Here is a 72,089-nt window from a genome sequence, read left to right on the forward strand (position 1 = left end):
AAAAGATAAAATAAACGTCAGTAGCTTTAAATTACACAATCGCATTCTATACAATGGGATTTAATCTGTAGGGGAAATTATACTTTACCCTGTTGACTTGTTGACTTAGTTTCCGATTGTTGTGAAAGAGGCCTGGTGAGCCAAAACTGTAAGCGCTACAAACTAGATGGAATCGTACACATTTCTTTTTTGCAGTAAACTGTTTTCATCTTTCTACGCAACAAGACATGTACACATTTGCAACAGATTTACATACACAAAGAAAAGTTCTGTGTGTTAAATTCATTTTGCAGTTCATAACACCATTATTTTTACGCACACCTCTGTTTACAGACTTGCAAATCAATAGTGTTAAAAAAACAGAGGTCAGAAGAATACAGATCATATTTATTTGGCATTAACATGAAGTTGCAGTTTAGCAACACATGAATTATACTTACGAAATGCTCACAATAATGCAAAACTTGTTTTAGTTTGTTTGCAACTTTATTTCCTTCATAGATTTTCATCTGTGGTCCAGTGTAAAAATAAAAACTCACAAATCATATTTAATCTCATAAATATGCCAATTAATATGTAATTACATCGTTTTAAAGACCTAATGCCACCACGAAATGGTGGTTCAAATAACAATGTTTACTTAAAGATCCACATTCAGTTTCATTTTCAATTTCTCTCTCTCTGAACCAAGTTAACCTAGCAGACAATGTATACCTCATTTTTATTGTTTATCTTCGGTGTTCTCAAAGGGACTTTAGAGTTATAAAAATCCATAATTATGTTATCAAGGGTCATCTCTAAATGTTTTTGTCTTAAACCAATATCCAACAAATTGTACTGTCAGACGGTTCATTATGTCAACTTTAAGTCAGAAAGAAATGTTATTGCGAATTGCTTCATACCGCCTTTGGTATGTGTAGGCAAAGGAATCCTTCTTTCTGTTTCAACATGAATGGGTAACACTTTATAATAACTGCACGCTATGAATCATTAGTTAAGCATCAGTACATAGTTAATTAATCATTTATGAAGCATTGGCCCCACATTAATAGACATTAGTAAGCAGTTTATAAATACAGCTATAAATGCTTTGTTCTTGATTTATAAGCATGTATATAATATGCTTAATAATCAAATTTTCATACTTTATTAAGGATGAATTCATCATTTCTAAACTAAGGATTACATTACTTACAAACCAGTTAGTTAGGAGTTGTCAGTGGTTCATGAGATCATTTAGAAAGTGTAAGTAAATGATTAAATTAACTCTTTGAATGCACATTTATACATCTTATTATTCTGACATATAGTAACAGTTACTTAATTTGTTAATAAATGCTTTTTTAACACACATTCCTGCTGAAATTCATGATTAATTAAGGTAGTTATAAAACATTTACTAGTTGTTAGATAACTATTTTTTGTGAGTTCATCTAAAGTGAGGACAATGTATGCCTTAAAGCGTTTACAAATGAGAAATTGTGTCTACACAATGGCTCTAAAGAAAGCGGCCATAGAAAATGGAGCGCAGTTTTAAGAAAACCAAATTAGAGGTATTTCGTACACCATGAAAGAATATTATTTGAAAATTCAGGAAAGCCCTAAAAAAGTCAAGATCAGACTACTTGTCATCACTAATGGAAGAAAACCAGCACAACCCTATGTTTTTATTTAACAACTTCTTCTAATTCTGGAAATCAGCATTAACAGCATAGCTGTGAACTACTATATTCTAAAATTTAAGATATAACTACAGCGCCCCTCATGAGAAATTGCAATCATTTTCTATCTTAGATCAGGATGAACTGTTTAAAGGACCCAGTCTTTGGCTGTTTTAGAAAATTTGATTGCTTTTTGGGTGTTCAACAGTGGATTTTCATGATTCTAATAAAAAAAACTTTTCTATATCACATATTTAAATTTAAATATTTGTTCATCGCTGTCCCCTTTCTACCAAAACGACTGGATTTTTTCCAATCTATGTGAAGTCCCTCCTTCCGAAACGCTATGATTTGTAAGGCTGACCAGGTCGTTCGTGATTGGCTTCCGCTTCTCAGGCAGTGGTGATTGGTCGGTGCAAAGATTTAAACCATTTTAAAAGCTTTGAAATGGTTTAAATCTTATTTATCCAGCTGTTTTAAATTTGTGGCAAAAAACAATAAGGTGTCACGCAAATCGCAAATTCAGTACGGTGTACCACAGGGCTCAGTCTTACGGCCTCTGTTCTTTGCATTATACATGCTACCTCTAGGAGATATAACAAACCGACACAGAGTTAGCTTTAACTTCTATGCTGATGATTTTCAACTTTATATTTCCTCGAAGCCATGCGAAACATGGTAGTTCGATCGAGTTATGGAATGCATGGTCGATGCTCATCCAGTTTGTTATAACAACTTTTTATTACTGAACAATAACAAAACAGAAGTGTTATTTATTAGATCGAAAACCGTCAAACTTACAATCAAGAATACTGCTTATTTATTTACGGATGTTCCATAAGACCCTTGTTGTGAGCAAAGAATCTTGACGTTTTATTTGATGGTAATCTGTCCTTTTAGTGCCATGTCGCCAACACATGTAAAACTGTGTTTTTCAATCTTACGAATATATCTAAACCAGAGGTGAAAAGTAATGAGTTACATTTACTCGCATTACTGTATTGAGTAGGTTATTTGTGTACTTTAAGTAGCTCTTAAAATCTATAATTTTACTTGTGCTTAAGTATGATTTGTGTAATGTATTGTACTTTGTTATCTTTAAAATCATATCTGTTACGGAGTAAAAGAAGAATGAAAACATTGCAAGGAAAAAAATGTGACCGAAAATAACTACTGTGAATAATGGACTCTAGTTTGAGTTTTCGCAGATGCCAGAGTGCACCTGTCCTATAAGATATATATAACTAGCATTGAAACTTTCTTCAGTGTGTAGAGAGAATATAAAGAACTGCCCCTTCTCTGAGCCTGATTCAGTACAAATTCTCTAGATACTGTGGGATTACAAATTTATAAAATGTATCTAGGTTCCAATGCTAAAGTATATAAACTAAGAAAGTTATGTACATTTTGTTTTACTTCCTGACCATTGGGCAGAGTCCCAAGTTTAATGTGAATGCTAAGCTCAAGGCACTGCTAAGCCTTTATCTCTATGATCATGTGAATGTATGGGCAATACTGTCAGTGTGATTGGATTAACATTTATGAATTTGAATGACACTGTTATGCTAATGAGACCGTGGCTGGAACAATTCCGGTAATGGCCTGATTCCTGTGCTGCATTTGCATGCTTTGTGTAAATCGTCTCCACCTCTATGTATCCCGCCCCCTTGAAGCTTATAAAACTGTACTTTGCCGAGCTATAGTCAGACTTGGATGACTGCAGCAATAAACAGCGAGTCCTCGATTAAGAGAACTTCTTTATGAAAGATATCCCAACATCTCCTGTTTTCTGCTTCGACAAGGAAAAAGCTTCCTACAGTTTTGGTGCCGTGACCCGGATAGAGCTCTTCAGCTGAATCCAGACTGAAATTTCAAGCTCAACAAAGATATGACTTCATTCCAGATTGAATCTTTCTGTACAACCAAGGTTTGGTGAGTGTCAATTTATCCAAAAGAACCTTTATGACTAGTACAAATTTGTTATCATCTGCGCCATCAGAGAAGAGTTAACAGACAGCTGCAGGGTTTGGTTAAGATTAGCATTACATACTTATATTGGTTATCCTCTTTTCGGGCAGGAAAGATTAACATTAAGTGTTAATATTTGTTCCCTGTTTTGGCAGGGAAGTTTAGAGTTAAGTGCTAGTAATTGGTAATATCCTCTGTTTTTGCCAAGGAAGGTTAACAATAGTTGATCAAGGTTAACTTTTTCACCGCCATTGACCAGTTATCTCGTTATTATAACACGAGTTATTATGGCAATCAGTGTTTGTACTGTTGTACAGCAGGTGGCGCTGTTTCACATCTTTAGGAAAAAGTACAGAATCCCAAAACCTAGTGTAGTGACTGGATCATTGAGAGTAAAGCCTCACTTTTGTCCTGGTTTCTAGATACCATCATCAAAAGACCATAGCAAACCTGGCTCCATCGGGTCTGGTTTTAGGTTTTGAACTCTCACCTAGAGTGTGATAAACTTTTTGGTTTCTCTGTTTCTCTGTTCTCAGATATTTACGACTCTAAAGCTTCAAAGCATTGGTGAGAAGTGTCTGTGTCATCTCTAACTTAACATATGAGGCTAACCAGAGAAACTTCTCTGACAAATAGGAACTTATGTGATTTAAACTATTCTTTTCTGTAAATGTATCTAAATGTCCAGGTTGTGTGTTGGCACTCATGCCATTTTAAATGGTCTGTAACTGTTAGATATACAAGTTTAGATTTAGGTATTCATACGTTGGGATGATTCACAGTTCAATGCCTTGCATGTTTCATATTTTACTACTCCTCTTTGAATTCCCTATATGATGAGCTATGTTATAAAAACATAGGATGCATCATACTTTGATCATAACTAAGTTTAGGTATTAAATGCAAACTGACCATCCTGTCAGAGCTATGCAAATGAGGCGCCATGAGAAACAAAGGAACTTATCACTTTCATAGCATTGGCCCGCAGACCATCTGGGGGCAGGACAGGTATGCATTTAAAACACCATCACCGATCCACTTCGAAGTTGGATACCTTTTGGAATTAGGAATTGGAAGGGAAAGAGAGAGGACGCTGAGGACACTCCAACGGACACCCCCGCTTGGGGCTCCCCTCTGGGGAGTCCGATTAGGCCATGGACTTTTGGATTCAGAACCCAAACTCAGGGTTTCAACAGGACTGCATTCTGAAACCATTCAAGATTTCCATCCATGTGCATACGGATATTGGTCCAACACCGAGATTGCAAGTATCCGTCTCTAAATATAGAGTAGCTGCGTTAAGAGTGTGCCTCTTTGTTAAAGATGATTTTATTGGTTTTCAGACATGTTTAACCTGTCTCGCGGCCATGCCCTCTCACTCTCTCTCTCTCTCTCTCTCATTCTCACTCTTCCTCTCTCTGCGCTTCCTAGCGCGTTTGTGTTTCATGCATTTGTTTGTTAGTCATTATGTATACCATGTAGAGTAGAGTTTAATAAAAACCATAAATGCATTTGTGAAGGGTTCACTGTGTTAACGCTCACAAACAGGTCACTTAAACTGTGTTTCGATCTATGCTACCTCTGCTCTTAATTCTGTTTGGTAAAGTCACGTTACTTATGGTCATGAGATAACGTTAGTGTATAAATCATTAATGCATTTGCTGGACGAATACAAATAGGATTTTTATCACTATACTGCTAATCAGAATTGTAAAATATATATGTGTAATGACGATTATTATACGTCCTTTGAGCTAAACTAATTCCTTGACTGAAATTGACGTTTTAAATAACTCATTTCATGTATGTGATCTTGATAGATCTGGTGGAGAATCTTATTTTGGTGAGTTAAACTCATCCTTATTTTAACATGCAGCTAAAATCGCTACACTAGAACGTATATGTTTTATCGGTTTTTAATGATTGTTCTGAGTGTAATCTGGGCGGAATCTTTGACAAAAAACGTTAGTTATCTCGGCTGTTTAACCAAAGTGATGCATTTTTTGAAGAAACCTAACCACATCTACGTAGTGATAAAAAACGAACAAATGAAGATAGAAGAATACGGTTTCTTTTGTTTAAAAGCAGAATCTCGCGACTCCTTTGTGGTCAGATAGTGAATTCAAATCAGTGTTAGGAGTGCAAATTAACCTAATTTTCACTGATAAAGTTAGACAAGAACTAACTCGGAAATAAGAGATCCATCCAGACAAGACTTGGTCTGTAGATGATTGTAAAAAGGTACTAGGAGCATGCATTCGCAAGAACAATGTGAAAGGCATTATCTGCTGCCACAGACTGAATTTGGTTTAGGACAAGCTTCACAACAATCTCAGCGTATCTCCGAGCAACCGCTGTGTCATGTGTTGTTAGTTGCATTTGTTTCGCGTGCGATTGGAAGATATTGGAAGGCGTGTCAGCTACTGGATGTCACTGTCTCCTCGTGTGGTGTGTCCCTAGTGTCATTGTTTTCGCCTGTTCCTCATTTGTCCCCTGTCTTTTTAGGCTGTTCCCTGTTCCCTGTCTTGTTGCATAATCTTTAATGTTTTGAAGCCTTTTTCCCCAAGTATCGAGTGGTGAGTTTTTGTGTGCCTCGCCTGCTGTTGGTTTTTGGAGTTCTTTTAGAAATTTTTTTATTGTTAGGATTCTTAAAGAGAACTTTATTTTTAGCTTGGCCTCTTCGGAGTTGTTTTTGTTACCCTACCTTCCTGAGCCTTGTGTATTACATTGTCTTCTAGGATGTTATTAAAAGGAGCTTTGTGATTTTATTCAATCCTCTGTGTGTGCGTCTCTCTTTGGGTTCCTGTGAGAATCTGGATTTCGTCCTGTCCTCCACAAATACTGCATCTGTGTTTATTCCAATATTCATCAGATGTATTCTTATTATTCACTTCTATTCATAATATTTGCTCCTTACTTTCTTGTTGTTTAACCTCGTTGAAAGTTGTATTATGTCTTATGCTGTCTTATGTTGATATAAGCATCTGTTGTTCTCCATATCATGGTTCCTAATGATGCCTATGGACGATTGTTCTGTTATTGTAATATTAAATATGTAATCATATCTGATTGTTCAGGAGGAAAGACTAAACAGAAAGTCTGGTTATTTTCCACTGTTTTGGTGGTTTTATATGACGCCTCCTGATGCAAACGTATAAGTATTAGTCCTTAATACAATAAACTTTGGACTCTTATTGAACAAGCACTTGTGTCTGTGTCAAACTTTGTCTCCAGATCTGCAAACTCTGTGTGTTCCGTCGACTAGACTCTTCAACCGTAGAATATTGTTAGACAAGGGGACGAAAGAAGTTTACATTCTTTCAGTTGGGGGCTCGTCTGAGGGGAGACTCTTCTCTCATTGAACCAAAGAGAACAAAGACCTCTGGGGGCGCACTGAGGATCGGTCACAGACCTACATTAAAAGGGGTAAGTGTTTTTCTATACAGTTCTTTATGACTTACAGAAATCTAACGCTTACCCTGTAGGATTCTTGTGTGTTTAAATTCATGTTAGTGGGAGTTGATTCTCCCATTGTTGTGACAGCGAGGCTGGCAACAGTAATTAATAAAATAATTATTAACGAATGTGAATAGGTTTCAATTCATGTTAGTGGGATTCGACTTCCCATTGTTGTGACAGCGAGGCTGGCAACAGTAATTAATAAAATAATTATTAATGCACGAATATGAATGGTATATGCAGTCTTGATCACACTGTAATTTGGGATCGAAGTGTTAGCTTTGAGGTAAAGGCTTTGTTACTCACAAAAAATAAATAAAAATAAATAAAATCTGTTTAATGGTTATTCTAAAAGATAACATTCTTACAGTTAAAATTGAAAATATTATTGATATCACTGTTACTGCATGTATTGAAATATTGGTGTCAGAAAAGGACGGTGAATATAATATCCCCCTCTGAACACAATATAATACATGCAGCACTGTTGAAACTGTTGGTCGATTGAACACAAGGGTTTTTATTTGTTTTTTCTGTACTGGACTGTTTATCACCGCCGGGTATATATAGAGTGTAAGATGGGAAATTCTGTTTCGAGGCCACTGCCGGGCGAAACGCCAGTCGCATTTATGTACAGAACTAATCAAGGATTTTATACAGATCCCTATGTTAGCAATATCGCAGGATGGTCGGAGGGAATAAAACCGAAAATTGATATTCCCTATCCGAGGGAAGGTTCATTTGCTGATGAGTGTATGTTACTGGCAGGGGGCATGTCAAATGGAGGTTGGGGAGACCCAACATGGGATTATCCATACATGAATAAAGCTTATGCAGTATGGAAAGACATGAAAAAGGTTTGGGACCAGGGTCCGGAAAAATCTAAAATTATTGCGTATGCAAATCAAAACCAGTGGCCATTTGAAAAGCCACCGGGATATACGAACCCTTGCCAGACATAGATTTCTCCCTCTGCACCATCACTGCCGATAAAACCAAAAGAGATAAAACCGGAAAAGTTAATTGATAAAGCTAATGTAACTATAAACCCTCAAAATTCAATGGTTTGGGTAAGAGCTGGAAACACGCTAAATGAAAGACCGTTAAGAATGTCTGATATGGAGGCGATCTGTAAAAGCTTGCTAAGAAAAGTTTGCCTTCCCCACAATTATCAATTGAAAATGATAAAATCACAAACAGCAAACCCACATGCGTTGTTTGGGAAACTTTTACAGATGTTGAAATATTTTATTAGACAGATAAGAGTGTTTCTTGATAAATTTCTAGGGAGTCAACAGGTCTTATCTTTTGAAACAGGCAGCAAGAGAGACTCAGCTGCTCAATTTTTGTGCGTTTCAAGAAAGCATGGATTGAAGATTCTAAATTGCCATTAAATAATGACATAAAGCCTCTGTTTTTTTAGCACTCTGTTAAATAACATGAATCATAAACAAGCGCAATTGATCAGAATAACTTGCATGATATGACTTTAGAGAATGCCATGTTTACAGGCTATCTAGGAAAAAGGAACATTGAACTAACGTCTGTAAATCCGCAATTGCTTATCACACACACACCACAGAGCAGACATGAGAACACGGGTGCTTCATATCCTACTGAGTGGCATTCAAATCAAGCATAGGGATAATCACAGAGAGATGTCGGTTCTAATTTATGTGAGATAACCCTAACATTTTCGAGTAATGTGGAGGCCAGTGGTCTTAAACCATTTTTCCACAAATTCACAATTATTCCAGGTGCTCCACTAAATCTTTTAGGTCGTGATATGATGCATAAATTAGGCATGGACATTAAGCTTACTGATAACAAGGTTGTTTTTTCCTTTCTGTCTAGTTTACAGGCATCCGTCAATCCTCTGCCTACGAGTGGACTGATAAGCGGCTCAAGGGTAACTCCCTCCGGTAGCAGCATATCTATAGGGGCGACACCATGATTAACCCTTTGTTATGGTCTCAGTTCAGGGATGAAACTGGTTTCATTGACATGGAACTTTATCGGGCTAAACTTAAAACAAACAAGCCTGTCTACATTAAACAATACCCTTTGTCTAAAGATAAGGAACAAGGCTTTCAACATTTGATTGAAAACTTTGTCAAGCAGGGTGTCCTCGAACAAACACACTCACCATATGACACACCAATTAATCCTGTTTTGAAAGCGGATGGGAAAACTTGGAGATTAACTCAAGATTTAAGGGCAGTTAATCAGTTAATCATACCACTCGCACCAATTGTGCCTGATGTTTTGACTGTTATGAATTCAGTGCCACATTCGCACAAGTATTTCACAGTAATTGATTTGTGTGCAGCCTTTTTCTCTGTACCTGTACACCCATATACTTAGCCTTTGTTAGCATTTACATTTAAGGGGCAGCAATATTCATGGAAACGCCTTGCTCAGGGCTATGTAGACTCACCCGCTGTCTTTTCTGCAGCAGTGCACAGAACTTTGGCCAAAATGACTGATTTGCCTTCAACTGTGTGTGTGCTTCAGTTTGCAGATGACATACTCGTGTCGGGGGAGACGGAGGAGGACTGTGAAAAAGCATCTATAATTGTTTGCAATGTACTTGCCGAAACAGGTTTTAAAGCCTCGAAAGAGAAACTGCAATGGGTTCAATCCAAGGTAACCTATCTGGGACATGTGTTGATGCAGGGTCTCAGAGCAATATCTACAGATAGGGTCCAGCTGATCAGAAAGGTTAAGTCCCCACGAACAATACAGGAGCTACAAAGCTTTCTGGGACTAATTAACTATTGTAGACAGTGGATACCTGACTGTGCGATTCACGATAGGCATCTGAGGGGTCTGATAGATCACAAAGCTCTGCCAAACACAGCATTGAAGTGAACTGCGGAAGCTGATGAACATTTCAATGCTTTGAAAGCAGCCATCACGACAGCACCAGCATTGGGCCTGCCGGACTACACCAAGCCTTTTCACTTGCATGTTAGGGAGACAGCGGGTGCCGCCTTAGGGGTCCTATTGCAACTTCATGGCTCAACATATAGGCCAGTTGCATATCTGTCTAAATAGTTAGATAACATAGTCACAGGTATGCCAGCATGTCTTCGTGCTGTGGCTGCAGCTGCTCTGATTGTACAGATGGCTGAGAAACCTGTGCTGTCACACCCTTTAATATTATATGCATCCCATCAGGTAGGTGTAATTTTACACAACACATGACAGTGCAACGACGCTCAGGTTACGAGGCTAGTCTGTTGGCAACAAAAAATCTTAGCATTCAAACTACAGCAAACATTAATCCTGCTTTGCTGGGTATTTTGGGTATGGTAGACATGGCAGATTGTAATGTTGAACATGATTGCATCTTTAAACTGACCACCTCTTACTCTTCTAGGTTCGATCTGTTGGATACGCCCCTAGAGGGGGGAGAACACATTTATGTTGATGGGTCTTGTTCAAAGCCATCTGACGGTGTCTACCTCTGTGGCTATGCTGTGGTTTCCGAGTCAGGAGAGGTAAAAGAAGCTTTTGCTCTAGATTACAATTCGGCTCAAACTGCAGAGTTGATAGCATTAATCCGGGACTGTGAGCTGATGACAGGAAAGAGAGTAACAATTCACACCGATTCTCGGTATGCTTGGAGTGTTCTTCACCATTATGCCAGAATGTGGGAAGCAATAAGTTTTAAAACTGCTGATGGAAAGCCAATTGCACATGCAAATCTGATAGGACAGTTAACCGAAGCAGTTCAGCTTCCGCTCGAAGTGGCCATAGTAAAGGTCAAGGGTCACGCTTCGTGGGAGGATGAACAGACTATAGGCAACAGAAGGGCTGATGAAGCCGCAAAGGCAGCAGCCCAAGCTCAGATTAAATCACCATTTCATCCAAAAAATGAATCAAAGGTAGCAATGACGGTGCACATAACGAATGTATCTGACATTGATATCAAATTCCTGCAAAGTCAAACAACACAGGGAGACTTAGAGCATTGGAGAAAAAATGTTTGCACTCCTGATAAGGAAGGGATTATAAGAGATGGACAGGGTAGAATAGCACTACCGAAATTAGGGTTAATCATCCTAATTAGACATTACCATGGGTTATCTCACACCAGTTGTGCAAAAGTAGTTCAAGCAATTAATCAATTGTACTGTATAGCCGATGTTCATAGAACAGCAAAGCTTGTTTTGGATGCATGCTTAACATGTGCTCAGGTAAATCCGCACAAATCAGCTAAGCACGATGCATTGACACATCCTGAAGCTCCTTTTCAACATTTACAAATTGATTTTACGCACATGCCGCCAATAGGTCACTTAAAATATCTTTTGGTAATTGTTGATCGATTCTCAAAGTGGCCTGAAGCATTTCCATGCGCAAAGGAAGATGCTAAAACAGTGGTAAAAATCTTAACGAAGGAGATTGTTCAAGGTGGGGCGTACCGGCCAGATTGGAATCGGATAACGGGACGAGTTTCACGTCAAAGGTAACACAGCTCTTAGCAAAAACATTGTCTATTGATTGGCATTTTAATATTCCATATCATCCGCAAAGTGCAGCAGTCGTGGAGAGATGTAATCGAACACTGAAAACACGACTAACAAAAGCTGTACTCGATACAGGAAGAAAGTGGGTTGATTTATTGCCCGCAGTCTTGGCAGAAATAAGAATGACCCCATCTTCCACGACAAAATTGTCACCGTTCGAGGTACTAATGGGTAGGCCTTTCCCGACCCCGTGGGTCAAAGGCCGGTCTGGTATTTCTTGTTTAGGTGATCTTCAGGTGATCCAGGAAGACTACGTGACCTCCTTAGTCGAAAAGTTAAATTCGATATGTGCTGATGTTTCTTTGTGCCTTCCTCTTCCCTCAGAAAACCCTACTCATAACTTTGTTCCAGGACAAAAAGTTTTTGTGAGGAATCTGAAGCCAACAAAGGTTGGAGAACCAAAGTACCACGGACCAGCAACTGTGATTGCCGTCACACGGACAGGAGTTCTGACGGACTACCAGCCACAGTGGATACACGCTTCCAGACTGAAGTTGTGTTCTTCAGGAGAGCAGGCAAGCTCCAATTTAACATAGAATCTCAACAGGGGATTCACCTGAATACATCTCAGGGTAGAGAAAGCACTGACTAAGCTGAGGACAGAACTACCTTTTGTGAGGTAGGGGCCACCCAAAGCAAGAAGATAGTAGGCCCATTGAGCCAACAGTGCTGACTCCGTAGCTTCCCCTGAGGTGCATTGAGGGCCAAATTGAATCATTAAAATTATCCTAATCATGGGAATGTATACAGCTCCACTCAATGTGGAGAACGCAGGAGCTTACAGCAGACATGCTAGTAAATGATGAGGGTGACTACAATATGCTAAAACAAATGTCTTTAATTGTACAAATGACTCTGAATATTCGAGAAGGAAGACCACCAACATCCGTAATGCGAGACTATAACTGTTCGTATACAGGAGAACCTTTTCAAGGTCCTGCATTTTATGTAAATGCTCGTCCCGCAGAATTATGTGTGTGTTCCAAATCAGGCAGACATATAGTAGGGATGTCCGATTGTAGAAATGAAATTACTTTGTCTCAATCAAATAACGGACATCATAATTGCACCATACAATATCTCAATAAAACTACTGAGGGATTTGAATGTCCATTTTCACACTTAGACAGTTCACCAGGAATGGTGTGGGTTTGTGGTGAAACTGCATATTACCATTTAGATGCAGGGGAATGGAAAGGTTGTTGTTATGCTGCTATTTTGTCCACAGGAACTAGCATAATGGAAAAGACAAATCTGGCCACATCTTTGAATAGACATAAAAGGGAAGTAAAACTGCCAAATTATTATGCAGGCCATAAGATAAGTGATCCATGGACTACTCCTTGGGAAAACGTGGGATGGTCCCTAGCAGATTTGTTTACAGGAACCGGTACTACTGTTGCTCTGAACAAAATTAATGGTCTGGCATGACAAGTTCTTTCTTTGGAAGATGACACAGCACAAGCTTTAAACTTAATCTCTAACGAATTAAAGAAAATGAGAGTTGCCGTCGTGCAACATAGACTTGCTTTGGATATATTAACAGCAGAGAAAGGAGGAGTGTGCAAAATGCTAGGAGTATCTTGATGTTTTTCAATTCCAGATTATGCAGACAATGTCACCGACGTTGTGAAGCACATGAGAGAATCAGTTCGTGAACCCACACCGGTAGATGCAACATGGTTTCAATGGTTGGACAGCCTATCCGGGGGATGGGGATATTGGATAACCGGTACAGTAATTCCAGTTCTGATGACCATCTTAGCCTTGTTATTATTTTTGCCATGCATGTTGCAGTGTGTGGTCGGATGTGTTAAAAGATCTGTTACTTCCTTTACAACCAAAGGAACCGATCGAATGATGTTAGCAAAAAGAACGACTGACGTCAACCAGGCTATGCTGGTTAGACGCACATCTAAAGGTTATCGTCCGAAAGATCAGAATCAAACTTGGGGATCCATATTTGATCATAACAGCGATACGGACGAGGATGATAATGATTGTGTTCAAACACAGGAGTTAGAACCAGAGCCAATACCGGTGATAGAAGAACCAAGAAATGTTGATGGACGTGACAATGTAATGGAAGGAGATAATGGGCTTGACGATTCGGTAATTGAGATTGGCACGGTAGATGATAAAGAGTAGATATAATTATGTTTATGTTTTCGTTTTTATTGAGGGTGATTGGTGTTGTTATGTTTTTATTACAAATCAGTCCGATTGATCTTTTACCTCAAAGAGCAGCTTGCAAACCAGAAAACCACATAAAAATACGCAAATGCAACTATCCTTTTATTAAAAAATTTGTATTAACCTTTTGATTAACCTTTTGTAATACTCTATGTATATTTGTTCTTTAAAGGGACACAGGACGGCTTGTAAGACCGTTGATCTGAAAGTGGCCATTGTGAGAATCTGGATTTCGTCCTGTCCTCCACAAATACTGCATCTGTGTTTATTCCAATATTCATCATATGTATTCTTATTATTCACTTCTATTCATAATATTTGCTCCTTACTTTCTTGTTGTTTAACCTCGTTGAAAGTTGTATTATGTCTTATGCTGTCTTATGTTGATATAAGCATCTGTTGTTCTCCATATCAAGGTTCCTAATGATGCCTATGGACGATTGTTCTGTTATTGTAATATTAAATATGTAATCATATCTGATTGTTCAGGAGGAAAGACTAAAAAGAAAGTCTGGTGATTTTCCACTGTTTTGGTGGTTTTATATGACGCCTCCTGATGCAAACGTATAAGTATTAGTCCTTAATACAATAAACTTTGGACTCTGATTGAACAAGCACTTGTGTCTGTGTCAAACTTTGTCTCCAGATCTGCAAACTCTGTGTGTTCCGTCGACTAGACTCTTCAACCGTAGAATATTGTTAGACAAGGGGACGTAAGAAGTTTACATTCTTTCAGTTCCCCATTCCTCAGTGGCACCGGTGTTAAGTGTTCACCCACAACACCAGACACCTGAGTTCGAGTCCACTTTGACCAAGGAGAAGGTGAAGGAACTCCACAGGACTGTGACCAAATTTATGCTAAAGGGACTGTATTCCTTTTCCACGGTGGAATCCCTATGGTTCAGGTAAAAAGAAAGGAGAGTAGAACATTTGTTAAATATATATTAAAGAGAAATATTTTCTTTAATTGATGTTATTAAAATTGTCAAAAAATATTTATATATTAATGTATAGTAACAATTAAAAAACATTTTTTTAATGCTTTGTAGGGAGATGACTGCTGCCCTTAATCCTCGCTACCGACCCCCATCCAGAGATGATCTGTGTAACACTCTTATTCCTGCATGGTGCTCGGTTGAGAAACAAAATGTTATTCAGGAGTTGGCACAAGTCAGTAAGGCTGCTATCACATGTGATGGGTGGACCAGTGTGGCACAGGACCACTATTTAACAGTAACTGTGCAATAAAACAGTGAAGGCCACATTAAGCAAAAGGTGCTTAACACCAACACCAAAGTGTATGAGTTACAAACAGGCCTTGTGGTGGCAAGATAAACTGCATTCTGGAGGAATTCCAGATAAACACTTAAGTTGTAGCTGCCACAGTAGACAATGCCAGCAATATGGATGATGCACTGAAGAATCTTAAGCTTTTATAGGTGGGGTGCTTTGCCCACACCCTAAACCTGGCCACACAGAATGTTTACAGCATCAGTGCCATCACAAAGTGGTAGGCCAGACTTCGATCTATTGTAGTGTGGCTGAGGAGGCCATCCATGGCTAAAATTGTACTGCGGGAGAAGCAGCAACTTCTCAGTAAGTGGCGTTGTCATTAGAAATCTTCGAAAGTTATGTTTGTTTCAAACATGTTCAGTAGATTGTAATTCAAAATTAGCATTTGTGTTTCAGATCTGCAACAACATAACATGACTCTGGATATCAGAACACAGTGGAACTCCCTTTTCTTGATGGTGGAGAGTTTTTTAGAGCAGTACCCAGCCATCCAGGCAGCATCAATTGACCAACGACTCAGTAAGCCAATGGATAAAACACTCCGATCATTTTTAGGAACAGCCGGTTACTGTAGACCTTGCATTGAGGACTGTAGCTTGATTGCTGGACCATTTCGTTACCTGCAAGTTGATTACATATAATTTTCTCAGTGTAAGGGAAAAACTGACGTTTTGGTAGTAATAGACAAGTTCTCGAGATGGATAGATGCTTATCCAACAGGGCGTGCTACAGCTGCACATACTGCTAAATGTCTTGTCAGTGATTTCATTCCAAGATGGGGATTACCAGATTTCATTGACTCAGATCTAGGTACACACTTCACAGGACAGGTAGTCAAGGAAGTGTCTAAAATGTTGAAGATTAAGTGGAATCTTCACTTGCCCATACAGGCCACAAGCATCAGGACAGGTTGAACGCGCAAACAGAACAATCAAAACCAGGCTAAGCAAAATGCATCAGGAAGGAGTACCATTGGTCGAAGCGCTGCCAGCGGTACAGTGTAGTATGGGAGCATCACCTAACAGATCAGTAGGACAGAGCCCTCATGAGATTACTACTGTCATGGCATGGGAACCCAATTGCAGGCAGACACAGACAGTAGGGGTAACAAAGGTGTTTATTTAACATATAACACTAATAAACAAACAGGCAAAACAAAACCCACAAGGGGGAAAACAGGACAGGATAATATTTAAACTTTAACAAGGACTAGGACACTGATTTATAACTACAGTAAGAAAACAAAGACTTGAGACAAACACTAAACTGACACTTACTATAACGGGAGGAAACAGGAACAAGGTGACAAGCAAGAAGCACAGCTACATGAGGACTCATGAGGACTCTTTATAGGGAACAAACACAGGATAATTAAAAAGAAACAGGTGCTGGGGATTAAGCACTCAGGGAAAGCTGACGAGGAGTGAGTGGGGCGGGGCCAATGACGAGACAAGAGAAAGAACCATGTCTTTCCCACAAAAAACCATTAGGCAATACCATGGCTCCACTCGAGACAGGAATAAAACATGACATGATAGTGGAATTATGACAACTACTGGATGCCCGATGCAGTTGCCAGGTGTGATTGATGTTAGAAATGCTGATGTACAAATTGCCTCAGATGCCCATGTAGCAAAGCTCAATAAAAGGAAGGAAGGAGACGGGAACCGGCAAACATTTAATCAAAATAAATGATTAAATCCCCTCACGGACGACTGCCAGCGAATAAAACAACTACAAACATAAACATGTTCAGGCCCGTTCCTCTCTCATCGATGGTCCGGTCGCTCGTTCTATTATATGCTCCTGATCTCCTACGTGATACGAGACCGGTGCGCGCACAGCTGGCGCTCATTAACAATTACTCACCGGTCTTGAACCACGGTCTCGCCCCGCCTACTCCACTACAGCCCTGATTACTTACTGTGAAAACCTCACAAAGGCAGCACAGAGTGCCAGAGAGAGAGTTGAGTCATGTTGGCAGACATGGTCATCCCAGGTCAATGGGTCATGATAAAGTCATTCAGAAACAAGCCGTTATAACCTAAGTGGCATGGACCACATCAAGTGATGTGGATTACAGCAACTGCAATCAACAAGATTAAGATTGCCATACTAGTAAATCAAGAAACCCCTTATTTTTGTTGGAAAGAACGTTTGCATGCAACATCGCCTTCAGTAGGAGCAGGGATCCCATGGATGGCACACCCCATCTCCAACTGTGACACGTGTACCTTATTCGGAGTTCATACCAATGGAAAATACAACAAGAGTACGACACATCACAATTCCTCCAGCTTCTCCATGTTGCATTCCTGGAAATGATACGGCTTTGGCCCTGGCTAATATCCCGGATACTCTCGCTTGGCACAAGATAATGATTTTACAGAACAGAGTGGCCTTGGATTACATTCTTGCAATGCAAAGGGGAGCCTGCACCATTATCGGCCCTGAGTGCTTTACCGGGTTAATGAATCCTACAGAGGACTTGAATAAAATCCAACAAGACATTCTTGATTTTTCCGCAAAATTACACCAGATGACTAAAGATAGTTCTTCATGGTTCGGAAACCTGTTAGGTAAACCCTGGCTGTGTATCAAGGAATTAGCAATTCTGCTGTTGTTTTTTCTTCTGGTGTACTATCTATGCATCCACAGTATCAAGTGTTTCATTCAACACATGATTGACGCGCATCACAAGGAAACGGCAGTTCCAACCAGATAAGACTATTATCCGTAAGAACTTCACGGACCCTAGCTGCATGTTTGTTTCTGTGTCAGCATGCCATTTGTCAATACAGATAATCCACACAGAACAAGTGCTATGTGCCTGTAACAATCGCAGGTTACAAGAATGAACTTTTAGTGTCTAAATTTTTATTTTGTGAGAGTTATTAGAACTCTCAAAGGGGGAATTGTGGGATTACAAATTAATAAAAAGTTATATCTAGGTTCCAATGTTAACGAATATAAACTAAGAAAGTTATGTATGTTGTGTTTCACTTCCTAATCATTGGGCAGAGTTCCAAGTTAAAGGTGAATGGTAAGGTCAAGGCAATGCTCAGCCTTGTCTCTATGATAATGTGAAGGTATGGGCAATACTGTCAGGCTGATTGGATAAGCACCTATGCATTTGAATGACGCTGTTATGCTGATGAGACCGTGGCTGGGACAATTCCGGTAACGGCCTGATTCCTGTTCTGCATTTGCCTGCTTGGTGTAAATCATCTCCACCTCTATGTATTCGCCCCCTTGAATGGTATAAAACTCTACTGTGCTGACCTAAAGTCAGAATTGGATGACTGCAGCAACGCACAGCGAGTCCTCAATAAAGAGAACTTCTGTATCCAAGATATCCCAACATTTCTTGGTCTTTGCTTCGACGAGGAAAACGTTTCCTACAATACCTTCTGAAAAAAAGTTGCCTTAATGTGCTCACTGGGAGATATTTTAGCATATAATTGCTTGTATACTGCATTCTACAGATTTTCACATGTATGCAAACATGTTCTGGACTAAAATAAAAAGTTTCTGTAAAGCTAATTATAAAATAAAATTTAATTTATTAATTTTCAAAATAGGGGGGGCACGGTGGCTTAGTGGTTAGCACGTTCGCCTCACACCTCCAGGGTTGGGGGTTCGATTCCCGCTTCCGACTTGTGTGTGTGTGGAGTTTGCATGTTCTCCCCGTGCCTCGGGGGTTTCCTCCGGGTACTCCGGTTTCCTCCCCTGGTCCAAAGACATGCATGGTAGGTTGATTGGCATCTCTGGAAAAAATTGTCCGTAGGGTGTGAGTGCGTGAGTGAATGAGTGAGTGTGTGTGCCCTGCGATGGGTTGGCACTCCATCCAGGGTGTATCCTGCCTTGATGCCCGATGACTCCTGAGATAGGCACAGGCTCCCCGTGACCCGAAGTAGTTCGGATAAGCGGTAGAAAATGGAATGGAATGGAATTTTCAAAATACTTTAAATATACACTCACCTAAAGGATTATTAGGAACACCTGTTCAATTTCTCATTAATATTAAAAATATTTATTCTATTATTTTTTTGGCCTATCCAAAAATTTGCTCCCCTTTTCCACAAAATCTTAAACTTTTTCTGTACAGTTATGGTTTATAGGACATATACAGTTGAAAGAAAAAGTATGTGAACCCTTTGGGCTTACTTGGATTTCTTCATAAATTGGTCATAAAATGTGTTCTGATCTTCATCTAAGTCACAACAATAGAGAAACACAGTCTGCTTAAACTAATACCGCACGAACATTATACGTTTTCATGTTTTTATTGAACACAACATGTAAACATTCAACTGTAGCACCAGTACAACTGTAGCACCAGTACACTCACCGTGACCTGAGTTGGTTATCCCACTAAACTTTCTCTACCCAACTCTTTCCTGTCTGTCCTTTTAAATGTATCAATACCAAAAATATGATTTTAAAAAAAAAGACGTGAAGTCAAGGATATGTCTTTTGATTAATACGATTTCTGGCTCTGGTTCAAACATAAATGGCAACATTCTTGTTTTCCAATATTTTTGTCATTGATTATTAACTATGCAAAGGTATTATTAGCCAATATTAAAAGGAGATGTTAAAAGGACTAAAAGGCAAACAGCAGTTAAGCCAGTGTACATTTGTGGGTAGTGAACTGGTAAAAAATTATATTAGGACCAACACTAGAATTCATTCATGTTCTCTATATCTACTATTTTCACAAACTTTGATTTGTCATCTTTACTTAAAACTTGATGATTCCCTTATTCAAAACTTACAACGATTTTTAAGAGCATTTCTAAGCTCTTGTATACACTTTTCCAAACTTGGGCTATGCATGGATGAGTACAGGACTAAACATGTGTGTCGTAAGAAATCCACAGTTGAAAGAGTAGAAGTTTTAAGGTATAATATTCTATGTCGTGAGATAATCTTTAACAATATATTATTTTTGTTCATAAGTTTTTTTAACTTTCAACTGCTGATAGGGCAGCCAATACTGCAAAATGTGTTCGCCTGTATGAATTTATTTAATAACAATTTCTAAACTTAATACAAACTTGCCTGAGGATGTAAATCTAGCAACAACAAAACAATACGTGAATTGAGCCTGAACCCTGAATGTATCAGCTCTCCTTATTGGTTTTAAATATATTTTGCTGTATCAGGTTAATAAGTCGTTTTAGCTTTTGTTTCAGAACTTTTTTTTTTCAAAGGAACATTGGCTGTTTAAACAATATTTGGAAGTTTTCCAAACTGATTGATAAACATTTATAACATATATATCTATATATCGTAGATCTTTGATGAAAATATGCCAAAAACATTTCATGTTTTAGATCAGTGACATATTGCTCATATTCTTATTTGAATTGTTTCATACATTTTATTTTTGTTTTATATAATAATGTTTTTTTAATCTTTACTGATAATTCACACTCATTATTTAAGTAGTTTTTTACTTTATATATTCTGGATTTATTTTACTTTGTATATTTTACTTTAAATAGTTTACATAAATGTACCCACTCTCAGTTGATCTCATTTTATATCATTGAATTATCAGTAGATACTATCTTGATATAATACTAAATTTTTTGTTGATGTAAAAGACTGGAAAACACTCTGCATGGGTCAAAGGTAGGGGGACAAAGTGTGCCTTAAATACACACTGCTCTGGTTTGTCAATTTGCTCAACACTGGTGAACATTGTATGTTTGTCTTTATTTCAGTGTACTTAGCTTGTTTGTAACTCTCCTTCAAAAATATTTTAATGTTTAATGTATGAAAATTAATTATTTAAAGTAATAATAATAGAAACTGCTTTTCTGAATATTCCTGTTTGTATATGGTTTGAAAAACGACCAGGCCTGATTACAAACATTTGAGCCAAATACATAAAAAGCTCTGTGTTTCTTCCATAATATAAAAATAAAGATGCAATCTAGGCTCAGTTCATGTTATATTACCAAATTCTGTGATTCTCTCAATATTCCAGTCTGTCATGAAACGGTTTGGTCTATTTATTCAGGTAAGCCTGTGTTGTGAAGTGCATCTGAAAAGAGTAAACATTTGCATTACAGCTGCTGATTCCCACTGTGTTCGGATAGGTGGAGATAGACACGGGTTTGAGCTATATAACAATGAGTAACCCATTGGAGAGACAGACAGAAGTCCAGCAGGGATATCTGAACCCTCTCACTCCAGACATTCACAACTCTAGCGCAATGGTGGAAAGAAGCATCTTGGTTTGTGGTTTAGTTTGGCTTTGCTGCTCTGGCGGACATGGACAGTCGGACACTACCATTCCTTGTGATGATAAACGTGTAGAGAATGTTGTAAATTTAGCTCTTTCCAAGTACAATGAGTTATTAACCGAAGGCAGTCAACTGGCTCTTTATGATATCAAGGAGGCTATAAAGGTATGTACAATACACGAATGTAAAAAACATTTTACGACTTAATAGTTTTTCCTGCTTTGCATCAGCACCTAGGATTTGCAGATTGAGGTTTTCTTTGTGTTATGATTTTTCACAGGCTCAGAATGAATCGGGGGAGTTTTTTTCTGTGATGTTTACAAGCAGAGAGACAGATTGTCCTGTAGGGGGAGACAAAGTCTGGCAACAATGTAATTACCTGCAGCAAGTGGATAAGGTAAAGGATGAGGTCATTTATGTAATAATTTACAGTTAGTTGGTCATTACAACAAAAAGAACTCTGTAATTGAAACTTTAATGAGACGTAACTGGTTGACATGAACCCTACTAAAAGGGATACTTTACTTCAAATAAAGATGTAAGATGTTTTACTCACCCTCAAGGCATCCTAACTGAATTTGGTTTTCTTTTCTTGAAGAATAATGCAGGCAGAGTTATAATACTACGTATCATTTTACTTCCAAGCGGTAGAATTGGAGTCACTGCTGGACTGGGCATAAAAAACCCACATCGGCCCTCCACCATTTCTGTTGACGGGGATAATGCAGACGGAAGCTAGACATCAACATTAATAGCGCTATCATTATGGATATGTCTATTAAACAAATGCTTCTGATTCATTTAACAAGACCTTTGTTAAGACCACAGAGCTGTGTTGAGCAGTTCTTTGACCGATGGAAGCACTTTTTGGAGCTTCAAAAAGTCTACACCCAGTCACTCCTATTCTACCGCTTAGGAGTAAAATGAAACGTGGTATTATAACTCCGCTACCAAACTATCCCTTAAATTGAATAAAAATGGACATGAAATATTTGAGTTGAAATTATTTAATTATAGACTGCATGGTGCTACAAAAGACACAACAACAGTACAAAACAAGTTGACTTGGACAATGTTCAATTTATGTTTACGTTCAATAAAATTCATTTTCCAGGTTACTGATTTGTCAGTACAGTGTTTCAGCTGTGCTAAAATGCATTTGATTTTATGATATCAATAAGATACAAGTTCTGCTATGAACTCTTGATTGCATATTAGCAAAACAATTTATGGTTATACTTACTTAAAGCTATTTACTTAAATTAACTTATTTTTAGATAATACATGTATTTGTGTCTCTTCAGGTACTCAGAACCTGTCAGGCAAAAGTACTTTTCAAAGAAGCAGGTCAACAATTACTCGTACATGACTGTTCAGGTTTGTTGTACCATGACTCCCAAAAAAGTAATAGTCTGTGTTGTGGTGTCATTTATATAATTCATTAATTATAATATCAGTTGTGATATTTTTTCCCATTGTTTAGGTACAGTTACTTATAGTTAACAGTAATATAAGTTATAGTTTTTATGGTCACACTTTATGTTAAGGTCCAATTCTCTGTATTAATAAACAATTAACTATGACTTATGCCTCAGTAATCTACTAATGTGTTGCTTCTTAATAGTTAGTAAGGTAGTTGTTAGATTTAGGTATTAGGTTGGATTAGGGAAGTAGAATATGGTCATCTTGAATAAATGCTTTATAAGTAGTAATAAACAGCCAAATATGCTAAAAATAGGCATCTAATAAGCAACAGGTTAATAGTGAGAATTGGTCTGTTTTATATCTAAAACATAGACAAGCCAACCAAACAATAAAAACAGCGATACATATCAGTGTTTGAATGATGAGTAAAGTAAGTAGTTGACTAAACGAACAGTTCAAAATAAAATAAGCCATGACCCTCAAGCCGTCCCAGGTGTATATGACTATAAACCTGGGACAGGTTGATGATGAATTAAAAGCCAAATCTTACATGTTTACTGTTTTTAATTTATTGTGAACAAGAATAAAGTATCTCCTAAAATGTTTTTTCCCTGTGTTGGAAAATCCATTAATTTTAGTTAATTTGATTCACTATTACAATACGGGAAAGACTACCCTTCCACTTAAGTCCTTGCACGGCCATTTATATTTAAATATAACGTCTTGGTCACGTATGTAACCTCAGTTCCCTAATGGAGGGAACGAGATGTTGTGTCGAACCGACAGAATAGGGTATGAACTTGAGAACCTATCATCTCTGATTTTACTTATAAAAGCCCAATGAATTTGGCGAATGGCATGGCATGCCAGTCTCCGCCCCGTACATACGGGTATAAAAGGAAGATGGCGTGCCCATTCATTCACCTTTTGGGCTGAGGAACCTGAGAACCATTCTCGGTCGCTGCAGCGGACGGCGAAGTGTTGATGCATGAAGGACACAACGTCTTGTTCCCTCCGTCAGGGAATGGAGGTTACATATGTTACCAAGACGTTCCCTTTCTGTCAGTCTATCGACGTTGTGTCGACAGAATGGGGTTCCTATACGAAACCCCATGGCACTGCGCCGCATCACACTTCCAGTGGATAGACATTGATTGGCCTGGGCGAGTCACAAAGGAGCGTAACCGTAAATCGTAACCTTCCAGTTATATAGTAAGGCATCAGTTGCGTGAGTCAAGATGAGAGGCTCTTACTAACAACCATACAGGCAGTGGTCGTTTCTACTCTAGAGGCGAGATAGCTGCCCAGCACCCTAAGGAACACTGGGAAGCGCTACCCCTTGTCTGAGGGGTAATGCTACGCAGACCACTTCCGTAGGGAAATAATTGGTGGAAAACCTCCAGGGTCTAACCAGTGGGGAGATCTCATGGGAGTAGTAGTGCAGGAACCCAACCAGGGGTGCACAGAAGCGGTGGAGTCCACCGAGGGGAGGTCATAGGTTCACCAAAAGGGGAACCAAGAGTGAGGAAACATCAGACAGGACTACAGAAGGAGGGGGAGGTACTACGTGTGGAGCACTAGCTCAGGTATAGGGGTTCACCTCGTGAGGGAAACTCACCTATACTGGGCTTGGACTACGAGCCGTTCCGCCCAGCTCAGAAACTCGAAAGTGCTTAGTGATGGATGGAATGCCTATACTTCACCCAGTGGAGGAAGTAGGGAAGCTGGATTAGCGCACTGACTAACCTGATGAATGGGAGAAGGTGCTTCGCAGGCGTACGCCCAGCCAGCCGTCAAGTCTTACCTGTTGTGCAAGACACAGGCAGACATTGGCTCTACACAGAGGTTGTAGAATCTCGCAAATGTATTGGGTTTAGCCAAACCCGCAGCTCTGCAGATGTCTGCCAGAGAGGCGCCCTGATGCCCAGTGCCCACGAGGAGGCATCACCTCTGTTGGAGTAAGCTCTCACAGCCAGTGGGCATGGGAGATCTTGAGCTAGTTACACCAAAGTGATTGCGTCCACGATCAAGTGCACCAATCTCTGTTTGAGATCTCCTGAAAAGCGTTTCTTCTTCTTGGTTGGTTGCCGACAGGGAGTCTATGCTCTCCTCCGCGATGACCTCCGTCGGCGCTGGGTCAAGAGGTGCAACATGCCGGGGCTGCTGGGGATCAGTTGCGTCCAGGACCTGGAAACACTGAAGAGTGCCGGTTCGCGGCGTGGACTGTCTGATTCTTCACCGCCGAAAACTGAAAAATCTTCGACACGGTCACCAAACAGCCAACCTTGCCCACGTACTTCCTCCACGTCTCGTATCTGCGCAAGGTTAGGCCAAAGGTGTCGCTTTTGGACCACTAGAGTAGACAAGGTTTGTGTCACGCTTTCCCTCATCCAGCTGCTTCAATGCCTTAGCCTGCAGGATGGCCATGCCACAACGTGCGGAGGCAGTGTAAGCTTTCGACACCAGAGATGAAAAAAACTCTCACCCTTCGGGAGAGTGCCTTTGTCGGTCCCTCCAGGGGGCGACCATCTGCAAGCACCAATATACCGCGACGGCACGCTCAACCTGGGGTACATCGAAGCAGCCCTTAGCTGCTCTGGTGTCGAGGGAAGTCAGAGAGAGTTTGTTTGCCATGAATGCACCGAATAGGGCTCTAAAGAGCTCTTCATGCATTTCCAGGAAACAGGTACCGGGGTAGAATGCGCTTGCCACTGTGCTCCGGATCCAGGTACCAGACCAGTCCAGCCTTGAGCGCTGCGAGGAAGGCAGTGCAGTGCACTACAACCTGAGGCTCGCACCGACCCAGGCAAGCAGGGCTGACATCTCCACATCAGACTTGTCCTGGGCTCGACCGACCCGAGGCATGTGATGCAGGTATTGTGCCAGTCATGCTAGAGAACGAGGTGCTTATATCCAAGATTACAGTGGCGAGACGTGCCTGGTGACAAGTGCACGCTGTAAGAAATTTCAACTTTTAGAAATTTTCGAGACACCAAATAGACACCTTCGACTCGCTACTGAAATGCCTAGGTCGAATCCACTGCTCTGTGTCATAGAATCCAGTAGTACTCAGCGATAATTCGCTCAGCATTAGCTTTGCAGGTTCGAAGAAAAAAAGGTGAATGAATGCGCACGCCATCTTCCTTTTATACCCGTATTTAAGGGCCGAAGAAAGGCAAGCCATGACATTCGCCAAGTTTATTGGTCTTTTAAAAGTACAATCAGAGATGATAGGTTCTCAAGCAGTGTTGCTTTCGTCAACGAAAATTATGACTAAATATAGTCGTCAATGAACCTTTATCACGTGACGAAAATGAGATGAGACGCAACGTAATTGCTGGTCATGTGACGATGACTATATTTAAATGTAAAATGCAATATTGTTGACAAATAAAAACAAGACTAAATGTGGTTTACAAAATAATACCTGTCGGTTCGATACAATGTTGGTTCGACACAATGTCGAGAGACCGACAGAAAGGGAATGTCCATTTTACTAAAGGTCTTTAGTATGAGAAGAAAGCAGACAAGATTCCCCAGGCGCTGCAGCAATGGCTGCTCACTTGGATGGGTTAAATTAATTCCTTATTAAAACTTCCAGAAACATTTTTTTTTCTCTTCTTTGTGCACTTTCTCCAACAGTTGGTATTGTTGCTGAGGTTGCACCCTGTCTAGGCTGCCCTGAAAATATTCAAAAAAATCAAGAGGACTTGCAAGAGCCACTCATGCATTCTTTGACCAAAGCAAACAGCATTTTAGATCACACACATTTCTTCATTTTGATGGAATTATCATCAGCAACAAAACAGGTCAGTGTATTCTTCAGAGCCTCACATAAAGTTGGGAGGAGCTGTCAGGGGCCCAGACAACTCAGTGTGCCTAAAAAAATATATTTTACGCAATGATGTCCGCTTTCCCCCTCTTCCCTCAAGATCTGCAATCAAGGTGATATGTTTTCTTTTCACTATGGTGTATGTAGGTGGTTGCTGGATTTAGGTATAAATTGCAGTTCTACATGGAGAAGAGTAACTGTACCAAGTCAGAGTTCGAAGCTGTTACTGACGAGTGCCACTCAGAGGGATCGGTAAAAGTTTTCTTAAATCTGATGCATTTTTTAGAATAAAAACATAAAATATAATTAAGTATTAAGTATTAATTAAGTATTACACAGTTGTTTTGAAGATCTACAAAATGTATAGTAGGCATGCATGACATCAGCCGATAAATGGTATTTTTTATATTATAGGTATTGGCCACTGAACCATGGTGCTCACTTACATGTCAACTTTGCATTATGTTTTATTTAACAAGTCCCTTTAAGTCTTAGAGGGCGATCATAAAGAATGCGCTTTTCATGTTTGAAAATGCTAGACACGCCGCGTTGCTATTTTGGTTGACTCTTTGAAAAGAGCAGTGCGCAGCATTTTTGGTTGTTTTTGTTAGGTAACCACCAAAACAGCTGTCCTGTCAGTCAAGGATTATAGCGCGAGCGCTCTTGCCGTTAGCTGTCATATTGTAACCGACCGTTTGTGTAGGTTCGCCTGAAACTTGCATTAGATAAAATAAGAAACGGATGCTTTGGGTCGGGTACATAACTCTTCTGGTTTATTAGGAGATCGCACATGTAATCCAACCGCACTCTAGTTCTTAATGCGCATGCCCACCCTGCCAACTATGGTGAGCCCCGAGGGGAAAACGCTATTGCACACACACACTCACTACAATGCGAATGCACTCAGTATTACAAATTAGAAACACTCAAATAAAATCTGTTTTATTTTATCAGATATTATCAGAAACTTAAAAAGGTACAAGTAGAGGGCACTAGCTCTGACCTTGATTGGTTACCCAAACACAAGCTGAAACAAGTTTCTCCTTTATCATTGCATTCTCCGGACGTTTCAAGCAACTGTAAAGTTCCGTCACCACATCACAAGGCCACCTCTCCTTTCCTCTTTCATGGTTTATCGGCAGTATTTCCAGATGTTTTTCTGCAATCATACCCAAACGATTTTCACTTGTGATGAGCCAAGTGAACGTGCAAATTCACTCCATGACATAGATGCCGATTAATGAAAAACAGAAATATCCCGATACACAAGGTAGCGCTGCACAACTTTATGCTTCTGACACTCACTTGTCACACAGAAGAAGAATTCATCTTCCTCTTTGTCAATGTGTGCTCGACAAGACCGTTTTGTGCTTTTGCGCCACTGTAGGATCTGGCCAGACCAAAGGTGAGCATTTGGGGCATCGTAAAACACCCTGACCTCACAGCAGGAGTCTCACCGGCACCAGCAAGTCTGATCCAACTGCCCTCTCTTAAGCATCCTCCATTTGGTCAGGATTGATTCTAACGCCCAACCTTAGACTTCAAAGGAGTCCCTACGACGAGGATGGAGTGCTCCCCCATGGAGTACACCATATGGCGCCAAATAGTTTCATTCCTCTTGAAATTGTTTGTCTTTTCTCCTTATCCACAAAAGAATGTTCTAAATGGATATACCTCTATATCTCCAGATTGTATGTTTGTTCCCATGTTATTCGGACTCACCTATAACCTCAAAAGCATGTGTGTTTAGTTGTATTCTGCTTATATTTTCATTCTTGTACAAACTTCAGGTCAATGTACTTATAATCCTGGCATGTTTTACATCTAAATGTTTCTCTCTTCATTCCTTGAAAGATGATGTATATCCTTTTATGTCATTCTAAGAGTTTTACAGCGCCAAACTCCTAAGTGATCCTAAATGCAAATGAGCTAATAAGCGAAACAAAGAAACATGATTAAATCATCTCATCGCATTGGATCGCCCACCTTGGAGGGGCGTGAACCCCTCAGGCTTAAAACATCCATAAACGGAGCAATCGAGGCTCTTCCGTGTGTTCCCGTTCAAGAACACCTCCTGAGACCTGTCTCTCTCTCTTCGGAGACAGCTTTTCTTCCAGCAGCTACTACGGCTAACTTCGTCCTACCTTCGTCAGCCAATCCCGGCTCTAAGAAAGAAGCTGACGGACTCACCCGCTTGCTTTGAAACCATCAGGACTCTGAGAACACTTTTCCACGGGCACAAAACCTTGTCCAAGCACACTCAAAGGAAACCAATGCAAGTATAGAAACTATATTCTAAACAGCTGCGTTTAAGCCGTAACCCCTTTTTACAAGGAGACTGTCCTCGATGGTTCATGCAGATGTGAATAGCTGTTTGTAATACAGCCACTCTTTGCTTTGTCTTTTTCTTCCATTTCTTTACTGCTTTTACATTTCATGTTTGTTTGTTAGCGTTTGTTATTTCTTAGTGTGTCGGTTTGTTTTCCCTATAGTGGTGTATAACGCTCAAATTGTTGCTGTGTTTCTTTATCACATATTAACGTCACTTAAACTGCTTGATTTCGTTATAATTTCTGGAGCGGTACTGTACTACAATCAGAGTGTTATGTTTCCAAGGCCAGGAAAGTAATATTTCTTAGATTTGATATACGATCTGCTGATCATTCGCTGGACGAGTGCATTTAGTTTGTCGCTATTATTAGGTCTACTGCATCAGGTTTAAAGTGTATTAAATAGGTGTAGTTAATCACCCTTAATTATACGTATTTTACTGTGATCAAATTAATAGTTTTCCCCGAAATACAATACACCACTAAGTAGTGTTTACTGTAACTTCAGCAGCTCCAGGCATGTGAACAAAAGCACCAATCTCGACCAGTTTTTAACATGACGTGTCAAACAAAAAAACAAGCCAGAGGCTTTTGAAATCAAAAGAAGCTTTTATGCCTGCCGTTTAGCACGTCGGTGTGAACACCTACAAGGGCGCCCTTTGTATAGTCACGAGGCTTTAAACATCGACGATAAATGCGTGTGATTATCGTCCCGGTGTGGACAAGTTTACAGTAAAAGACTCGTTCTGTGTGATCGACCCTTTAAAAGGCCAAAAACCTCAAAAGACCACATTGCAATCTTAAAAAATGTAAAATAGTTCAATATTATGTTTGGAATTGCTAAAAGAAACATTTTCTGTATTGTACAAGGTATACGTTTTAAACTATTACCTTTTCAATAATCCAGCCTGGTAAAGTTTATGGAAAACATTTAATGGATTATAAAAACTGTTTTAAAAAGTTATTTCTATTGACGAATAAAGGGAAAATATACTTGTCATCCTTGAATCAGTACTAAACTTCACACTTAACATGAATGATATTTAGGAGTTTATGCAGTGTAACTCTACTGTGGATGTGGCCCCTTGGAGACACGAGGTCCCAGAAGTGTATGCGGAATGTGCTCCAGGTTTTCTGAAGGTAAGCAAGGCAATCAGCGTTCATAACAAATTATCATGTCTCTTCTGTTTTATTTGTGGACAGCAGGAAAACATCTAACAACAACAAAAGATAAAAATGAAAATGTATCTAACAACTTCAGACAAATTGTTATATACTGAATATATTTATACTGTGTGTGTATATATATATATATATATATATATATAGTGCCGATCCTAGACGACTGGGGGCCCTAAGCAAACCTTTGTGGTGGTGCTTGTCCTAGTTAATTTAGATAAACATAACTGTAAACTATAAGAAATTAAAAATAATAAATCAATTAAGACAGCTGTAAAAAACGTTTACATACAAATGCGTTGTGTTTTATTAAGCAAATGTGTGATTAGCAAAAATAAAACATGATAAATATAGTTTACTCAAGAAAGCTTATCATACGAAATCATATCAATAATTCTCTAAATGCGATGACACAAAAATTACATTTTATCATGGGCAAACGAATACGGTGATTTGCATTATAGCTGACATTCACATGAACTCTGTACAGTTGGTTTTGTGACTGGAAGTTATTTTGTGTATGAATCAATACGGTAGTGAAATACACAGCAATATTTGCATATTATTTGACAGTTTATTGTAATAAATATAAAAATATAAATCTGTTAGTCATTCCCTTTAATTGCTATTGAAGATAGAAACGTGTTTATTAATGTGTTGCCTATGTTACTTTGGAGACGGTCCCTAAATTCAGAGTATCGAACGCCCAACGTCAAACCAACTTTATGCCAGTGGATAAATACTGAATTTGTAAATCTGTACTTGCACAATTTTGCAAAACTGAACAAGACTTTGAAAATAGTACAAAATCACATGCCTTCTTGTTCTTTTGCATCGCGTTGTTGGAGTTTTTTCCACAATCGGAGGGATAGCTCTGTTTTACAGGGTTTTTTTGGGGTTTTTAAGAGTCGATGTTCATGTTTCTAGTTTCAAAAAACACTTTATATTTCACATATTTCAAGTCTATTGTTCACTGCTGTCCCTCTTCTCACAAAACGACTGGATTATTTCCGGTTTATATAAAGTATAAGTTAATATAGTTTCCTTCTGAAACGCTCTGTTTGGTAAAGCTGACCAGGCCTGTCGTGATTGGTTCCCCGCTTAGAGCATGTGTCTGAAGATGTCCCACCTATACCATATTGACAAGCTTACGCTTCTTAGGCTGTTGTGATTGGTCGGTCCCCCTCTCAGTGCCTGTGTATTTAGAGGCTTTGGCTTTTAACGGAGGTCTGCTAGTGAATGTGACTACGTCAATCTTTGTTAGAGATCGCAATTTTTCCTACTATATGAGAGGGAAATGACACCGGACCGCTTGGATGAAACCGGGTGTTAACACTAGTAACAGAAGCGTTAGTTTCACCTTTTTGTACTGGACCCTAGTTGGACAATAAAACAAGCAGATTGTCTAGGAGACATTTGCAAGCAGGACTTCAAAGTACGTTTCATAGAAGTGATTTGGAGGTTTGCACGCACACACACACACAATCTCGTCTTGGTTACGTATGTAACCTCAGTTCCCTGTTGGAGGGAACGAGATGTTGTGTCGAGAATTACAGATGGGGTTCGCCCTTGAGAACCAATCAACTCTGACTACTATAGAAAAGGCCAATGAAATTTGGCGAATGAAATTTGCATGCCGGTCTCCGCCCCCGGATGTCCGGTATAAAACGAAGCCGGCGTGTAGCATACATTTAACTCTTGTTCTGAAGAGCCTGAGAGCCTCTCACGACTGCAGCAGAATACGATACGTGTTTGTGGCATAAGGGACACAACCAGTGGTGTAGTCCCAACAAAAAAAGTGCTGTACTAAACTATACAACGATAACCCCGAACACACATGGCCAAAAGACAGGGGTCAGTGTGTTTGTTAGATTTGTTTTTCTAGTAATATATGACAATTTTTTCAGTTAAATATTTATGCATTATTCTTCGCTTATGCTTTGAATATGAAGTTATAGAAATGGAAAAAAATAAGGTTGGAAATAACAGGTCTATGCCAGTACTGTCGACCACAATACAATATTTTTTACAAAGCATCTTATCTTTGTAACGCATCACATATACAAGAATACGTAAAAACATATTCAAGATTTTACAGAATAGAGATGTAACTTTGTCATCACTGCGATCTCTGTGTCAATGCTTGTTAATAATTTAAGGGGAAGATATTAATGTATAAAGTTAAGGTTGTGGTAAAATTTGAAATGTAGAATAAACGTAACAAGTAGGTTCACAATGACTTTAATGGGAACGAGGATACATAGAAAATGTAAGGATTCTGACTTTTAACAGTACGGCTATGTAAGTGCTTTGTTTCATTTCATCATGTGTCATTTAAAGAAAATTAGTATTAAAAGTTGTGACAGATACCAAAGATGCCATTGCGATGCACTGCAATATCGTAAAGAGATAAAGCAGCGCAAGAGAACCTGTGAATTCAGTGTCAATGACAGATGAGAGGAGCCACTGCTGGTGAGCGCCCTTTAAACCAGCTTTGACTAAAAGTGAGCAGTTTTATCAATATTAGCGGACGGCATCAGCGGGACTCTATCAGTCATTGACGGGATGAGCGCCTCGCAGGCGAGTTGCCAACACTGAAGATGATGCGCTTGGCGTGGCTGTCGGCCACTTTCCTAAGAAATGCACCAATTGTATGACTGAATTTTGAACGCGATACGGTTAATGGGAAAGCAACCACAAAAGCAGCTTGGAGACGTTAAGCAGGAGAACAAGTGGGTATACGCTAATAGATCTTTAGAAGTCGTAATACGCAAATAGCGCTGTGTAAAAAGTAAGCATAGGGCGTATGCGTGCGTATGGCCCCGACTACACCACTGGACACAATGTCTCGTTCCCTCCATCAGGAAACTGAGGTTACATACGTAACCAAGTCGTTCCCTTTCTGTCGGTCTTAAGACGTTATGACGTGTCGAGAACGACAGATGGGGTTGCCTATGGAAAATGCCACAACACTGTATCGCGTCACAATCTCTAGCGAAGCGACGGTAACAGGCCTGGGCGTGTCAGCTCGATGCTTTCGCAAAACTGTAACCTTCCAGTGTGGTGGTTGGGGGGTTCCATAGCTTTCTTGGAGAAAGATGGGTACAGCCCTGACTGGTAACCTTTCACGGACGGAGGCCATAGCTCTCTACTGGCGAGAGGCTGTCCGGCTCGGGTTTACACCGGGTAAGCGCAACTTCCTTAATTAGGGATGCGCTGCAGAGGCCACCTGCTACCCGTGGGGAGGAATATGGTGGATATAGGTATGGTCTCATCCTTGGATGAGAACGCATGGAACGTGCGGACTGAGTAGTTATCCGCGAGGTGGAGGTCCACCTGGGGAAGCTCATGGGTTGCCAGGAGTGTAAAACTGACGATGGAGTGCCTCGTCTGTCCAGTTCAGTTTGCCCGGGGTGTGTGGCCCGCAGGGAACGGGTCCCCTGTTGAATCCACCAGAGGAGGCGTCGAGCAAGTTTTGTTAGCTGCTGTGAGCGAACGCCACCCTGACGATCTGATGTACGCTACAGCTATAGTGCTGTCCAGCACGAGTGGCCGCAGCCAGTGCAAGTAGCACAGCCAACGTCCAACGCCCTGACTGCGTGCCCGTTACACACTGCAACGCACCCCTGCAGGGAGGGGTCCGTCGTCACCACGACTTGCCTCGTAACCTGCCCATAGGGACCTTAGTCCGTCGAAAAGTTATGGAAGACCAGGGGTTATGGTGCGTCGGAAGCAGGGCGTCATCTCCATGTGCCTGCTGCCGGTGTTCCACGCTCTCCTCGAAACTTGACTCTGAAGCGGTCTCATGTGCATCAACCCGAGGGGTATTACCCGGCGAGGACGCCATGTGCCCAGGAACCTCTGAATTTTTTCAGGGGGACCGCTGTCTGCCTGAAATTTTCCAGGCAGTTCAACACCAGCTGGGCGCGGGTACAGTTGACATGACAGAGTTGAGTTCCATACCGAGAAAGAGGATGCTCTGCACTGGGGAGAGCTTGCCATTCTCTCGGTTGACCTGGAGTCCCAATCAGTCTTAAGATGTGTGTAGCTGAATTCTTATTACCAGCTGTAGGACTATGATTAAAGAAAAAGTAACAAAGCAGTCATCTCAGTCAAACGGTAACCAAACATTACTCCAGCGGCTCTTCCTCTTCTCTAAGAAAGGCCTCGCCCCTTTTTGGGCGTATACCTTTGGGCGGAGGTTTTTCCAAAACTCGAAATAGTGACATAATTTACCCGGGAAGTGAAGGGCTGTAGTCCGATTCCAGCTGTTCTCTGTAGTCCTCGAAAAGTTAATTCTGTTAAAAACAATATCTCGCTCGGCATTGAACTTTGAGCTTTATCATCTTGTAGGTATTGTTTATGCATAAAAAGCAACATTACACAATGACTAAAGTTTGAAAATTCAAAGAATGACCCCTTTTAAGCCATGACCATATGTAAAGATGCATAATCACATCACGCACAATATTAGCTGCCGCGCACTACATGATGTATTAGACCGAGTAAAGTAATTAAATAAATGTGGATTAAAAAAACAATTTCCAAATGATTCCTGTAAAGTTCAATCCGCAAGTTATAAAAATAGTATCTTGTTTACATTAAAGTATTCTTCATTCGGTACTCAAGGGGCCCCCTGGTGTTGCAGAGAATCGTACGCAACCTGCATAGTCTGCGTACAGAAAGGATCGGCCCTGTATATATAAACATAATCATATATAAAACCTTTTTATGTACTCTTTCAGTCTTTTACAAGAATTAAACGGCCGACAGGCTGGTCACCATTGAGGACCTTTACAAAACCCTTGACCAGACAATCCTCAGAAAAATCCAAGGAAAACATTAGAGCATCTACACTGAACTGTCCCACTAAACCCTGGAAAGAGTTCAGGCCCATTTTTGACAACACTGCTCCAGTAAACAGTACACGACCCACACAGACAAACGGAACTGCAACAGACACTGTTTTTACTGATCAACACTTGTTAAATTAACCAATCAGCTAACCATTATGACTTTAGGTCTTTGTTTTCAAATGCATAATCTAAAATAAAGGGAAAAATGTAGAATGAAGAAATACCTTTAACATTCTTATAACTTTTTCTGTATGATGTTTGAATTGAGTGTGACACTTGTGATGGGTAGAGAAAAACATGAACAGCAATTAGTGGCAGCAGCTAGTAATGGGTGATGGCTGTGCCAGAATTGAATCCAAAACCATGGTATTTTCAAAAAAAATTAATTCCTTTAAATATGAAAAAGCACCTTATCTACACAACCTCCATTATTCTTTTAATTTTTAGTGCAAGTTGTTTCGTATTAAAATAAAGAAGATCCAAAATCAAATTGTTAACCCTGGCTGGCTTTCTTTCTTTTAGGGAAAACATCTTATCCATTTTATGAAAAAGAGATGCATCAAAAGTAGCATGATTGTCGTGTTTTTATTTACAGAAACAAGACATTTTAATTGCTTTGGAATAATTTCTAACTGGTTACAATATTGTTTAATGTGAGATGCTTTTACAATTTTTTTGTCCAGGCTGTCAAAGATTTTACCTAAACCCCATGAAACATTAAACCAACATATTTGGAAATTACTTCCACCCAGCCTTCCTGACTAAAATTGCTGTCATAGATGTTCCAGTAATGAAATGATAGTCCCCGGAAATAAAACAAAATAGGTAATTATAATCAAAGATGAGGTTATGTGTACATGAATGGTTTAATGTTTGAGGTTCATGGGTCAAATGTGTGACTCATCATGATGACGGTGTTAGGTGGATGGAGCTACTGTGACAGACAGCTGATTGTTTACATTGCGCTTGGAGGTGCTGCAAGGTCATCTACAACATTTTTCTTTTTGATGCATTTTCAACTAATTTATGTGATTGCACAAAGATTATATAAACGGTTAGGATTGTCCTCCTCTAGTACTTTTTAGAAGAGGTGAACACAGTAACAAGTCTGTCCAAAAAAAGTCCTGGTTCTCCACATAATGGTTAAAGATCGGATCATTCTACTAACTCTTACATGCTCCATCTTTATGTTGCTTGTTGGCTGTGATGATTTTCTAGAGGTCCGCTCGCTAGAAGATAACATGAAGGCTCAAGAAGAAAAAGAACTGGTAAGGCATCTTTAAATTAAATTTTGATTTCTTAGAATATCTGTTAGTGATTTTAAAATGAATGGAATAAATAAATGAAAAGAAACATTTTTATAGATCGAAGCTCTTCAGGAGGTTCTTGAAAAACTGAAAAACAAACAGATTCCCATCGCAGAGAAAAAGTTTGGTTGGGTTCCCTTGGTAAGTTGACTTCACCAATAAAACCATTGGATAGACTTTTCAGTAGTCATCTTAAACAAAAAGTCAAAATGAATGTGCTTGTGTTGTAGTGTGTTGATTTATAGTTTACGTATTATAGTTATTTACCTATTATTTCTTGATTATATAAATAATTGAAGTTGGAATGAGAACATTTTTAATTTTTTTCCTATTAAAGATTCTCTTCAAGTTTTCATTTCAAATAAACCTAAATACAGTCTAGCTTAGTTTATTACAATTTAAAAATGTAATAGTAATATGGCATCTTTAATCATGGTTATTAATACCATGGTTATTTTCAGTTCGAAGTAAAAACCGCTAAAGTAATACTGTAACAGAACTATTATGTTTCCAGCTTTTGAAAATTAGAGTTTAATACATTGTCATATATACTAAGTTAGACATGAAAATGTATTATGTACATATAACAATAATGTTTAATTTTGCCTATAGGCCAGTAGTTCTCAACTCTGGCCCGCGAGATCCATTTTCCTGCCGCGAGAGCGATTAAAGTGCAGATTGCTCGGGACGCATTTGAATTGCTCTCGCGGTACTTTAATACGATATGCCAAACAATCTGCGCAGCCCAACATTAAATTGAAGGCGTCTGTTCCTGAAGTCACTGATTAGCCTCTTCAGTTGTTTTATCAGAGTTGGGGCTAAACTCTGCATGAAAATGGATCTCGCGGGCCAGAGTTGAGAACCACTGCTATAGGCTATGCCGCTTTTCCAGGGCTCAAAGCGCTTTAAAAAATAACAACATAAACACAAGTAACACAGAAGAAAAAAAACAAGACATAACACAACATACATATCAAACATCAAAAACAATAATGCTACAGGGTCAAAACATATCCAACGTGAGAAATTATTCTGTACAAATACTCTGTCCATGCAATTATCTGTCCAAAAAGTCCTCGGAGCAAGAGCAGTAGGCTAATACAAAAAAGAAACAACCACAGTTGTCCCTCATAAGCGACACATTGAGCAATCCGCATTAAACCATGCCTCCATGCTAACGCCAACCAATCCAACGCAGCGACCGAACACTGGGCAGAACCAGAAACAAACATATTAGACGTGTCAAGGTGGCTAAAGCAATAACATACCAGGTAGCCTACTGATTGTGTGTGCTGTGTTTCTCAGTGCTTTATGTTCAAAAACTAAAGTAAGATGAAACATTAAATAGCACTAAAAAGGGTTTTAATGTGCTTTTATAAAAGTATGCGTTTAATGTAGTCTCTCTAATGTATTTAGTGTGACGCAGGTGAGCAGTGTGCAGTTCGGAAAGGTGCACGTTTTGGGAAGCTGTGCAGCTGTCCAGGAGGAACCACCTGCAGTTTCGCCATTCTCAAGTGTTTGTAAAGCAAGTGTGACACTTCAGGATTTTACCATAAATGATATGCTAGTAATGTTTATTTCATGTCACTGTTGTAACAAATAGCCTATCTCATCAAAATGAAAAGCCACATCAAATAAATGCATGCAGTTTTGTATATGTCTCTGTTATTGATTTTCGACATGAGTCAAAAGTTTAAAAAATGATTGTACAAACATCATGTATCATATAAAACAAGCAGGACTATTTACTGAGATCTTGTGGTTTAATGGCCACCAGGTGACGCAATTGTTTTTTCATACAAATGTCTCTTGAATAAAGTCACATATAAATGAAAAAATATATATTTACTTACATTGATAAAATGGAGCCTGGCATGATTATGCTTTAAATTTGCTTACATAAATATTTATTCTATTATTAAATATTACGCATTGTGTTGAACTTTTTTTTTTTTCTTTGTTAGGTGTTAAGAACTCGCCATGAACTGCAAATTCAGGATATTAAATCCTGTATTTGTATATATATAAACTTTGTGCTTAAAGAAAGATATCCATCCAGCTTTAAAACGACTTGGGGGTCAGTAGCAACTATAATAGACCATTTCTATTATTGAAAAATGTATCAATTGTGGGCTTCATATAATTGTGGGAAACTATAGGCTATTAAACGTTTTTTTAAGATGTTTAAAACTAGCATTCGATTTAAAACACTCTGACATAAAACGTTATGTGTTTTATTATTTTTCCTCCAAATTAAATATTTTTAAATAGACTATTGGTAGCTTTGTTCAAAGACTAAGGAATAATGTTTTACTATGTGTTTAAACGTATTGGACACAAATGACGTCCATCACTAATCCCCACCTCTAACATTTAAGGATTGGTGTTTCCATTTACGCATCATTTATATTCAGATTCATTTAAAAGAATCGGTTCGTTCGAGCATCGCATTCAACAGGACTGTTCGATTCATCACTCAAATGTGTTGCCAGACGCCCACACGTATGTTTAAAAGTTGATTTTTTTGCGGTTAAATAAATATTGGGAAATACTTAATACGTTTTGGTTCAAAAACAAACAAATATGTTGTTGTTTGTTTTGCCCGTAGTAGTTAAGTTCTATTGAATCACTCACTGTCAGTGTAAGACTGACCAATGTTGAGATATACTTTCCTTCCGCTTAGAAAAATGTGGGCTTGTGCGTGATTCCAACATGTTTAACTATCAAAAAATTGTCGATGTTATTTTTGTAAACATCTTGTGAATCGGTTCGACCAGATCATCAAATTGAATCAATTTTAAACGATTCATTCGCGAATCGGACGTCACGAGTTTGTATAGACTTTGTAATATGGCGGCTGATCACATCAGTGACTTGGCTGACATGGAAAACTTACGTCCTGCCTTTTGCAGCGATAAATACTCGTTGCTTGTTATCGTTGGACAGCCCGGAACGACTGGATTTATTGATTTACTCGCGTCAGAGATTGAGAGAGGTAAAGATTTTTTTGAAAAGCCTTTGTAGGTCGGAATTCAATCAGAGCCGGTCATGCGCTCCATTATCCGACACTCCCCGTGTAAAGATAAGAAACGGCAGTGTAACATCTAAGTATCGCGAGAGCAAGTATAGAGCAAACCTTAGATTCGCCCTCGCGATTATTGATGTCATACGGTGATGGGTTTGCGCAGCGATATACAAATATTCTATAATATAAGAATCTGCACTTCAAATATCTGCTTGCTTGTTTAAACTTTTAATAACTCGACTGTACTGAACTGTAGTACGTTTGACATGAATTCCATGGTGGGAAATTGATCAATTATTTTACTATTTGTTTTAAGTCTCTTGAAAGTTGAAATGGAATGAATGTAACCATGTAAATATAGAGGGAATTATCTAAAAATATAAAAAGTATAAATATAAATATAAAAGTCCCTTTTATATGCCTGAATATGGCCTGGCACAAGATGATCAGAGATACAGCATTCACATTTACTGTTAAACTGGACCGATCAGCCTTTTTTCATGGTAGATGTTGTGTTAAAGGCATTAAACAAATGTGAAGAAATTTTCAAAGGTTTATTTTTTCTCTTAGCAGATGGTGAAAGGGAGTATGCCTACAGAATAAAGATAACTATATGAGAAGTTTGATTTGACACTAATAGTTTATGTATAGCCTTTCCTCACACAAGTATTCCCTTAATTTTTTGTCTTTCCTTTTGTATTAAATATGTAAGATATGACATTGTTTTTGTTGTATTCATACTAGGATCACAATCCAGAAACAACTGGACATAAAAAATGCAGCTCATGTAATTCAACATATGACATCCCTGTACTGGCCGCTGTTTATCTGAGCGTGCCTTCCTCAAATCTAGAGCTAGGGCAAATAACTGTTATGAAGTAGATAAAACAGTCACGTTTTCTCAGTTGTCTAGCTAGTAGCAATGAATAGCCTAAGCAATTAATTTGCCACTATCCTTGTGTTTGCAGACCCCTTTGTTGTGCTGGTTTGAGCAATTTAAAACTTTGTCTTCATTGTGTGTGAAGCCACATGTCCTGCTTAATTAACTTTAATTAACTTGCTTCTGTCGCTGTATTTATCTATTTTATTTTTATCATTAGTTTTTGTCAGTGCTTGAAGTGGTAAGAAAAATGTTATTACCACATTTGAAGTTTCTAGAATGAAAAAAAAATATTTGGACATTGCTAGTACAACATTTATTTACTCAATGAACCATTTGCCAAACAACTGATTTAATAATGTTAAATGCAAATTTGACCAAAAAGTAATTTTTAATTAAATTGAAGTTTAGTACAACGGGGCTGAATGGTTTTCTCTTTCTCTACTGCTTGTGTATGCTCCGCTGTATCTCTGAGATGTACCTTTTCTAACTGGTAGGGATGGGGTGTCGACTTCAAAAGTCGATTCCTCGACTCTAAATGTCCCTAAAGTCGGAATCGACTCAAAGACCGGGATCGACTCTCAATGACTCCTTTTTCGACTCCGTAAACCTTAATGTTGTCATTGACTCAAATTGGTTCAATTGTCTTCGTGATTAGCGCATCGCAATGAAAAACAAACATGTTTTAAAGTAAAAGTAATATCTCCACTCTCTCTCTCCCTGACTGTACACGTTTACATCCGATCAAAAACACTACTGCTGCACTACTACTGGTACTCAAAAAAAGCTCACGGAATATTTCCAAAAATACCGAAATAGTTACCTGAACTATGGTTTTATTTTGTTTTCTCATAGCAAAGAGTCCCTGCCACAGTGCATTATCTGTGCTAAAGTGCTTGCTAACGAATGCATGACGCCGTCCAAACTAATGAGAAATTTACAGACAACTCATCCTCAATACGGGGACAAAACGTAAATTTTTGGAGCGCAAGGCAAAATAATTGACACCCTCCCAAAATGAGATGTGGGAAGTCACAGCTAACAGACAAGAAACTTTTTTAATAATATTTTATACAGTTGCTGAAAAAAATCGGCAATAAAAATAAGGCCAATTTATCGGCTACTTCTATAGGCTTACATTTTTTTAATACATATGACCTACTGATGATTTGGTCATTGTATACATAAATATAATAAAGGCATATAAAAAATATATTATTTGTGCATAAACAAATCTTCTTATAGTAATAAACACGCCGTTTGTTTGAAAAAATTTTTTTTGTCATCCTTGCTGCAAGCTTACGAGAGCGATAATATCATTGTATGTGTAGGGGGGCCCTAAAATATTTTCTTGGGAAAAACTGGGTCGCAGACAAAAAAAGGTTGACGACCACTGCTCTAAACAGCAGGCATTGTTCTTTATTTCCAAAAAGGTAATGGTCTCGCTTTTGTTGAACTTTTTATTAGCACTTTCTGTATGACATATGGCTTATTGCTCCCTGAACTCTCTGTAAGACTTTTTGGATAATAGCGTTTGCTAAATGATTAAATGTAAACGTAAAGAGCCGGAGCAAGGTTACCAAGGTATTTAGCACAGACCACTGACTTACCGCTTTTCTTAGGAATAAAATGACACCCTTTGACATAATTATAATTCTCATGGGGTGAAAATGAGGTAACAATAAATGTAGCTATCTACTTACAATAAATGTAGCTATCCATTAACTTTTATTTAGTGTAACAATCATTTGTGAACATTCATTGAATAAGCGTATGATATGCTAGACTAATGACTTTAAATGTCATTTATTGCAGGGAAATTTATTTACCTACCTTTTTGAACTGGCATTTGGTAATTGAGTATTTTTATTGCTTTTTAACAAGCTAAAGCTACTGGTGTCGTTTGTATATTTATAGAAAAGTTTGGTTCGAACATGAGAACTCTGATTAAAAATAAATGTATCATGTATTTATCGTGTTTTATTGTGTAAGTTAGCTGTATTTTTTTGTTATTATGGCTTAAATCAAAACAAACCAATGGCAGCTTGCATGATTTTGATTGGAATTCACAATAAAAACATGATTTTTTTAACCAAACTCTTCATATATTTATAATCTATACAGAATATTTTTCTTTTTAAATTGCCTCTGATTTTGTTGTGAAGCACATTGGTCAACTGCTGTTGTGTTTAATTGTGCTATAGGAATAAATGACATATGTTATGACAGTTAACTAAATATGGAATAAAGTAAATGTATAAAAAAAATGTTTAGGTGTGCAGGCTATGATGTAGGGCTGCACAATAAATTGCTATTGATTAGCACTATATTGCATAAATCGTTGCAGACAACCACCAAATTGCTTGTGGTTCATTTTCGATTTATCATGCAGCCCTAATAGGAAGAATTTACATTTTGCTCAAATTTATTGCAGTGTGACTAGTTTTTATTTTTGTATAGGTATACGCCTGTGGGATGTTGACCTGGCTGCTTGCAATCTAGATGAACAACTTAAACTGTTTATTTCAAGGCACTCTGCTTTCGTCTCGGAGGACCTCAAAGGTAAGAAACAAATGATGTTTATTGTTTTCTTCAAAACTTGCAAAATTGTGGCCACGTGGAATTTGTATTTTTGCATTTGTTGTTATGGGGAAATCTTTTGGCACTGATAATATCCTTTGTCTTTCACTTTGGCAAAGGACTGGAGCTTTAAAAAATATATTTTTTTTTCCACCTTAATTTACCTTAATTTTTTATTTATATTTTTTTCTTTCTGTGAATTGCTAGCAATATTTCTCCAAATTTCAAATAAAAATATTGTTTCTATTTGCAGAAAATGAAAACTGGAGAAACATGTCAAAATAACAGAAAAGATGCTCTGTATTTTTTCTGACCTCAAAATCTGCTCTAGTCATGCTGTCAATCTTTCCACATTGTTGTTGGATGAGTTTGTCACTCCTGAGGTTTGATTTTGTTGAAATTCACTGGACTGGCCACAATACATCTAGAAAAGCAGATTTAATGAAAATTTGGATTGGTCCCTTAATTTTTTATACAAACATGATGTATATTTTATACAAACATGTTGCCAATGTAAAGCGCCAGCTCCTCAAGTCTTAACCTGTCTTTCCTCATCTTCTAGCCTGTTTACCAGTCCAATCTTATTCTTACGCCATAAAAGTATTCCCTTAAAGTTAACATGTATTTCTTTAACTATAACTGTCATGTGTGGTATCATTTGAAAGCTTAGAGTCTCTAGTTTCTAGAAGTGCACGATTTTGGCATTTATCGTTCAAAAAATAATTTATTTAGGCTGAAATTCATCCTATCTAATCCTGATCCTCCGATCAGGATTTTTAGGGCCGATCCTAGGTCACTAAAAGCTTAATCATCCGATCACCGATTACAGGAGCTATTTGAAGAAGCTTTCTCAGTAGCATTATTTATTAAACTATATTTAACAACAATGTATATCAAATATTCAAATTAAGAGAAGGGAAAGTCTCGTGAATTGACAATTTAATATTGGCAAGTAACATATTTACATAACATAGCAGCCTATGATACGAGTCGCAGAAAATCTTCGTCTTCCACAATATTTAGTGGATGATGATCAAAGAAAATGTATTGCATTGTTTTATCTGATATTTCTTTATGCTTCTAACTAGGGCTGTCACGATTAGGAAATTTGGCTTACGGTTAATTGTCTAATAAATCATTGCGAATATGACCAGTAATTGTCTGTTTAAGGGCTTTGACATTTTATTCTAATACAATTTTGATTCGGCTTTGAAACAGCCATATTGTTCTGAATATGAGACTGTTTTATTTTATAAAAAAAATGTGGTCATCATTTATTTGAGGTCTATAATGTCAATAATACAACCGCCAAATACGTGTAAAACAAGTTTTTTTCAGGAGTGTATTGAAGCCACCTTTAAAATGCTATCAGTCATAGAAAGCTGCTAGTCTATTTTTTTCTCGCTTGCAATACTACAGTAAAATGTTTCTTCTATGTTAATGAAATTTTGGTAGGCTGGTTAACACATTGACTTAAATAATATTAAATTGTACTACAGGTTTTTTTATTGTACATGCTTTAAAGTGATTGTTGGTACATTTTACCAGTATTATCATACTATAGTTACAATATATACACTAAAATATGCAATATGCAGTCCCTGTGGCTTCCCCTTGGGTTTTCTATAGAGATGCGCAATATGTGGCCCAATCTGTTGTGGCATAGTGTGTTAACATTGGTTTGCTTTGTAACTGTAGTCCCAACTGCCTTAAAATCATTTACAAGCAACTTCCGTGTAGTTTTGGACTGATCATCTTTACTCTATTGGGAAAATCTTGCAGGTAGCTCAGTGGAAAGAGCATGGCTCTAACAACACCAAGATTGTGGGTTCGATCCCAGGTGATTGCACATACTTACAAACAAATGTATAGGATAATGCAATGCAGGTCGCTTTGGATAAAAGTGTCTGCCAAATGCATAAATGTAAATGTATTTATAAATATTGCTCTTGACCTTGGTGGTGGAGAGGTTGAAATGACAGGTACAGATTCTGTACATTAACATAACATAAGCTGACATTAGAAGTACTAAGCAGGAAAACTTTCAAAATCAGCAGAGGATCAAATAATTATTTTCCTCTCTGTAAAACAAATGTGTTTTTCTTTGGTTTTGTCAAAACTTCATACAAATGCTCACCTCCAGTTTAAATGAATGTCTTTCAGTTTCAATGTCTTTCAGTGTCTTTCATTTGCTTCGGTTAAGTTCAATTTCTTTTCTTTTACAAAATATGCAGTCTCCTCCAAACTGACATTCATAATTTAATTGAAACAGTAATTTATTTCACTAATGTACCTTTTTCAATTGCCATTGACTTTATTCTAGGGCTTATTCTAAGTCTTTATAATTATTTATATACTTAACGCAGCTATTCAATTATAAATAGAAAACTGAATAATTGCAAAGCTCTTGTACTTGTCAGAGTTGACCAAAATCCATATGCATGTGGAGATGTAAAAGGTTCTGATTAGGTTCAGAAAGTTTGCCTGCTGAAGTACGGTTTTGGGCCTGGCAGCATCTGGCTGGTCCAGGTGACCGACATATGTTAAGGATGTACTCTCACTTGTCCCGGTTGCTCTCAACTATGCCCGAGCGCGATTATCCACAATCCCCCACTGGACAGTGCTCACATTGCTCTTTAACATCCACACCCGGGCACGCTTTCATTATTACGATGCGACTGCTTCGAAGCAAACGTAAACAAAGCGATCTCTCTCAGCACAAAGGAAGCCATCGCAATGTTCAGTTTGGGGCTTATTAGAGGTATTTAAATTCATGCGTGCGCTGCATAGACTTACGATATGTCATACGAGACCGATACGACAGTAAACGGCACATTATGCTTTAAATCACCCTCTCATACTTTATTATTGTAAAACCTATCATTACACACATTAGATTATGTTTGACAAACCTGGAGTAGTTTTGGGTGCAATGACACACGCATGCACGTGTAGACTTACAACCATTCATTTAAAGCTGTAAACTCATATGTAATGTTGCCTTCAGGCCATGAAGTTCGATTGGCTGGCTGAATATCCAGTGATGGATGATAGGACTCTATGTGGCACACTATGCCACAAAACTTAATTTTTCGGCACATTTTGTAATGGTTAAAAATAATTTTCAGTTCTAACTGTTGTTCTGCACTGTGGGATTCTGAATTTGATTGTTACCAGTTTGGCTGCAATGCTTGCCTCTAATTTTAGGGTGCAGTATTTTGGGACTATATAGTTAACCTTTATCTATCCACAGGACAAAAGACACTTCAGCACAGCGGAGATGTTCTTGAGACCCAGGTGGTGGTTAACCCATCTCATGCTTTGGTGTGCTCAGAAGTATGTGATATGTATTGTTTGCAATATACTGATGAAAATTATGAACATACACTTGGATAGTATTTTTGCTTTTTAACTTTACCTGAAGACAGATTTAAAGGCCACTCTGTTGAAAATCAAGTTTTAATGTTGTTTATGTCTATGCGGTGTTTTTAAAATTCTTTAGGATAAACCATGTGTATATTCATCATTTTAACCATTTAAGAAATGCAGTTTGAAACTGCCTTCTGTTTATTACATCATAACCCTGTAACCAATCAAGTTAACAGATTTGAGCCATAGCGTTCATGCTGTTTCAGCTCTGCTTCTGCAACATGAGCACACACTGCATTCACATCAAATGAGGCATCTATGTACCTATAATCACTGTCCGAACTCATACTATTGAATGGAGGTAGGGAACTAATTTGCATATACACAAACAAATGAAGCGAGGGTGTAGAGTTACATTAAAGCCATTTTAAGGCATGAAGAAATTATCACAGGAAAAACATACATATGCTATGTTAATGCTTGAGATGAGTTTGCAAATGCCACGCGACTTTAAATCTTTTTATAAGGGACATTATTTAATGATTTATGTTTAAATTGTTTAATATTGGTTTTGTACTATAAAACACAAGCAGCCTATATTCCAGTACAGTTTTGTTTTTCATATTTGAGTGACGTTTTCCCATCTTTAATCCATGTAAACAATGGAATATTCATACATTTCTCAAACTACTTTTACTCTTGATTTTTTGTACAATAACTCTTCCAATCCTTTTAATTATAATTAAAATAAATTAGACGTTAATGTAAGGGCTAAGCTGTGGTTTTCTTGAATTGTGGTATTCATTTATTATCATATTTTTATTAACAATATTTTTATAGGAGAGGGTTTCATGTGTTTATTTTTACAGGTTCGTCGTCTTGTTTCTGATGCATCTCTTCACAAGCTGTTAATTCTAGCAGGACAGTCTGTGGAAGATACTGGCGACCTTGTGTTGCAAACAGGGTCATTTTCACTTAATGACTTCATTCAGATATTGACAGATGAAGAGGTAAGTCCATTATTTCTACTAAAATTATCTGTGTATACATATAGGCAGTGTGCAGTCACGTGGTGTTTATGGCGCGCAGCAAGTGATTTTCCTCCATAGGAATTCACTATCACAAACGGCCACATAATTTGGTTTCTTTATAATGAACTTTAATGAAGAACAAACTTCACGTGAGACTATTCTTCTTCCTGAAATAATTGCTTGTTCTTTTAACAGTAGCTAGTGTTTATTTTATATATAGCGATTACGTAGACTACGAAATTACGTTGATTTTCCGGGAATGCGGCGATGCGTCTCACTCATTACGTTCAATCATTTGAAATGATGGCGGCTTCAGCTCCAGGACATGCGGACAATCAGGCGTTATACCAAACAGTCAGACCGCATTCAAAAGTGTGGGAATATTTTTAGCAGAGACCAAATAAAACTGTGCTCTGCACACTGTGTAAAACTGAAATGGCATACAACAGCAGCACTATGTCTATGCATGAATATCTTAAAAGAAAACATCCTGGGATAATGGCCCCCACAGTGCTAACAGGAACATTCAACATGTCAACATCCCACTAAGAAAATCCCCTTACTGATAAAAATGCTGATGTGTCAAATACTTATTTTCCCCGCTGTACATGCAAAGATAGAAGGCTTCAATATTCTTTCTGTTTTGTTGTGGCCACCGCCCTGTTGTGGGGATGCTGTGAGATTCATTTTGAAAGCAAAACTACTGTGTTGGGTCTTCTAAAAGAGGACACAGTTAGATTTTTTTTATTTTACAACACCGTTTCAAAACAGAACAATCCGAGCATTAACAACTTAACTTTTTCTCAAAAGTTTGCCGCTTCTGACTCTGTAACTATGTTTTCATCATTTATTAAAGAATCTGGTACTGGCTATTCAAACGTGAGTTTTTTTTGTCGTTCCTATGAACACAAATGCAAAAACAATTTGTTTACATCGTATCCTCTGATTGTTCTCCCTTGCGCCACTATGCAAATGAAACAAAGACAATATAAGTCATCATATACAGTAGCTATGTCCCCACTGAATGCAACAGATGCCTCATTTATAATATGTTTTATTGTCTTTGTCGTGTTGCGTCAAGGCACAGCCTCACAGGCTTGCTCAAGAAGTTACCGCTCAAGCTCACACTTTACCGATGACATTACCACCTGTCAATATGCCTTGGAAGCAGATGTTCTGAATATGTTAAAAGGCGTAACATTTCGGCCACATGCGGTTATTCGGCCAATAACAATGCACTGGGTAGCTGGACAATCAGAGCACACCAAGCTTTTCAGAATGATGAGCTTTGTTAAATTTGGTGTGTAAGTGGGTAAACGGACTGTATTGCACCAAATACAGACAATAATGTTTGTTTTAGCCATGTCTTATGACCCCTTTAACATTTTGCTGTATATCTTTTAATGTTTTGTTTTCTGATATAGATTGGAGATCTTTTGAGCTCTGCTGCCCCAAGTCAAAAAGCCAGCCTGACTCTGAGTTGCCCCAGATATGGCTTGTGGAGAAGTTCGCTGTTAGAAAAGCATAAATTGCAAGAAATTATAGGAATTAAAACCAACCCTCCATTGGTCCATCCAGAGATGGAGGGACTTCAGGAGTTCACAGAGTATCTGTCAGAGTCTCTCGAACCTCAATCACCATTTGATTTGCTTTTGCGGCCCAGTACAGTTGGCCTTCTGAAACTGTCCCGTCCATGCTGCTATGTGTTTCCAGGAGGAAGAGGTGACTGTGCTTTTTTTGCTGTAAATGGTTTCAATGTCTTGGTCAATGGCGGGTCTGATCCAAGGTCCTGTTTCTGGAAATTGGTGAGACATCTAGATCGAATTGACTCTGTATTGCTTACTCATGTTGGTGTGGATAATCTGCCTGGTATAAACAGCCTGCTTCACAGAAAAGTGTCTAAGCAGGAAGAAAAAGAACTCTGTGAATCACAAAGCAATGAAGATTGGCAAAAGAAACTTGTATCTCCAGAAATCGGGGTTGTATTTTTTAATGCTTCTGAAAGACTTAAAACACTTCATAGTGACCCCATAATGCTTGGAAGTTGTGATAAGGCTGTGTTAACATTACAGCATTTAGAAAAGTTATCGATTTCTCCAGAGCAGCTTAGCCGGTCGGCTGGTTCTACTATTGAGCCAGTAATCCTTTTTCAGAAGATGGGTGTAGGTCGACTAGAGCTTTATGTTCTCAATCCGGTCAAAGGTAGCAAAGAATTTGAGGTGTTCTTGCAAACTTGGCCTGATGTAAAAAGTTCAGACATCCCCTTAAACAGTACAGTGTCGATATGTGCTCTGTTGGTCTGGCATCCAGCTAATATTCATGAAAAGTTGATCCGTGTTCTATTTTCTGGGTGCACACCAGAGTCGAAAATCTTTGAGGGGTTGGAGAGGCTGAAGCATCTAGACTTCCTCAAACACCCGTTGGTTAGTTTAAAGGACCTTGAGTTAAAAAAACTGGATTATCAACCAAAGCATGCAGAGAGCAAGGAAAGTCTTAAGAGCATTTCCAAAGAATCCAGACCAGTTTGTGTCTCACTCAAAGAAAAATCATGCAAAATGGATTTGAAAAAGCAAGAGAATAAAGGCAAGAACAGATGCAACAATGATACTGTTCACAAAGATGGAAAAGAGAGTGGAGAGAAAGCAATGGTAAAAGACAATGTGAAACAAAAACCTCTGAAGCCTGATAAGCAAGTGGTTAAGAAAGAACCGTGTAAGGATGAGAAAGAATTTAGGAGAAAAGAGGAAAGGCAGCCAAAGAAAGAGGACTGTGTTGACAAAAAGAAAGAGCCCTTCAAAAAAGATTCAAGTGCAAAGCCCAAAAAAGACATTAAACCTGATTTTAAAAAGGAGGTCAAGAAGGAGGTCCAGCTGAAAGATAAAGGAACCAAAAGTCTTTGTAAAGATGTTAAGAAAACCACTGGAAATGTGCAAGTTCATGGAGAGTACAGAAAGTTTGTCGGGAAGAATGGCTCAATAAAGAAGGAATTGATCTTCTCTAAAAAGGACACTTTAAACAAATCAAAACAAAAGCCATACAAACATGAAACTAACAATATGAAATCTCCAAGTGAGGGGTCTACATCAAATGACATGGCTGCAGAATTGGAAAACTCAGAGATGGAGTATGAGCCATTTCAGGATGTTGATGACAAACATGATAATTTGAGAAATGAAGGTGCAAATGATTCACAATTAAATTGCTCTGAAACAGGAGAGGAAAGTCCAGAGAAGTTCCGTTGTATGGATGGATTTCCTGGCTCTAACAATGCTATTGGATCTCCAAAATGTGTCAATTTTGTTCTCACACCAACATTGCTTGACAGATGCATAAAAAAGGATAGAGACTCTCTGGAGTTAGTTTCCCCTGATAATACTTCTCAGATGTCTGGTGAGGATACTAAGGAGGGTAACAGGATGGCAAACACTGATGGACATTTAGCAGACAGTGACTCGAAAACAGATATGTCATTACCTCTAAAATCATATTTTAATAAACCCAACACATATGATGGATCAGAGAATTCTCTCTTTGGACCTCAGAGTGATGTACTTTTACATGATGTTGATCTATGCCTGGTTTCACCTTGTGAGTTTAAGCATCACAAATATCCAGAGAAACATCAGGAACTATCTCCTGAGATTGCTGACCAAAGTTCTGGCTTTTCTCAGAAACAGGTAACACTGACGTACCAATGCAGTAATAGTGATAACCAGACACTAGAGGGCCAAGGAATCTCAATGTCCTCACTGATCTCGGTTTATCTCAGTGATCTCAGTGTATCCAAACAAGCCCTTTCAAAGTCCTCATTCAGTGAGTGCATGTGCTGTCTTCAACTATTTAAGCAACATTTTTCATTTAGATTTTTACATTGAATTAAAAGTATAAACATGCTATACATCTGCAAGTTTTTTTTAACCTAGATAATAACTTCTCTTTGCCGGTTCTGTCAGTGCTAATGCAAGTTAAATTTCAGTCTGTTTGGACCTGGCATACCTGCCCTCTGGATTGGCAGCCTCCACTGTTGATGTAGAGTTTTTCCGTCGCCTCCAGTCGTCCTGCTATATAATAAGTGGAGATGAGCCACACAAAGAAAGCATCATGAGATCTATTCTAGACTCTCTTTTAGAAGGGAAAGCTTCCTGGCCAGATGTGCAGGTTAGTTTTGTGAGGTTTCGCAGTTTTTCACAATAACAGAACTTTTTAAAGGTCCGCAAATCCAGGTGTTTTATGCAATGTAAAAATAGTCTGTGGTATCCCCAGAATGTCTCTGTAAAGTTTCAGCACAAAATACACCTCATATCTTTCATTATATTATGTTGAACATGGCCATTTGTGGCTGCAATGGAAAACGCTCCGTTTTTGTGTGTCTCTTTAAATGCGGATGAGCTTCTGCTCCCCTCCCCGTATGCAAAATAGGATGTAGAGCATGTGTGCTTTGGATGACATCAAGAGAAGCAATATGGCGGAAAGCGCAATCACGTCTGTAATGCCCTATCCAACCAAAACCATACACTTACTGCAATAAAATCACCTTTATGCCCTATTCAAAAATACAAATTAAATGGAGAAGACAAAAATATAGATAGAACAACATATGCTAAATGAAATGTTGCCTATTGATGATTAATCATGTGCATGCATATTACTAACAGACATAAACATGGATTTAGGCAAAAACATGCATTCAGAGTAGTTGTATATGACAGCCAGGTATGTAAAGATCAGCAACCAACCAGGTTGTCTTACAAATGCACACTCGGTTTCTATCCGCTCTAAGTATTGTCGCACTTAGGACATACGAGAAAATACTGAACTCTGAGAAAGACACTGCAATAACTTTCTTTCGTTGTAATGATTAAGTTTTACAGAAATGATGTCGGTCACAAGTCCTCTGAACCGATTGGCACGATGCGTTTTACCACTAACATTACGACATAACACCTGGCTTTGGACCAATGTAAAGTCTCAGTTTTAGCTGCAAACATGTAAACAACAGCCACTAATGTGCTAAACACATTATTAAAGAAAGGCAATCTAAAAACGATGTGTAATACTTACATTCTGGAGATGAAGCTTGATCGCGAACAGCTGGTACCGATCCACTCTTGAGAAACATTTTTGTTGTTGTTGATCCGGAAAAAGTAATTTCTTCCCGAACGCTACGTCATCATCGTCCCGCCCGGGACTTTCGATCGTTATAACTCTGGCCCGCCAGGTCTCCTCCCGACAAACCCGGGCTCGTCGGAAAGGTCTCCTCCCGGCCAACTTTATTTTACATCCAACAACAGCACACATTTGTTGCTTCCTGGAGATTTTTGTCACTGGCTAGTTGGCTACATCTGCTCTGGCTGAAAATGGCTGACAGCGTGTCTCTGGCTGAAGGTGGACCTAAGTGCTCATAAGGCGGAGGAGTCTGTGAGCGGTCATGGGCAGGCCTAAACAATGTGACATCAGATTGTTAGGGAATCGCCAACAGCCTGTTTTGTGTCACTGTTGTGGTTTAAAGGAGATGACAAAAAGAAGAAGAGATGGATTTATATAATACAGGGTGTTTCTGCACACATGGTGGCATGGTGGCTTAATTTCAGGAAGATAAACTTCTAAAAGTGCATTTTCTGGGATTGCGGCCCTTTAAAAAACACCTAAATTTTTTTTGTCCAGTACAAGTGTGTTTCGTCCATACAGGTGTATATTCACTTGTCAAATGTGCAAGTGCGCATACTTAGATTTGAGTCAAGGGCTGTCTTAAAATTGGTCTTTAATTTTTCATGTTTTTTAGTCTTACAAATGTAAAAATTATCAGATTTTTTTAATGCTCCCTAGGCTTGTTTTTTAAGGTATAGCTATTTAATTTTGCCTGTTAAAATGATGAACACATTTACAAGAATATGATAAATCACATTGGGTGATTTTCCCGAAATCTTGGTTTCAAGATGCCAAACATGATTTTCTTAAAAACAATCTTTATTTGTCATCTGTACATCTGTTAGAACATTGAATTGTTTTTTTCAGAACATTTAATATTACTTTAAATTACAACATGTAATGCACTGGTTTTGTGTGAATGACCAATTAAAAACATGCTTTACTTCCACTGTCGTCTTAACAGTCTCAAACAAGTGTTGGTTCCCCTCAATAAAACTCCAGGGGGAACAAAAACAAAACCATATACAAGTTTCCAACTAAATTAAAAAGCAGCTTATGTAATTATTATGCTAATAAATAAAATAATGATGCTGAATATTTTAATATCACTAATTGGTTATAAATAAAGATCTTCCTATTATGTTAACTGAGGGCATGCCTTTTTTGTCCCCTAGATTTATAATAAACAAATACATTTATGTACTGCTGAATACAGTAGAAATTCAAGAGATTGTTTACTTGCCGTCCTAAAGCTATACATATACCTTAGCTATACATACCTTAAACATAAGGTTTATATCCAGTGTTTTTTAATAGTGGACTTCATTTTTAGAACAGCTGAGGAAGTTATTCACAACTAATACAAAAGATGCAAACATTCAGTGATTTCCAAGTCTGAAAAACTGGATTTCAGCTCCATGTAGCCTGTTAGATATTTTTTTTTTTTAGGAACAGTTTGCAGCTTTATTATTTCAAAGCAGAGACTTGCACATTGAGGAAGCTAACAAAAGGAAATGCAAACGTGGATTATTAGGATTATTTATACTACATTTGATATGTATTTGATAAAATTTGTGACATAGCCGGGTGCTAATTTAAATCAAATGTAATTATTTGCAGATTCTGCAACAGTACAGTATATGTATAAAACTGTTCACCCTCAGATAAATCACTACAGGCACAAGCATCTCTGTGTGCCAATGGACGAAGCCACAGGTAACATCTCATATAACGGATAACTCGTATAACAGCTAACCTTTATGCGAGACCTTATAAACTCAATAAAAAATTTTAGAATGCCAGTCTTCTCCTTTCAACCGCATAAAACATAATAAAAATCATTAAACTCATTTTATTGTTAAGCGATGAAGTGGAAATATAAATGAACAAACATCATACATACTCTACCAAACAGCCATGAGCCACTCTTAAAACGCTCAGGTACTTTTTGACCGTTACAGAAAGTACATATGGATTTCAACAGATATTTTACTGCATTTTTTTTTCCCTTCACCTTCAGGTTACTCTGATCCCTACATTTGATTCGCGGGCTATGCACGCCTGGTACCAGGAGACCCACGAGAGGCAGAGAGATTTAGCAGTCACAGTCCTGGGGAGCAACAGCACTGTTGTAATGCAAGATGAGACCTTTTCAGCATGCAAAGTGGAGTTTTAAAGGCAACTGCAGAATTATACCCCCTTTTTTACTAAGGCAAATGTCTTCACATCTAAAAGTTGCATGAACAACTTTTTAAAACACAGTTGACCCAAATGCTGATTAACTAGAGCAAGAGGAAGATGCAATTAATTTATTTGTAAAGGGGGTTAGATCGTTTCCAAATCAATTTTATTCTTGTTTTTAGCAGTTTTACATTTGCTTATGTTATTGCGTGTTATTCATTGCATCTTGTGGATGTCCAGGCATGTTAATCAAGTTTCATGACTATTTGGTATGTTTCTGCAGGCATTTTGCCTACATTTTGATGCACCACATATACACTAGTCAGTCTGAAAGAGGTTACCAAACTTAATTGTATGGACGGTGTACAAAATTATACATTTTTTACAGCGCTTATACAGAACGTTTGGCTATTGGCAAGTTAGCGAAAGAATAGAAGTAAAATTAGTTTTGCATGCTTTGTCACATTTTACTAATTTAACAGTTTCTTACTGCAGAGAAAAGCACACTTTTATCTCTGTTTACTTGCATCAGTCTGAAAATATTGAAATATTTTGATGTAATGAAGTACACTTCTGCATTAATCAGAACATACGGTTATTCAGCAGACAGACAGGAAAGACAACAAACACTAAAGAAACATTTCATTCATTTAGTTCATGGCCTTTGGCTGGAGTAGTTGAATAATTCTATATAACACTCAAAAACAAAGCAAAAGCTGGCAAACAAGGTGATCAGTATAGATGAATTAACCTCTATGTACATTGTCATAGGAATGTTCTTATGCACTCCAATCAAATAAAACGTTGTTAATGTAAGTCTGATGTAGCCATGGTCATCAAAATAATTTTAAATGGCACTGTTATAAAACGGTAGAAATGTTTATGTAATTCAAACTTTTTTTATTTATTTTGTGGTAATAAGTAATAAAAATACATGTTTTGGAAGAATTTCATGCATTCATGTGTTCTATCAGTTTTTAGGAGATAAATATTAGAATAGAAGTATATTATTCAAACTATGAAGTCAAATAACGAATTAAAACCAGGTCTTCTGTTGTAACTAAAAAGTACTAAATAATTTAGTACCTTATTAAGAGATTATAGAAAAGGATTTATTACTGAAATTCTAAATTGTTTTTTTAAGTAAAATAAAGTAAAAAAATTTGAGTAGAGTTTGTTTCTGCTGTGCTTTTCTGCTTTCCAAAGTATCCATTGAACGTCAAAAAATCTCATGTAACAAAAGATCAAAAATAAATAGATGGTTGACTACTGTCCAACAAACACCCCAGTCTACCTTCAAACATTTCATCTGCTCTCTTATAGTCTTGGTCCCTTCCATTTTCAAACGGATCGATCATAATACTCCATCTGGTACAAATTAAAAGTACATTTTACACTTCACAGGGTCTTTTAACATTACAAATATTACCAAAAATTACATCTACCTTTAACCCGAGGCATTATCCCGTAGTAATTCATCAAAATTTAAACATACAGGACATTTTAATCTAAATATCCTTAATATGCTAACTCCTCTCCTTCAGGATGCTATAAACATGGGTTCATGTTCGTGGGCCACTCCTTTTTAGGCTTTTCGAGGAACCAGTAAGAGACAGAAACAGACACATTAATATACAAACATTAGTTACATCCACTTTACCTTGTTTGTTTCACATTGCTAACAGTCATCATGGAATGTGCACCTTCCATGTGACTGTTTCTAAAGTAAAACAAACACAAATAAAGATCTTACAAAACTGTATGGTGTATTTCTTTGATTTGAGACTGTGTGCTACATCACACCTTGTTAACAAATATATGGAGAAGACACCAAAAGCTGCAGATGAATTAACCCTTCTACAGGCAGGGATCGCAGATGATGTGGACCATTCATGGGTAAATTGCAACCTAAAACCATGCTTGCCTTAGTGGTTCATTAACTTTATGTACACATTACAATAATCATAACCTTGCTACGCTGTACCGTATTTGGAACTGACTTTCAGTCGAGTTTTTAGATATAATTATTTTACTCGACAAAGCATATGAAACAATATCATTGAAGGTGATTCATGGGTGTATAGAATGTATTTTTCAGTCAAAAGCCCATTTTTCTGACTCTCCCAGCACACAGAATGAGCGTTTATGATAACTAACTATGATCCTTTGCTAAACTCACTTTTTCATTATGTCCCCAGTCAGTTTTACACAGAATGCAGATTTCAGTCAAAAGCCCATTTTTCTGATTCTCCCAGCATTCAGAATGAGCAGTTAATAAAACTGAATCTGATCCTTTGCTTACCGCACTTTTTCATTATGCACACATCAGGTTTTAAACAAAGTGTTGTTTTCAGTGCAAAGCCCATATTTCTGACTCACCCAGCACTCAAAATGAGCGTTTATGATAACTAACTCTGATCCGTTTCTAAACTCACATTTTCATTAATGTTCCCAGTCAGTTTTACACAGAATGCAGTTTTCAGTCAAAAGCCCATTTTTCTGACTCTCCCAGGTCAAAAGCCCATTTTTATGACTCTCCTAGCTCTCAGAATGAGCGTTTATGATAACTAGCTCTGATCCTTTGCTAAACTCACTTTTTCATTATGTCCCCAGTCAGTTTTACACAGAATGCAGATTTCAGTCAAAAGCCCATTTTTCTGAATCTCCCAGCACTCAGAGTGAGCATTTATGAAAACTAACTTTGATCCTTTTGCTAAACTCACTTTTTCATTATGTCCACAGTCAGTTTTACACAGAATGCAGTTTTCAGTCAAAAGCCCATTTTTCTGACTCTCCCAGCACTCAGAATGAGCGTTTATGATAACTAGCTCTGATCCTTTGCTAAACTCACTTTTTCATTATGTCCCCAGTCAGTTTTACACAGAATGCAGTTTTCAGTCAAAAGCCCATTTTTCTGACTCTCCCAGCACTCAGAATGAGCGTTTATGATAACTAGCTCTGGATCCTTTGCTAAACTCACTTTTTCATTATATCCACAGTCAGTTTTACACAGAATGCACTTTCCAGTCAAAAGCCCATTTTTCTGATTGTCCCAGCACTCAGAATGAGCATTTATGATAACTAACTCTGATCCTTTGCTAAACTCACTTTTTCATTATGCACACAGCAAGTTTTACACAGAATGCAGTTTTCAGTCAAAAGCCCATTTTTCTGACTCTCCCAGCATTCAGAATGAGCAGTTAATAAAACTGAATCTGATCCTTTGCTTACCGCACTTTTTCATTATGCACACATCAAAACAAAGTGTGGTTTTCAGTGCAAAGCCCATATTTCTGACTCACCCAGCACTCAAAATGAGCGTTTATGATAACTAACTCTGATCCGTTTCTAAACTCACATTTTCATTAATGGTCCCAGTCAGTTTTACACAGAATGCAGTTTTCAGTCAAAAGCCCATTTTTCTGAATCTCCCAGCACTTAGAATGAGCATTTATGAAAACTAACTCTGATCCTTTGCTAGACTCACTTTTTCATTATGCACACAGCAAGTTTTACACAGAATGCAGTTTTCAGTCAAAAGCCCATTTTTCTGACTCTCCTAGCACTCAGAATGAGCGTTTATGATAACCAACTCTGATCCTTTGCTAAACTCACTTTTTCATTATGCACACAGCAAGTTTTACACAGAATGCAGTTTTCAGTTAAAAGCCCCTTTTTCTGACTCTCCCAGCATTCAGAATGAGCAGTTAATAAAACTGAATCTGATCCTTTGCTTACCGCACTTTTTCATTATGCACACATCACGTTTTAAACAAAGTGTTGTTTTCAGTGCAAAGCCCATTTTTCTGACTCTCCCAGCACTCAGAATGAGCATTTAAGAAAACTATCTCTGATCCTATACTAAACTCACTTTTTCATTATATCCACAGTCAGTTTTACACAGAATGCAGTTTTCAGTCAAAAGCCCATTTTTCTGACTCTCCCAGCATTCAGAATGAGGAGTTAATAAAACTGAATCTGATCCTTTGCTTACCGCACTTTTTCATTATGCAAACATCAGGTTTTACACAGAATGCAGTTTTCAGTCAAAAGCCCATTTTTCTGACTCTCCCAGCACTCAGAATGAGCGTTTATGAAAACTAACTATGATCCTTTGCTAAACTCACTTTTTCATTATGTCCCCAGTCAGTTTTACACAGAATGCAGTTTTCAGTCAAAAGCCCATTTTTCTGACTCTCCCAGCACTCAGAATGAGCGTTTATGACAACTAACTCTGATCCTTTGCTAAACTCACTTTTTCATTATGTCCACAGTCAGTTTTACACAGAATGCAGTTTTCAGTCAAAAGCCCATTTTTCTGACTCTCCCAGCACTCAGAATGAGCGCTTAAGATAACTAGCTCTGATCCTTTGCTGAACTCACTTTTTCATGATGTCCCCAGTCAGTTTTACACAGAATGCAGTTTTCAGTCAAAAGACCATTTTTCTGACTCTCCCAGCACTCAGAATGAGCGTTTATGACAACTAACTCTGATCCTTTGCTAAACTCACTTTTTCATTATGTCCACAGTCAGTTTTACACAGAATGCAGATTTCAGTGAAAAGCCCATTTTTCTGACTCTCCTAGCACTCAGAATGAGCGTTTATGATAACCAACTCTGATCCTTTGCTAAACTCACTTTTTCATTATGCACACAGCAAGTTTTACACAGAATGCAGTTTTCAGTTAAAAGCCCCTTTTTCTGACTCTCCCAGCATTCAGAATGAGCAGTTAATAAAACTGAATCTGATCCTTTGCTTACCGCACTTTTTCATTATGCAAACATAAGGTTTTACACAGAATGCAGTTTTCAGTCAAAAGCCCCTTTTTCTGACTCTCCCAGCATTCAGAATGAGCAGTTAATAAAACTGAATCTGATCATTTGCTTACCGCACTTCTTCATTATGCACACATCAAAACAAAGTGTGGTTTTCAGTGCAAAGCCCATATTTATGACTCACCCAGCACTCAAAATGAGCGTTTATGATAACTAACTCTGATCCGTTTCTAAACTCACATTTTCATTATGTCCCCAGTCAGTTTTACACAGAATGCAGTTTTCAGTCAAAAGCCCATTTTTCTGACTCTCCCAGCATTCAGAATGAGCAGTTAATAAAACTGAATCTGATCATTTGCTTACCGCACTTTTTCATTATGCACACATCAGGTTTTAAACAAAGTGTTGTTTTCAGTGCAAAGCCCATATTTCTGACTCACCCACAGCACTCAAAATGAGCGTTTATGATAACTAACTCTGATCCGTTTCTAAACTCACATTTTCATTAATGTTCCCAGTCAGTTTTACACAGAATGCAGTTTTCAGTCAAAAGCCCATTTTTCTGACTCTCCCAGGTCAAAAGCCCATTTTTATGACTCTCCTAGCTCTCAGAATGAGCGTTTATGATAACTAGCTCTGATCCTTTGCTAAACTCACTTTTTCATTATGTCCCCAGTCAGTTTTACACAGAATGCAGATTTCAGTCAAAAGCCCATTTTTCTGAATCTCCCAGCACTCAGAGTGAGCATTTATGAAAACTAACTTTGATCCTTTTGCTAAACTCACTTTTTCATTATGTCCACAGTCAGTTTTACACAGAATGCAGTTTTCAGTCAAAAGCCCATTTTTCTGACTCTCCCAGCACTCAGAATGAGCGTTTATGATAACTAGCTCTGATCCTTTGCTAAACTCACTTTTTCATTTTGTCCCCAGTCAGTTTTACACAGAATGCAGTTTTCAGTCAAAAGCCCATTTTTCTGACTCTCCCAGCACTCAGAATGAGCGTTTATGATAACTAACTCTGATCCTTTGCTAGACTCACTTTTTCATTATGTCCACAGTCAGTTTTACACAGAATGCAGTTTTCAGTCAAAAGCCCATTTTTCTGACTCACCCAGCACTCAGAATGAGCATTTAAGAAAACTATCTCTGATCCTATACTAAACTCACTTTTTCATTATATCCACAGTCAGTTTTACACAGAATGCAGATTTCAGTCAAAAGCCCATTTTTCTGATTCTCCCAGCATTCAGAATGAGCAGTTAATAAAACTGAATCTGATCCTTTGCTTACCGCACTTTTTCATTATGCACACATCAGGTTTTAAACAAAGTGTTGTTTTCAGTGCAAAGCCCATATTTCTGACTCACCCAGCACTCAAAATGAGCGTTTATGATAACTAACTCTGATCCGTTTCTAAACTCACATTTTCATTAATGTTCCCAGTCAGTTTTACACAGAATGCAGTTTTCAGTCAAAAGCCCATTTTTCTGACTCTCCCAGGTCAAATGCCCATTTTTATGACTCTCCTAGCTCTCAGAATGAGCGTTTATGATAACTAGCTCTGATCCTTTGCTAAACTCACTTTTTCATTATGTCCCCAGTCAGTTTTACACAGAATGCAGATTTCAGTCAAAAGCCCATTTTTCTGAATCTCCCAGCACTCAGAGTGAGCATTTATGAAAACTAACTTTGATCCTTTTGCTAAACTCACTTTTTCATTATGTCCACAGTCAGTTTTACACAGAATGCAGTTTTCAGTCAAAAGCCCATTTTTCTGACTCTCCCAGCACTCAGAATGAGCGTTTATGATAACTAGCTCTGATCCTTTGCTAAACTCACTTTTTCATTATGTCCCCAGTCAGTTTTACACAGAATGCAGTTTTCAGTCAAAAGCCCATTTTTCTGACTCTCCCAGCACTCAGAATGAGCGTTTATGATAACTAGCTCTGGATCCTTTGCTAAACTCACTTTTTCATTATATCCACAGTCAGTTTTACACAGAATGCACTTTCCAGTCAAAAGCCCATTTTTCTGATTGTCCCAGCACTCAGAATGAGCATTTATGATAACTAACTCTGATCCTTTGCTAAACTCACTTTTTCATTATGCACACAGCAAGTTTTACACAGAATGCAGTTTTCAGTCAAAAGCCCATTTTTCTGACTCTCCCAGCATTCAGAATGAGCAGTTAATAAAACTGAATCTGATCCTTCGCTTACCGCACTTTTTCATTATGCACACATCAAAACAAAGTGTGGTTTTCAGTGCAAAGCCCATATTTCTGACTCACCCAGCACTCAAAATGAGCGTTTATGATAACTAACTCTGATCCGTTTCTAAACTCACATTTTCATTAATGGTCCCAGTCAGTTTTACACAGAATGCAGTTTTCAGTCAAAAGCCCATTTTTCTGAATCTCCCAGCACTTAGAATGAGCATTTATGAAAACTAACTCTGATCCTTTGCTAGACTCACTTTTTCATTATGCACACAGCAAGTTTTACACAGAATGCAGTTTTCAGTCAAAAGCCCATTTTTCTGACTCTCCTAGCACTCAGAATGAGCGTTTATGATAACCAACTCTGATCCTTTGCTAAACTCACTTTTTCATTATGCACACAGCAAGTTTTACACAGAATGCAGTTTTCAGTTAAAAGCCCCTTTTTCTGACTCTCCCAGCATTCAGAATGAGCAGTTAATAAAACTGAATCTGATCCTTTGCTTACCGCACTTTTTCATTATGCACACATCACGTTTTAAACAAAGTGTTGTTTTCAGTGCAAAGCCCATTTTTCTGACTCTCCCAGCACTCAGAATGAGCATTTAAGAAAACTATCTCTGATCCTATACTAAACTCACTTTTTCATTATATCCACAGTCAGTTTTACACAGAATGCAGTTTTCAGTCAAAAGCCCATTTTTCTGACTCTCCCAGCATTCAGAATGAGGAGTTAATAAAACTGAATCTGATCCTTTGCTTACCGCACTTTTTCATTATGCAAACATCAGGTTTTACACAGAATGCAGTTTTCAGTCAAAAGCCCATTTTTCTGACTCTCCCAGCACTCAGAATGAGCGTTTATGAAAACTAACTATGATCCTTTGCTAAACTCACTTTTTCATTATGTCCCCAGTCAGTTTTACACAGAATGCAGTTTTCAGTCAAAAGCCCATTTTTCTGACTCTCCCAGCACTCAGAATGAGCGTTTATGACAACTAACTCTGATCCTTTGCTAAACTCACTTTTTCATTATGTCCACAGTCAGTTTTACACAGAATGCAGTTTTCAGTCAAAAGCCCATTTTTCTGACTCTCCCAGCACTCAGAATGAGCGCTTAAGATAACTAGCTCTGATCCTTTGCTGAACTCACTTTTTCATGATGTCCCCAGTCAGTTTTACACAGAATGCAGTTTTCAGTCAAAAGACCATTTTTCTGACTCTCCCAGCACTCAGAATGAGCGTTTATGACAACTAACTCTGATCCTTTGCTAAACTCACTTTTTCATTATGTCCACAGTCAGTTTTACACAGAATGCAGATTTCAGTGAAAAGCCCATTTTTCTGACTCTCCTAGCACTCAGAATGAGCGTTTATGATAACCAACTCTGATCCTTTGCTAAACTCACTTTTTCATTATGCACACAGCAAGTTTTACACAGAATGCAGTTTTCAGTTAAAAGCCCCTTTTTCTGACTCTCCCAGCATTCAGAATGAGCAGTTAATAAAACTGAATCTGATCCTTTGCTTACCGCACTTTTTCATTATGCAAACATAAGGTTTTACACAGAATGCAGTTTTCAGTCAAAAGCCCCTTTTTCTGACTCTCCCAGCATTCAGAATGAGCAGTTAATAAAACTGAATCTGATCATTTGCTTACCGCACTTCTTCATTATGCACACATCAAAACAAAGTGTGGTTTTCAGTGCAAAGCCCATATTTATGACTCACCCAGCACTCAAAATGAGCGTTTATGATAACTAACTCTGATCCGTTTCTAAACTCACATTTTCATTATGTCCCCAGTCAGTTTTACACAGAATGCAGTTTTCAGTCAAAAGCCCATTTTTCTGACTCTCCCAGCATTCAGAATGAGCAGTTAATAAAACTGAATCTGATCATTTGCTTACCGCACTTTTTCATTATGCACACATCAGGTTTTAAACAAAGTGTTGTTTTCAGTGCAAAGCCCATATTTCTGACTCACCCACAGCACTCAAAATGAGCGTTTATGATAACTAACTCTGATCCGTTTCTAAACTCACATTTTCATTAATGTTCCCAGTCAGTTTTACACAGAATGCAGTTTTCAGTCAAAAGCCCATTTTTCTGACTCTCCCAGGTCAAAAGCCCATTTTTATGACTCTCCTAGCTCTCAGAATGAGCGTTTATGATAACTAGCTCTGATCCTTTGCTAAACTCACTTTTTCATTATGTCCCCAGTCAGTTTTACACAGAATGCAGATTTCAGTCAAAAGCCCATTTTTCTGAATCTCCCAGCACTCAGAGTGAGCATTTATGAAAACTAACTTTGATCCTTTTGCTAAACTCACTTTTTCATTATGTCCACAGTCAGTTTTACACAGAATGCAGTTTTCAGTCAAAAGCCCATTTTTCTGACTCTCCCAGCACTCAGAATGAGCGTTTATGATAACTAGCTCTGATCCTTTGCTAAACTCACTTTTTCATTTTGTCCCCAGTCAGTTTTACACAGAATGCACTTTCCAGTCAAAAGCCCATTTTTCTGATTGTCCCAGCACTCAGAATGAGCATTTATGATAACTAACTCTGATCCTTTGCTAAACTCACTTTTTCATTATGCACACAGCAAGTTTTACACAGAATGCAGTTTTCAGTCAAAAGCCCATTTTTCTGACTCTCCCAGCACTCAGAATGAGCGTTTATGACAACTAACTCTGATCCTTTGCTAAACTCACTTTTTTATTATGTCCACAGTCAGTTTTACACAGAATGCAGTTTTCAGTCAAAAGCCCATTTTTCTGACTCTCCCAGCACTCAGAATGAGCGCTTAAGATAACTAGCTCTGATCCTTTGCTGAACTCACTTTTTCATGATGTCCCCAGTAAGTTTTACACAGAATGCAGTTTTCAGTTAAAAGACCATTTTTCTGACTCTCCCAGCACTCAGAATGAGCGCTTATGATAACTAACTCTGATCCTTTGCTGAACTCACTTTTTCGTGATGTCCCCAGTCAGTTCTACACAGAATGCAGTTTTCAGTCAAAAGCCCATTTTTCTGACTCTCCCAGCATTCAGAATGAGCAGTTAATAAAACTGAATCTGATCCTTTGCTTACCGCACTTTTTCATTATGCACACATCAAAACAAAGTGTGGTTTTCAGTGCAAAGCCCATATTTCTGACTCACCCAGCACTCAAAATGAGCGTTTATGATAACTAACTCTGATCCGTTTCTAAACTCACATTTTCATTAATGTTCCCAGTCAGTTTTACACAGAATGCAGTTTTCAGTCAAAAGCCCATTTTTCTGACTCTCCCAGCACTCAGAATGAGCGTTTATGAAAACTAACTATGATCCTTTGCTAAACTCACTTTTTCATTATGTCCCCAGTCAGTTTTACACAGAATGCAGTTTTCAGTCAAAAGCACATTTTTCTGACTCTCCCAGCACTCAGAATGAGCGCTTATGATAACATACTCTGATCCTTTGCTAAACTCACTTTTTCATTATTTCCCCAGTCAGTTTTACACAGAATGCAGATTTCAGTCAAAAGCCCATTTTTCTGAATCTCCCAGCACTCAGAATGAGCATTTATGAAAACTAACTCTGATCCTTTGCTAGACTCACTTTTTCATTATGCACACAGCAAGTTTTACACAGAATGCAGTTTTTAGTCAAAAGCCAATTTTTCTGACTCTCCCAGCATTCAGAATGAGCAGTTAATAAAACTGAATCTGATCCTTTGCTTACCACACTTTTTCATTATGCACACATCAGGTTTTAAACAAAGTGTTGTTTTCAGTGCAAAGCCCATATTTCTGACTCACCCACAGCACTCAAAATAAGCGTTTATGATAACTAACTCTGATCCGTTTCTAAACTCACATTTTCATTAATGTTCCCAGTCAGTTTTACACAGAATGCAGTTTTCAGTCAAAAGCCCATTTTTCTGACTCTCCCAGGTCAAAAGCCCATTTTTATGACTCTCCTAGCTCTCAGAATAAGTGTTTATGATAACTAGCTCTGATCCTTTGGTAAACTCACTTTTTCATTATGTCCCCAGTCAGTTTTACACAGAATGCAGATTTCAGTCAAAAGCCCATTTTTCTGACTCTCCCAGCACTCAGAATGAGCGTTTATGACAACTAACTCTGATCCTTTGCTAAACTCACTTTTTCATTATGTCCACAGTCAGTTTTACACAGAATGTAGTTTTCAGTCAAAAGCCCATTTTTCTGACTCTCCCAGCATTCAGAATGAGGTCTTAATAAAACTGAATCTGATCCTTTGCTTACCGCACTTTTTCATTATGCAAACATCAGGTTTTACACAGAATGCAGTTTTCAGTCAAAAGCCCATTTTTCTGACTCTCCCAGCACTCAGAATGAGCGTTTAAGATAACTAGCTCTGATCCTTTGCTGAACTCACTTTTTCATGATGTCCCCAGTCAGTTCTACACAGAATGCAGTTTTCAGTCAAAAGCCCATTTTTCTGACTCTCCCAGCATTCAGAATGAGCAGTTAATAAAACTGAATCTGATCCTTTGCTTACCGCACTTTTTCATTATGCACACATCAAAACAAAGTGTGGTTTTCAGTGCAAAGCCCATATTTCTGACTCACCCAGCACTCAAAATGAGCGTTTATGATAACTAACTCTGATCCGTTTCTAAACTCACATTTTCATTAATGTTCCCAGTCAGTTTTACACAGAATGCAGTTTTCAGTCAAAAGCCCTTTTTTCTGACTCTCCCAGCACTCAGAATGAGCGTTTATGAAAACTAACTATGATCCTTTGCTAAACTCACTTTTTCATTATGTCCCCAGTCAGTTTTACACAGAATGCAGTTTTCAGTCAAAAGCACATTTTTCTGACTCTCCCAGCACTCAGAATGAGCGTTTATGAAAACTAACTCTGATCCGTTTCTAAACTCACATTTTCATTAATGTTCCCAGTCAGTTTTACACAGAATGCAGTTTTCAGTCAAAAGCCCATTTTTCTGACTCTCCCAGGTCAAAAGCCCATTTTTATGACTCTCCTAGCTCTCAGAATGAGTGTTTATGATAACTAGCTCTGATCCTTTGCTAAACTCACTTTTTCATTATGTCCCCAGTCAGTTTTACACAGAATGCAGATTTCAGTCAAAAGCCCATTTTTCTGAATCTCCCAGCACTCAGAGTGAGCATTTATGAAAACTAACTTTGATCCTTTTGCTAAACTCACTTTTTCATTATGTCCACAGTCAGTTTTACACAGAATGCAGTTTTCAGTCAAAAGCCCATTTTTCTGACTCTCCCAGCACTCAGAATGAGCGTTTATGACAACTAACTCTGATCCTTTGCTAAACTCACTTTTTCATTATGTCCACAGTCAGTTTTACACAGAATGCAGATTTCAGTCAAAAGCCCATTTTTCTGACTCTCCCAGCACTCAGAATGAGCGTTTATGATAACTAACTCTGATCCTTTGCTAAACTCACTTTTTCATTATGTCCACAGCAGTTTTACACAGAATGCAGTTTTCAGTCAAAAGCCCATTTTTCTGACTCTCCCAGCATTCAGAATGAGCGTTAATAAAACTGAATCTGATCCTTTGCTTACCGCACTTTTTCATTATGCAAACATCAGGTTTTACACAGAATGCAGTTTTCAGTCAAAAGCCCATTTTTCTGACTCTCCCAGCACTCAGAATGAGCGTTTAAGATAACTAGCTCTGATCCTTTGCTGAACTCACTTTTTCATGATGTCCCCAGTCAGTTCTACACAGAATGCAGTTTTCAGTCAAAAGCCCATTTTTCTGACTCTCCCAGCATTCAGAATGAGCAGTTAATAAAACTGAATCTGATCCTTTGCTTACCGCACTTTTTCATTATGCACACATCAAAACAAAGTGTGGTTTTCAGTGCAAAGCCCATATTTCTGACTCACCCAGCACTCAGAATGAGCGTTTATGATAACTAACTCTGATCCGTTTCTAAACTCACATTTTCATTATGTTCCCAGTCAGTTTTACACAGAATGCAGTTTTCAGTCAAAAGCCCTTTTTTCTGACTCTCCCAGCACTCAGAATGAGCGTTTATGAAAACTAACTATGATCCTTTGCTAAACTCACTTTTTCATTATGTCCCCAGTCAGTTTTACACAGAATGCAGTTTTCAGTCAAAAGCACATTTTTCTGACTCTCCCAGCACTCAGAATGAGCGTTTATGAAAACTAACTCTGATCCGTTTCTAAACTCACATTTTCATTAATGTTCCCAGTCAGTTTTACACAGAATGCAGTTTTCAGTCAAAAGCCCATTTTTCTGACTCTCCCAGGTCAAAAGCCCATTTTTATGACTCTCCTAGCTCTCAGAATGAGTGTTTATGATAACTAGCTCTGATCCTTTGCTAAACTCACTTTTTCATTATGTCCCCAGTCAGTTTTACACAGAATGCAGATTTCAGTCAAAAGCCCATTTTTCTGAATCTCCCAGCACTCAGAGTGAGCATTTATGAAAACTAACTTTGATCCTTTTGCTAAACTCACTTTTTCATTATGTCCACAGTCAGTTTTACACAGAATGCAGTTTTCAGTCAAAAGCCCATTTTTCTGACTCTCCCAGCACTCAGAATGAGCGTTTATGACAACTAACTCTGATCCTTTGCTAAACTCACTTTTTCATTATGTCCACAGTCAGTTTTACACAGAATGCAGATTTCAGTGAAAAGCCCATTTTTCTGACTCTCCTAGCACTCAGAATGAGCGTTTATGATAACCAACTCTGATCCTTTGCTAAACTCACTTTTTCATTATGCACACAGCAAGTTTTACACAGAATGCAGTTTTCAGTTAAAAGCCCCTTTTTCTGACTCTCCCAGCATTCAGAATGAGCAGTTAATAAAACTGAATCTGATCCTTTGCTTACCGCACTTTTTCATTATGCAAACATAAGGTTTTACACAGAATGCAGTTTTCAGTCAAAAGCCCATTTTTCTGACTCTCCCAGCACTCAGAATGAGCGCTTATGATAACTATCTCTGATCTTTGGCTGAACTCACTTTTTCGTGATGTCCCCAGTCAGTTTTACACAGAATGCAGTTTTCAGTCAAAAGCCCATTTTTCTGACTCTCCCAGCACTCAGTATGAGCGCTTATGATAACTAACTCTGATCCTTTGCTAAACTCACTTTTTCATTATTTCCCCAGTCAGTTTTACACAGAATGCAGATTTCAGTCAAAAGCCCATTTTTCTGAATCTCCCAGCACTTAGAATGAGCATTTATGAAAACTAACTCTGATCCTTTGCTAGACTCACTTTTTCATTATGCACACAGCAAGTTTTACACAGAATGCAGTTTTCAGTCAAAAGCCCATTTTTCTGACTCTCCCAGCATTCAGAATGAGCAGTTAATAAAACTGAATCTGATCATTTGCTTACCGCACTTCTTCATTATGCACACATCAAAACAAAGTGTGGTTTTCAGTGCAAAGCCCATATTTATGACTCACCCAGCACTCAAAATGAGCGTTTATGATAACTAACTCTGATCCGTTTCTAAACTCACATTTTCATTATGTCCCCAGTCAGTTTTACACAGAATGCAGTTTTCAGTCAAAAGCCCATTTTTCTGACTCTCCCAGCATTCAGAATGAGCAGTTAATAAAACTGAATCTGATCATTTGCTTACCGCACTTCTTCATTATGCACACATCAAAACAAAGTGTGGTTTTCAGTGCAAAGCCCATATTTCTGACTCACCCAGCACTCAAAATGAGCGTTTATGATAACTAACTCTGATCCGTTTCTAAACTCACATTTTCATTATGTCCCCAGTAAGTTTTACACAGAATGCAGTTTTCAGTCAAAAGCCCATTTTTCTGACTCTCCCAGCACTCAGAATGAGCGTTTATAAAAAAACTAACTATGATCCTTTGCTAAACTCACTTTTTCATTATGTCCCCAGTCAGTTTTACACAGAATGCAGTTTTCAGTCAAAAGCCCATTTTTCTGACTCTCCCAGCACTCAGAATGAGCGCTTATGATAACTTACTCTGATCCTTTGCTAAACTCACTTTTTCATTATTTCCCCAGTCAGTTTTACACAGAATGCAGATTTCAGTCAAAAGCCCATTTTTCTGAATCTCCCAGCACTCAGAATGAGCATTTATGAAAACTAACTCTGATCCTTTGCTAGACTCACTTTTTCATTATGCACACAGCAAGTTTTACACAGAATGCAGTTTTCAGTCAAAAGCCAATTTTTCTGACTCTCCCAGCATTCAGAATGAGCAGTTAATAAAACTGAATCTGATCCTTTGCTTACCGCACTTTTTCATTATGCACACATCAGGTTTTAAACAAAGTGTTGTTTTCAGTGCAAAGCCCATATTTCTGACTCACCCACAGCACTCAAAATGAGCGTTTATGATAACTAACTCTGATCCGTTTCTAAACTCACATTTTCATTAATGTTCCCAGTCAGTTTTACACAGAATGCAGTTTTCAGTCAAAAGCCCATTTTTCTGACTCTCCCAGGTCAAAAGCCCATTTTTATGACTCTCCTAGCTCTCAGAATGAGCGTTTATGATAACTAGCTCTGATCCTTTGCTAAACTCACTTTTTCATTATGTCCCCAGTCAGTTTTACACAGAATGCAGATTTCAGTCAAAAGCCCATTTTTCTGAATCTCCCAGCACTCAGAGTGAGCATTTATGAAAACTAACTTTGATCCTTTTGCTAAACTCACTTTTTCATTATGTCCACAGTCAGTTTTACACAGAATGCAGTTTTCAGTCAAAAGCCCATTTTTCTGACTCTCCCAGCACTCAGAATGAGCGTTTATGATAACTAGCTCTGATCCTTTGCTAAACTCACTTTTTCATTTTGTCCCCAGTCAGTTTTACACAGAATGCACTTTCCAGTCAAAAGCCCATTTTTCTGACTCTCCCAGCACTCAGAATGAGCATTTATGATAACTAACTCTGATCCTTTGCTAAACTCACTTTTTCATTATGCACACAGTCAGTTTTACACAGAATGCAGTTTTCAGTCAAAAGCCCATTTTTCTGACTCTCCCAGCACTCAGAATGAGCGTTTATGACAACTAACTCTGATCCTTTGCTAAACTCACTTTTTTATTATGTCCACAGTCAGTTTTACACAGAATGCAGTTTTCAGTCAAAAGCCCATTTTTCTGACTCTCCCAGCACTCAGAATGAGCGCTTAAGATAACTACCTCTGATCCTTTGCTGAACTCACTTTTTCATGATGTCCCCAGTAAGTTTTACACAGAATGCAGTTTTCAGTTAAAAGACCATTTTTCTGACTCTCCCAGCACTCAGAATGAGCGCTTATGATAACTAACTCTGATCCTTTGCTGAACTCACTTTTTCGTGATGTCCCCAGTCAGTTCTACACAGAATGCAGTTTTCAGTCAAAAGCCCATTTTTCTGACTCTCCCAGCATTCAGAATGAGCAGTTAATAAAACTGAATCTGATCCTTTGCTTACCGCACTTTTTCATTATGCACACATCAAAACAAAGTGTGGTTTTCAGTGCAAAGCCCATATTTCTGACTCACCAGCACTCAGAATGAGCGTTTATGATAACTAACTCTGATCCTTTGCTAAACTCACTTTTTCATTATGTCCCAGTCAGTTTTACACAGAATGCAGTTTTCAGTCAAAAGCCCATTTTTCTGACTCTCCCAGCACTCAGAATGAGCGTTTATGAAAACTAACTATGATCCTTTGCTAAACTCACTTTTTCATTATGTCCCCAGTCAGTTTTACACAGAATGCAGTTTTCAGTCAAAAGCCCATTTTTCTGACTCTCCCAGCACTCAGAATGAGCGCTTATGATAACATACTCTGATCCTTTGCTAAACTCACTTTTTCATTATTTCCACAGTCAGTTTTACACAGAATGCAGTTTTCAGTCAAAAGCCCATTTTTCTGACTCTCCCAGCACTCAGAATGAGCATTTATGAAAACTAACTCTGATCCTTTGCTAGACTCACTTTTTCATTATGCACACAGCAAGTTTTACACAGAATGCAGTTTTCAGTCAAAAGCCCATTTTTCTGACTCTCCCAGCATTCAGAATGAGCAGTTAATAAAACTGAATCTGATCCTTTGCTTACCGCACTTTTTCATTATGCACACATCAGTTTTACACAGAATGCTGTTTTCAGTCAAAAGCCCATTTTTCTGACTCTCCCAGCACTCAGAATGAGCGTTTATGATAACTAACTCTGATCCTTTGCTAAACTCACTTTTTCATTATGTCCCAGTCAGTTTTACACAGAATGCAGTTTTCAGTCAAAAGCCCATTTTTCTGACTCTCCCAGCACTCAGAATGAGCGTTTATGAAAACTAACTCTGATCCTTTGCTAAACTCACTTTTTCATTATGTCCCCAGTCAGTTTTACACAGAATGCAGTTTTCAGTCAAAAGCCCATTTTTCTGACTCTCCCAGCACTCAGAATGAGCGTTTATGAAAACTAACTCTGATCCTTTGCTAAACTCACTTTTTCATTATGTCCCAGTCAGTTTTACACAGAATGCAGTTTTCAGTCAAAAGCCCATTTTTCTGACTCTCCCAGCATTCAGAATGAGGTCT

At 38.3% G+C, this 72,089-nt stretch overlaps 3 protein-coding genes across 5 annotated transcripts; all 3 read left to right on the forward strand.

Moving 5' to 3' along the window:
• Positions 1 to 21,098: 21,098 nt before the first annotated feature.
• Positions 21,099 to 35,485, forward strand: kng1 (kininogen 1). 2 transcript variants are annotated; one of them, XM_056758087.1, is made up of 8 exons: positions 21,099 to 21,140; positions 21,220 to 21,531; positions 21,647 to 21,763; positions 22,671 to 22,743; positions 26,434 to 26,600; positions 26,771 to 26,875; positions 30,001 to 30,093; positions 34,878 to 35,485. In XM_056758087.1, exons 1-8 carry the CDS (start codon positions 21,114 to 21,116, stop codon positions 35,124 to 35,126), a joined length of 1,143 nt encoding a protein of 380 aa, XP_056614065.1. In that variant the 5' UTR covers positions 21,099 to 21,113; the 3' UTR covers positions 35,127 to 35,485. The 2 variants fall into 2 exon arrangements, with proteins under 2 accessions (XP_056614065.1, XP_056614066.1); XM_056758088.1 differs by lacking the exons at positions 30,001 to 30,093; positions 34,878 to 35,485 and adding an exon at positions 28,011 to 29,953.
• Positions 35,486 to 35,627: 142 nt separating this feature from the next.
• On the forward strand, positions 35,628 to 37,950 carry cart1 (cocaine- and amphetamine-regulated transcript 1). The gene is made up of 3 exons (XM_056758090.1): positions 35,628 to 36,256; positions 36,353 to 36,436; positions 37,712 to 37,950. The coding sequence occupies exons 1-3, from the start codon at positions 36,128 to 36,130 to the stop codon at positions 37,817 to 37,819; spliced, it is 321 nt and encodes a 106-aa protein (XP_056614068.1). The 5' UTR covers positions 35,628 to 36,127; the 3' UTR covers positions 37,820 to 37,950.
• A 1,115-nt stretch (positions 37,951 to 39,065) lies between these two features.
• On the forward strand, positions 39,066 to 55,457 carry map1sa (microtubule-associated protein 1Sa). Of its 2 annotated transcripts, XM_056759457.1 has the most exons (7): positions 39,131 to 39,290; positions 42,661 to 42,762; positions 46,034 to 46,116; positions 47,019 to 47,159; positions 48,605 to 50,993; positions 51,157 to 51,338; positions 54,349 to 55,457. In XM_056759457.1, the coding sequence occupies exons 1-7, from the start codon at positions 39,146 to 39,148 to the stop codon at positions 54,502 to 54,504; spliced, it is 3,198 nt and encodes a 1,065-aa protein (XP_056615435.1). In that variant the 5' UTR covers positions 39,131 to 39,145; the 3' UTR covers positions 54,505 to 55,457. The 2 variants fall into 2 exon arrangements, with proteins under 2 accessions (XP_056615436.1, XP_056615435.1); XM_056759458.1 differs by lacking the exons at positions 51,157 to 51,338; positions 54,349 to 55,457 and having other exon boundaries at positions 39,066 to 39,290; positions 48,605 to 50,768; positions 50,852 to 50,987.
• Positions 55,458 to 72,089: the final 16,632 nt, after the last annotated feature.

This window comes from Triplophysa dalaica, chromosome 10 (genome assembly GCF_015846415.1).
Source record: "Triplophysa dalaica isolate WHDGS20190420 chromosome 10, ASM1584641v1, whole genome shotgun sequence".
Classification (NCBI taxonomy): domain Eukaryota; kingdom Metazoa; phylum Chordata; class Actinopteri; order Cypriniformes; family Nemacheilidae; genus Triplophysa; species Triplophysa dalaica.

Bases quoted from the DNA above. Each gene is read 5' to 3' on its own strand.
- kng1 (XM_056758087.1), top strand. From the start codon at position 21,114: ATGAAACGGTTTGGTCTATTTATTCAG. The intron at 21,141-21,219 runs GTAAGCCTGTGT...GTGTTCGGATAG, and splicing joins GGTTTGGTCTATTTATTCAG to GTGGAGATAGACACGGGTTT. The intron at 21,764-22,670 runs GTAAAGGATGAG...GTGTCTCTTCAG, and splicing joins ACCTGCAGCAAGTGGATAAG to GTACTCAGAACCTGTCAGGC.
- cart1 (XM_056758090.1), top strand. From the start codon at position 36,128: ATGGTTAAAGATCGGATCATTCTACTAACTCTTACATGCTCCATCTTT. The intron at 36,257-36,352 runs GTAAGGCATCTT...ACATTTTTATAG, and splicing joins CTCAAGAAGAAAAAGAACTG to ATCGAAGCTCTTCAGGAGGT. The intron at 36,437-37,711 runs GTAAGTTGACTT...TAATGTATTTAG, and splicing joins AGTTTGGTTGGGTTCCCTTG to TGTGACGCAGGTGAGCAGTG.
- map1sa (XM_056759457.1), top strand. From the start codon at position 39,146: ATGGCGGCTGATCACATCAGTGACTTGGCTGACATGGAAAACTTACGT. The intron at 42,763-46,033 runs GTAAGAAACAAA...ATCTATCCACAG, and splicing joins CGTCTCGGAGGACCTCAAAG to GACAAAAGACACTTCAGCAC. The intron at 47,160-48,604 runs GTAAGTCCATTA...TTTCTGATATAG, and splicing joins AGATATTGACAGATGAAGAG to ATTGGAGATCTTTTGAGCTC.